This window comes from Homo sapiens, chromosome 11 (assembly GCF_000001405.40).
Source record: "Homo sapiens chromosome 11, GRCh38.p14 Primary Assembly".
Lineage (NCBI taxonomy): Eukaryota > Metazoa > Chordata > Mammalia > Primates > Hominidae > Homo > Homo sapiens.
This window is the reverse complement of record NC_000011.10, coordinates 90,022,777-90,094,865: the sequence shown is the minus strand read 5'-3', so window position 1 is coordinate 90,094,865 and position 72,089 is coordinate 90,022,777. Positions and strand designations below refer to the sequence as shown.

Sequence of the window (72,089 nt, the reverse complement as noted above, 5' to 3'; positions counted from 1 at the left end):
TCACCATCATCAAAGACCAAAAGTAGATAAAACCACAAAGATGGGAAAAAAACAGAACAGAAAAACTGGAAACTCTAAAAAGCAGAGCGCCTCTCCTCCTCCAAAGGAACGCAGTTCCTCACCAGCAACGGAACAAAGCTGGATGGAGAATGACTTTGACGAGCTGAGAGAAGAAGGCTTCAGACGATCAAATTACTGTGAGCTACGGGAGGACATTCAAACCAAAGGCAAAGAAGTTGAAAACTTTGAAAAAAATTTAGAAGAATGTATAACTAGAATAACCAATACAGAGAAGTGCTTAAAGGAGCTGATGGAGCTGAAAACCAAGGCTCGAGAACTACGTGAAGAATGCAGAAGCCTCAGGAGCCGATGCGATCAACTAGAAGAAAGGGTATCAGCGATGGAAGATGAAATGAATGAAATGAAGCGAGAAGGGAAGTTTAGAGAAAAAAGAATAAAAAGAAATGAGCAAAGCCTCCAAGAAATATGGGACTATGTGAAAAGACCAAATCTACGTCTGATTGGTGTACCTGAAAGTGATGGGAAGAATGGAACCAAGTTGGAAAACCCTCTGCAGGATATTATCCAGGAGAACTTCCCCAATCTAGCAAGGCAGGCCAACATTCAGATTTAGGAAATACAGAGAACGCCACAAAGATACTCCTCGAGAAGAGCAACTCCAAGACACATAATTGTCAGATTCACCAAAGTTGAAATGAAGGAAAAAATGTTAAGGGCAGCCAGAGAGAAAGGTCGGGTTACCCTCAAAGGGAAGCCCATCAGACTAACAGCGGATCTCTTGGCAGAAACTCTACAAGCCAGAAGAGAGTGGGGGCCAATATTCAACATTCTTAAAGAAAAGAATTTTCAACCCAGAATTTCATATCCAGCCAAACTAAGCTTCATAAGCGAAGGAGAAATAAAATACTTTACAGACAAGCAAATGCTGAGAGATTTTGTCACCACCAGGCCTGCCCTAAAAGAGCTCCTGAAGGAAGCACTAAACATGGAAAGGAACAACCGGTACCAGCCACTGCAAAATAAATGCCAAAATGTAAAGATCATCAAGACTAGGAAGAAACTGCATCAACTAACGAGCAAAATAACCAGCTAACATCATAATGACAGGATCAAATTCACACATAACAATATTAACTTTAAATGTAAATGGACTAAATGCTCCAATTAAAAGACACAGACTGGCAAATTGGATAAAGAGTCAAGACCCATCAGTGTGCTATATTCAAGAAACCCATCTCACGTGCAGAGACACACATAGGCTCAAAATAAAAGGATAGAGGAAGATCTACCAAGCAAATGGAAAACAAAAAATGGCTGGGGTTGCAATCCTAGTCTCTGATAAAACAGACTTTAAACCAACAAAGATCAAAAGAGACAAAGAAGGCCATTACATAATGGTAAAGGGATCAATTCAACAAGAAGAGCTAACTATCCTAAATATATATGCACCCAATACAGGAGCACTCAGATTCATAAAGCAAGTCCTGAGTAACCTACAAAGAGACTTAGACTCCCACACATTAATAATGGGAGACTTTAACACCCCACTGTCAACATTAGACAGATCAACGAGACAGAAAGTCAACAAGGATACCCAGGAATTGAACTCAGCTCTTCACCAAGCAGACCTAATAGACATCTACAGAACTCTCCACCCCAAATCAACAGAATATACATTTTTTTCAGCACCACACCACACCTATTCCAAAATTGACCACATACTTGGAAATAAAGCTCTCCTCAGCAAATGTAAAAGAACAGAAATTATAACAAACCATCTCTCAGACCACAGTGCAATCAAACTAGAACTCAGGATTAAGAATCTCACTCAAAACCGCTCAACTGCATGGAAACTGAACAACCTGCTCCTGAATGACTACTGGGTACATAATGAAATGAAGGCAGAAATAAAGATGTTCTTTTAAACCAATGAGAACAAAGACACAATATACCAGAATCTCTGGGACGCATTCAAAGCAGTGTGTAGAGGGAAATTTATAGCACTAAATGCCCACAAGAGAAAGCAGGAAAGATCCAAAATTGGCACCCTAACATCACAATTAAAAGAACTAGAAAAGCAAGAGCAAACACATTCAAAAGCTAGCAGAAGGCAAGAAATAACTAAAATCAGAGCAGAATTGAAGGAAATAGAGACACAAAAAACCCTTCAAAAAATTAATGAATCCAGGAGCTGGTTTTTTGAAAGGGTCAACAAAATTGATAGACCACTAGCAAGACTAATAAAGAAAAAAAGAGAGAAGAATCTAATAGACGCAATAAAAAATGATAAAGGGCATATCACCACCGATCCCACAGAAATACAAACTACCATCAGAGAATACTACAAACACCTCTACGCAAATAAACTAGAAAATCTAGAAGAAGTGGATAAATTCCTCGACACATACACTCTCCCAAGACTAAACCAGGAAGAAGTTGAATCTCTGAATAGACCAATAACAGGATCTGAAATTGTGGCAATAATCAATAGCTTACCAACCAAAAAGAGTCCAGGACCAGATGGATTCACAGCTGAATTCTACCAGAGGTACAAGGAGGAACTGGTACCATTCCTTCTGAAAGTATTCCAATCAATAGAAAAAGAGGGACTCCTCCCTAACTCATTTTATGAGGCCAGCATCATTCTGATACCAAAGCCAGGCAGAGACACAACCAAAAAAGAGAATTTTAGACCAATATCCTTGATGAACATTGATGCAAAAACCCTCAATAAAATACTGGCAAAACGAATCCAGCAGCACATCAAAAAGCTTATCCACCACGATCAAGTGGGCTTCATCCCTGGGATACAAGGCTGGTTCAATATACGCAAATCAATAAATGTAATCCAGCCTATAAACAGAGCCAAAGACAAAAACCACATGATTATCTCAATAGATGCAGAAAAAGCCTTTGACAAAATTCAACAACCCTTCATGCTAAAAACTCTCAATAAATTAGGTATTGATGGGACGTATTTCAAAATAATAAGAGCTATCTATGACAAACTCACAGCCAATATCATACTGAATGGGCAAAAACTGGAAGCATTCCCTTTGAAAACTGGCACAAGACAGGGATGTCCTCTCTCACCACTCCTATTCAACATAGTGTTGGAAGTTCTGGCCAGGGCAATTAGGCAGGAGAAGGAAATAAAGGGTATTCAATTAGGAAAAGAGGGAGTCAAATTGTCCCTGTTTGCAGACGACATGATTGTATATCTAGAAAACCCCATCGTCTCAGCCCAAAATCTCCTTAAGCTGATAAGCAACTTCAGCAAAGTCTCAGGTTACAAAATCAATGTACAAAAGTCACAAGCATTCTTATACACCAACAACAGACAAACAGAGAGCCAAATCATGAGTGAACTCCCATTCACAATTGCTTCAAAGAGAATAAAATACCTAGGAATCCAACTTACAAGGGATGTGAAGGACCTCTTCAAGGAGAACTACAAACCACTGCTCAAGGAAATAAAAGAGGATACAAACAAATGGAAGAACATTCCATGCTCATGGGTAGGAAGAATCAATATCATGAAAATGGCCATACTGCCCAAGGTAATTTACAGATTCACTGCCATCCCCATCAAGCTACCAATGCCTTTCTTCACAGAATTGGAAAAAACTACTTTAAAGTTCATATGGAACCAAAAAAGAGCCCGCATCGTCCAGTCAATCCTAAGCCAAAAGAACAAAGCTGGAGGCATCATGCTACCTGACTTCAAACTATACTACAAGGCTACAGTAACCAAAGCAGCATGGTACTGGTACCAAAACAGAGATATAGATCAATGGAACAGAACAGAGCCCTCAGAAATAACGCCGCATGTCTACAACTATCTGATCTTTGACAAACCTGAGAAAAACAAGCAATGGGGAAAGGATTCCCTATTTAATAAATGGTGCTGGGAAAACTGGCTAGCCATATGTAGAAAGCTGAAACTGGATCCCTTCCTTACACCTTATACAAAAATCAATTCAAGATGGACTAAAGACTTAAACGTTAGACCTAAAACCATAAAAACCCTGGCAGAAAACCTAGGCATTACCATTCAGGACATAGGCATGGGCAAGGACTTCATGTCTAAACCACCAAAAGCAATGGCAACAAAAGACAAAATTGACAAATGGGATCTAATTAAACTAAAGAGCTTCTGCACAGCAAAAGAAACTACCATCAGAGTGAACAGGCAACCTACAAAATGGGAGAAAATTTTCACAACCTACTCATCTGACAAAGGGCTAATATCCAGAATCTACAATGAACTCAAACAAATTTACAAGAAAAAAACAAACAACCCCATCAAAAAGTGGGCCAAGGACATGAACAGACACTTCTCAAAAGAAGACATTTATGCAGCCAAAAAACACATGAAAAAATGCTCATCATCACTGGCCATCAGAGAAATGCAAATCAAAACCACAATGAGATACCATCTCACACCAGTTAGAATGGCCATCATTAAAAAGTCAGGAAACAACAGGTGCTGGAGAGGATGTGGAGAAATAGGAACACTTTTACACTGTTGGTGGGACTGTAAACTAGTTCAACCATTGTGGAAGTCAGTGTGGCGATTCCTCAGGGATCTAGAACTGGAAATACCATTTGACCCAGCCATCCCATTACTGGGTATATACCCAAATGACTATAAATCATGCTGCTATAAAGACACACGCACACGTATGTTTATTGCGGCATTATTCACAATAGCAAAGACTTGGAACCAACCCAAATGTCCAACAATGATAGACTGGATTAAGAAAATGTGGCACATATACACCATGGAATACTATGCAGCCATAAAAAATGATGAGTTCATGTCCTTTGTAGGGACGTGGATGAAATTGGAAAACATCATTCTCAGTAAACTATCGCAAGAACAAAAAACCAAACACCACATATTCTCACTCATAGGTGGGAATTGAACAATGAGATCACATGGACACAGGAAGGGGAATATCACACTGTGGGGACTGTTGTGGGGTGGGGGGAGGGGGGAGGGATAGCATTGGGAGATATACCTAATGCTAGATGACGAGTTACTGGGTGCAGTGCACCAGCATGGCACATGTATACATATGTAACTAACCTGCACATTGTGCACATGTACCCTAAAACTTAAAGTATAATTAAAAAAATGAAAAACAAACAAACAAAAAAGAATTGTACCTTTAATCTCTGTATCCCACACAAGGAGGGCAAGTCTTAAAAAGAGTAGGTGCTGAATAAACTTAAAAACATTTCATTTAAAATCACTACTAAAGCCCCAATTGAATTTGTACATCTCACCATCTAGCCTGGGCTATGGGCCTTACTACTAGTTAGTGGCAAATGTGACTTACATTATCTCCTGAATTGGAAATAAAAAGAATCAGATCTTTAAAGTTAATTTTGCAAACTTGATGTTAAGAGAAACAAAGGACATAATATGCAAACACATTTTCTAAATAAGTTCAACCCATTGGCTGGGCTCGGTGGCTCATGCCTGTAATCCCAGCGCCAAGACGGGTGGATCACAAGGTCAGGAGATCGAGACCATCCTGGCTAATGGTGAAACCCCGTCTCTAATAAAAATACAAAAAAAATTAGTCAGGAGTGGTGGCGGGAGCCTGTAGTCCCAGCTACTCGGGAGGCTGAGGCAGGAGAATGGCATGAACCCGGGAGGTGGAGCTTGCAGTGAGCCGAGATCTCTCCACTGCACTCTAGCCTGGGCAACAGAGCCAGACTCTGTCTCAAAAAAAAAAAAAAAAATTCAACCCATCAGCCATCTAGAATTCGTATAAAAATACCTAAATCTCCAGAATCTGTAAGAAAATGAAAGTATGATGGTAAATTGTATGTGTCAGCTTGAACTGGTCTCTGTAAAGTAGGCTTCCCTCCCCAGTATGGGATGTGCATTATCCAACCCATTTAAGGCCTGCATAGAACAAAGGGCAGATGATAGAGGAGTGTGACCCTTTCTGTCCTGTCTCACTGCTTAACTAGTATATCTCGTCTTATCTTCACCTACACTTGAATTAGGGTTTACACCATTGGCTGCCCTGCTTCCCAGGCCTTCAGACTCAGATTGAATTACACCTCTGGCTTTCCTAAGTGTCCAGCTTGCAGATTGCAGATCATGATATTTTTTGCCTCCACAATTTTGTGAGCCAATTCTTCATAATAAAATTAGTCTCTTTGTCTCTCTCCTCTCTACTATTCTATCACTCTCTCTGTCACTTTGTTTCTCTATCTATGTTGGTGGTTCTGTTTCTCTGCAGGATGATGACTAATACAGTAAGAAAAAATTACATAAATATATGATAAAATAAATTTGTTAAAAATCGATATGCATTAAAAATTAAAAGCAAATAATAATAAAAGTAAATAGCAATTTTCTTATTTTTAATAATTTATTTCAAATGTACACATCAGCATAATTTTCATGATTTTAAATTCTGTAAGCATTAGGTTAAAAGTCAGAAGCAAGCCAAGAACAGATTATTGTTGTTACTTAACATTCTTCTGGATATTTTAATCCAACACATTTAGAAATTAGAGGTATAAAAATGGTAAACATTGCCATTATTCTCTGAAACTTATTATTTATTTAGAAAAAACTTATAAGTAAAATTTTCCTAAGATATCTAGGGACAAAATAAACACTCATTATTCAATGGTTTTTATACAAAAAGAATACAACTAGTTCTGTGATGCTAATATTCATGAGAACGAAGTATGAAAATAGCCAGAAATGTTTAATAGAATAAAGGTATACTGAGAAGGCACTAACTTTAGGTAGATTTTCAAACATATTAGTAAACCAAAAAATTAAAACAATGTGACACTGGTGCATGAATTCTTAGATAGAGCAGATAGTGAAACAGGATAGTGTACTCATCTATATCTGTCTTTCTCTACATCTTTGTATCAATCCTGAATGCTAAAGGTGAGATTCACTTGCACCTGAAGCAGCAGGAAAAATTTGGAGCTTCAAGAATAAATGAAGATATAACTTAGAGAAGCTGCACCCAGTGTCACAAATGATTCTGTGGAGGAGCTCTTTCAGATTAAATCAGTAACTTTTTATTTTGTATTTTCATTTTTTTTTTGAAATAAGCAAGAAAAGTCTAATTGAGAACTGAGTCAGATATACATGTAGAAATATTACTCCCTACTCCCAGGCATGGGAATGGCCAACTCCTTACTTCAGGGAGGGGAGGAGAGAGATATCAAGAGTGGGACAATTCTCTTAAGACACCTACCCCACCTTTCATCAAATATCCCCGACCTTAGATTTAGTGCAGGAGTCCTGAAAAACATTTCCACAGGGAAGTTTGGGTCCCAGGCTTATGGGTATCCCCCTACCACCTTTGGCAGGACAAAAATGAGTAAAGCAAAGCTTCTTGCTTCAGAAATATTCAGTCTAATACAGTGTGTACCCCACAACGTAATCATCTCTTCATTTCAGAAGCCTTAATTGCATAAAGTTCCTCGGGAAAGGGATGATATTTGTTTGTTTGTTTTTTTAAGGATAAGGCCAGTATTGGCTCAAACTTATATTTATTCTTCCCAAAGAGTTCCTCCCAGGTTCATAATCTTGATGTAGGAGAGTGCTGCACCAAGTTGCTTCTTTCTTCCCAACCTGTCCTACTTTGCGGGAGGAAGGAAGAAAAGAAAACAAACAAACAAAAAAAAAAAAACAAGGAAGCTGCACTAGAGCCACTGCCCTCAGACATCAACTTCTATTTCTTCTCCACTGCTGCAGTCTGAAGAGTTACTGCTTTCTTCCTTTTCTCTATCTTTCTTCCTGTTCTCTTCTGGTTCCATGGAGACATGACAGTTTACCCAAATAGTCTGTGATGAATCTGTTCCTGCAGCCTGGAGCCCTTGCCCCTCCCCAAACCCTTCTTGCAGACCCTTTGCTGATGAGGACTGTGGATCTGCTTGTTTCAACCTGGGGTCCGGGCCTCCTGTCATGGCCATATTCTTACCCTTAGCATAGGTCGATTCTTTGTATGCAGCATAATTTTCAGGTGACAAAGTCTTGAGCCAGAGATCCAATTTCACCTTGTATTGCTTCTGCAGCTCCTCAGCCTGGCTCTTAAAATGATCCTTCTGGCTCTGCGGGATGCGCTGCCAGCGTCTGCCAATCTCTACCATGCGCTCCCTCACTGACAAATGTTGCATCTCTTTACTTGACCAGGAATCTTGGTGAAACTTGTGGTATCCATTCATGGGGGGTTTCTGAGGCTCTCCATGAAATTTTACCTTCTTGAAAAATCGATCCGTTTTTGGAAGAGACCTCACTTCTTCAATATTTTTCTGAAACTTCTTTTGCACTTTGTTTTGAGTCCTCTTGGAGACACTAGATTTCTTGGCCTTCTGGACTAAATCAGGGTGTTCTTCCCTGAATCGAGCAAGTTTTTCCTCAAATTCTTGCTTTTCCTTCCGGAAATCCTGAATATATTTCTGTTTCATCTGCTCTGGGAGTTCCCTGTATTTCTTTGACAGGATTTTGGTCAGTTCCTGGCTTCTCATCCCAGGGTACATTTGGGAGTACTGGGGCCAACTCTCCTTGAAGAAGCGATTGTAAGCAGTAAGGGGCCTCTTTGGAAAGTCTGGACCGTTCCTGTATTTTTGGCTTTTGTTCATCTTTTTAACACATTTCTTAGCTTCCAGGACTAATTCTTTCAAAGTGCCGAATTTTCTCAAGTTGCAAGAAATCTCTAACCATTTGAGTCTGCACATTTCACCAGAAAAGTTTTTAAAAGCTACTTTTCCCCAGTCCATGTGTGACTGAGTTGAGCTAAACGTGCTGTTGTCATCAGATGGGCGATTATTCTCCATGCATTCCAGTAACCTCAAGATGTCTTTGTTGGACCAATGGCCTTGGCTTCTAGGCAAAGCCATTTAGATGTCTTTGGCTTACTTATAAGATCCCGGTTATGTAGACACCAGAGCAAGAACACAGAGTTCTTTACTTTTAAGACTCAGTGGATGATTTATTTCTGGAAGTATTGCAGTATGTGTGATTCTGTATTTCTGAGGAGAAAGAAAGTTACTCTCCTTCATTTGGATTAATGAAGCAAATTACATCCTATTTGTCATATGTCCCTTGTATAATTCATTTGACCCTTAACTATAAATAAACATTGCCTGTTTCTGAATTAAATTTATGTTTGCCTTTCATATGCTACATGCACAATATTCAGTATCTCCACACCCCACCCCAGCCTGCTTTCTGCCAGATCTCACATGAACCTATCTTAAATTGAGTTGCATAACACAAACACCAGACCACTCATCACTTAAGAAGCTTAATATAACAGAAATGCCCTGAAGACAGAGTCAGAAGTTAAAGTGGAAGGAGAAATGCCTAAACAGGAAGGACTGTTCATTCTACAGTGCCCTGAGTATGGCCATTTTCTAAGCACAGCCCAAATAGCCATAGCTAAAGGTGCAGATGAGAAGTTAAAGATACAATCGGACAAGCCCAAGAGCTCCTCCAGACATGCATCCAACTGTTACCTTTTTATAAGGGAATGTGAACCTGTGATAAAAGACTGAATTATAGATTCTCCAGGACCAGTGCATGGGAATTAATGCTTTCTTGCTTTCTTTTATTTCTTTTTTTTTTTTTTAATTGAGACGGAGTTTCACTCTTGTCGCCCGGGTTAGAGTGCAGTGGGGCAATCTGGGCTCACTGCAACCTCTGTTTTTCAGCTTCAAGTGATTCTCCTGCCTCAGCCTCCCAAGCAGCTGAGATTACAGGCATGTGCCACCACGACTGGCTAATTTTTCTGTATTTTTTAGTAGAGATGGGGTTTCACCATGTTGGCCAGGCTGGTCTCGAATTCCCAACCTCAGGTGATCCGCCTGCCTCGGCTTCCCAGAGCGCTAGGATTACAGGCGTGAGCCACCACTCCTGGGCCGGGAATGAATGCTTTCTAAGAACCATACTGCTTCTCCTTTTAAATATCAAGGATTTAATGACAATTATAAAACATTTCAACTTTATTTGGTTAATTGTTCATCATATTTAAGCCTCAGTGAAAGTTTGGCTTCCTCCAGAAACTCCCTCCAGAATACCTGCCATTTTCCATTACAAAACTTGAAAATGTGGCAGATCTGATGACTACTCCTTTTTTTTTTTTTTTTTTTAGCAATTCTGTCTTGCCTGAAGTAATTCTTCTGGCACGTGATTTCTGGATTCACTCTTGAAATTCTCATAACTCTTTCACTAGTCTTTTTAGGATGATCTTCTATTCTAAGACTAAGCCTCACATAAATAAAATTGTGTACGAATACATACAACATTAAATAAAACCGAATCTTAAATGGAGGGTGAATAAGGAGTGTAACAGTGGGCCTTCAGGGGGAAAATATGCATTAGAAGGGAAAGAGAACAGAGTTAAGATACTGGTGGAAGTTGAAATTCTGAGAATGAGTTCTGAATATCTGAGAATAATATTTTTGAGAACTATTTTTAATTCTCAGTAGAGTATAGAAGGATGTAGCCTTTGAATGACATTAAAAATTCACTAGAAGTGTAAAGAATAATAGTCATAATATCACGTAAGTCACAAATGTCTCAAAACATAGATTAAAATGTTCTGAAATATTGGAATATAATTAAAGTCCATATTTGAGACAGAAGAGAAAATAAATAATAGCTTATATATTATATTAAATTTATTATGTGAAAAAGACTTTTGGGAAGTTGTTCCATAATAAATGAAGATATAAATAACTATAATTAAAATTTACAAAAAAAAAGCATTAAAATAAACTGTGAAAAACTTAAAAGAATGTAAAATTTAAAGTTATTAAATTTTTCATCTCAAAAATCATAAAAAAGTCATTTCATCAATGTCCTATGAAAATTAAAATAAAACAAACTTAGTAATGTAACAAATAAAAAGAGTAATTAAGAAAAAAGTAACTTTCACAAATCAAAGTTAAAAAAAAGAAAAAATAATGGATTCCATACTTTGTGTTTAAGATCAGAACATAGTCTCAAATGGTTCAGAAATAAAAAATGTCAGACTTCCAAATATATTGTGGTGATTATAAATAATAAAAATAAATAAATACAAGATGTATTCTAACTCAGAAAAAAGGGAAAAAACATAGAATTGACATTAGAAAAGAGGTGTGAAATATTCAGAATCTGAATTTAGGAAAAAAGAAGTACCATCTTCCCAATTGTAAAAGTTAGGGTGATGTGCGTAAAGCAGTGGAAATAAAAATACAGTTGTGTTTTTGTTGTTATGGGGCTGTTTTCTGAGCCAGACATTTTTTTCAAATTGCCAGTTAAAGAGTGGCCCCCCGAAATATATGTCTAAGTCCTAACCACTGAAACCTGTGAATATGGACTTTTGAAAATAGGATCTTTGCAGATGTAACTACCTTGGTAATCTCCCAACAAGATTAGTCTGGGTTTAGGGTGGGACCTAAGTCCAATGACTGGTATCCTTAGAGAAAAAATAAAAGGAAAATCTGAGACACATAGACAGCCATGTGGAGACAGAGGCAGAGACAGAGCTCACTAGAGCTATGCTGCCACAAGCCAATGAAAGCCAAGGATTCTCATCACCCACCAGAAGCTAGCAGAGAGGCAGGAGGTGGATTTCCCCTCAGAATTTCCAAAGGGAACCACTCTATCAACATGTTGATTTTAAATGTTAGGCATTCAGAAATGTGAGAGAGCAAATTATTGTTTTATCTGTGATAGTTTATTACAGCAGCCCCAGGAACCTAATATGCAAATGTTTTACATTTATTATTAATATCTTATTTTTCTCCTTAAAACTCTGTGAGCTCATTTTATGCTTGCTGTTCCATTACATATATGACGAAACTGTGACCAGGCATGGTGACTCATGCCTGTAATCCCAGCACTTTTGGAGCCTAAGATCCAAAAGGAGGGTCGTTTGAACTCAGGAGTTTGAGACAAGCCTGGGCAACAAAGTGAGAGACTCCTGTCAAAAAAAAAAACAAAAAACAAAAACAAGAAAGAAAGACAGAAAGAAAGAAAAAGAAAGAAAGAAAGAAAAAGAATGAAAGAGAAAGAAAGAAAGAAAGGAAGGAAGGAAGAAAGGAAGGAAGGAAGGAAGAAAGACAGACAGACAGACAGACAGAAAGAAAGAAAGAAAGAAAGAAAGAAAGAAAGAAAGAAGGAAAGAAACTGGGAAAACTAAGAATTTATATAGGGCCAGGCACAGTGGCTCATGCCTGTAATTTGAACATTTTTGGAGGCTGATGCAGGAAGATTGCTTGAGTTCAGGAGTTCCAGACCAGCCTGGGCAGCATGGAGAGACCCCATGTCTACAAAAACAAAAATTTAGCCAGGCCCACACTTGTAGTGCCTGTAGTCCCAACTACTCTGGAGGCTGAGGTGAGAGGATGGCTTGAGCACAGGAGGTCAAGACTTCAGTGAGCCTTGATTGTATCACTGCACTTCAGACTAGGCAACAGAGTGAGACTCTCTGTCTCAAAAAAATTGACCTTGTCAATGTTGTGTGATTTTCCCTTTTCTGTGTCATAATCCATCTAATTTTTATTTTTCATTTTTTATCACAATCACTTACGAAATACTTAGAAGTTTAAGACATTTTATTCCTGAACCATTTGAGAGTAAGTTTTGATCTTAAACAAAATGTATGAACTCCTGTGACTTTATGAAGCTGTATGAATTGTTAGTTTTTTAAATTTTTGTAACATAAAAGATAAATATTTGGCGAGGCACAGAGCCTCACGCCTGTAATCCCAGCACTTTGGAGGCTGAGGCAGGCAGATCACGAGGTCAAAAGATCAAGACCATCCTGGCTGACATGGTGAAACCCCATCTCTACTAAAAATACAAAAATTAGCTGGGCATGGTGGTGCACCCCTGTAGTCCCAGCTACTCGGGAGGCTGAGGCAGGAGAATCGCTTGAACCTGGGAGGCAGAGGTTGCAGTGAGCTGAGATCACGCCACTGCATTCCAGCCTGGTGACAGAGTGAGACTGCATCTCAAAAAAGGAAAATAAAAATAAAATAAAATAAAATAAACATTTATATAGTAGCTTCACAAAGTCATATGTATGATATTTATTATCAAACTATATTAAATATAATAAAAATATCAAAAAATAACAAGAGGCTTTAAAAAGAGGATTCAAACAACAAAATAGATTTGTAAAATAAAAATACCATGACAGAAATAAAAACTTCAGTGGAATATTAGGAAAATAAAAAAGTGCCTTTGAGCACTTAAAAACTTTGCAGACGACCAAGGCTGCATTCAACCTGAAGTTAAAGACAACATGGAACTTTTCATATTCTACAATAAAGGTTTCCAATTAAATTCTAGATATCATGCTATAGATAAAACTGTATAATATCTAGGACTTTCCCTCCAGAAGTTCACAATTTGTATAAACAAGGAACAAAAAATTAAAGGAAATACTCACCTGAATATTCTATAACTGGTCTGAACAGTGCTTGCAGGAAAGTTCATGCATTTGGCTCAGGAGTTCTGTGTCCTCTGGGCTTTCTGGACAACAGATGTTATTTTCTGAGGTTTCCACAGTCTAGCAAATTCCAAATGCCTCTAAAATAATTAGACTTGCTTTTTGGATGCCAGTGTATTATAGGATCCTTAAAGCCCCTCCCTGATTAGATGTCTGCAGTACAAAGTATCAATAAAAGGATTTACCTTTCAACCGTTGATTAAATTAACTCCATTTCTAATCTCTGTAAATAACCCTCTACAAACACCCTCTAGTGCTGGTTTATATTGTCATTGATTTTTAAATAACACCCAGGTGGAAAATTCATGTCTGATTTTTCTGGGGCAACGAGTCTACTTTCATTTCTGTTCCCACATCTGACAGTATTTTTATATGATATTTGAATATACACCATTCCATTCTTTGATAATTTCTGCCCTTTCTTCACTGAAATCTGGGATCTGCTACCATCTCACCTTCCTCCTGGACATGTAATTCCCTTCAGTACTGATCAATTCCTACCAGCCTTTAGACTTGGAGATCAAAATGCTAATGATGATGGTGGGTGGTTTTGGAAAAAGAGAAGTAGAAGCTCGGTGTCTGGCATCTCTGGCTGATTTAATTTTAAATTTAGGGAAATGAAATAGGTACTGCCTCTCAAAAAAATTCAGATAATTTTGTTTTTGATCAAATTCAAACTAATCAAAAAGATACCTTTATTTAAATGACAACTTATTTGAACAAATTTTAAAATTTTTATTTTTAATCAATATATAAAAATTGCACATATTTTTATAAGGTACAATATAGTATTTTGATACATGTATAAATTGTGCATTGATCAAATTAGGGTTTGACAATATGAGGCTTCATAATTTATAAAACAGGTTTCTGCCTTTCAAACATTTTATATCTAAAGTTACCAACTAGTAATTAACTGAACGTATCAAATAACAAGATATTATTTGAAAAAGCCTAAATTAATAAAATGTTTAAATACATTTTTAGCTTTAAAATACAATAAATATAACTTATTTTGAAAAAATTTTTAAAAATTATAGACAAAGATGGATATAGACAAAAACAAGTATAGAAAAATATTAGAAGGATTAAACTCCTTGGTGATTTTAATGGTAAAAACTTGCTGATATTATTTTTAAAAATTATCATCTTTTTCTTTATATTTTACGGTTGTTAATGAGAGTAAACTTCTACTGAAAAAGAAACCTTTACTCCTGTAAGAATATACTCTCAGACATGTATCTCTTATATTACTCACATAAATAATTATTTCGACATTGTAGTTACAATTAGTTTTATATGGTGGGGTTTAGGAATATCTATAATAATAAGCCCTGTGGATAATTCTGACACATGCTAGAGTTTGAGGATATAAGCTCAAACTGTCACCCATGTCGTGACTTTAAACTCGTCTTCTACTCTACACCACAACACACACATATATGTGCACAAGCAAATATATGCAAATAAAACATTGTGGTGAAATAAAATACCTTTTTGTTTGTTTGTTTTGAGAAAAGCTCTAGTTCTGTTGCCCAGAATGGGATGCAGTGGAACAGTCATGGCTCACTGCAGCTTCAAACTCCAAGGTTCAAGTGATCATCCCACCTCAGCCTCCCAAGTAGCTGCAACCATAGACGTGTGCCATGATGCTGCTAATTTTTTGAAAAATTAGTTTTATAGAAATAGAGTATCTGGGGCCAGACCCAGTGGCTCATGCCTGTAATCCCAGCACTTTGGGAGGCTGAGGCAGGCGGATCACTTGAGGCCTGGAGTTTGAGACCAACCTGGGCAACATGGTGAAACACCATCTCTACTAAAAATATGGAAAAAAAAAAAAAGTAGCTGGGCATCTTAGCACGTGCCTTTAATTCCAGCTGCTCAAAAGGCTGAGGCATGAGAATTGCTTGAACCCTGGAGGCAGAGGTTGAAGTGAGCCCAGATCTTGCCACTGCACTCCAGCCTGTGCGACAGAGCAAGACTCCGTCTCAAAAAAAAAAAAAAGAAAAAGAAAAAGAAAAGAAAAGAAATAGCTTATCTCAATGTTGTCCAGGCTCATCTTGAACTCCTGGATTCAAGCATTCCTCCCGCCCAGCCTCCCAAAGTGCTGAGATTAAAGGCATAAGGCTCTATGCCTGGCCTTGAAAGGAATTTTTATTCAATCTCATCCAGATGTTTTTGCTTTATTCTGGCGCTAGTCCTAAGAAAATTAAGAAGTCCTAAGAAAACTCTTCCCAACAGGTAAAAGATGCATTAGTTAGTTATTATGGCAATATACCCTGCATGAGTAATTTTGGTGATAAGCTTCTGTCTCATCATTTCTAGAAAAATATTTTATTTCTGTCATAACTTCTAATGCTTAGTAAAAAGGCTCTTTCTTTGTGTGTTGATCTTCTTCTTGCAAATTAGGCACTCAGTATTAGCTAGTATTTCATTGTTGAGTACCAGCCCTGTGCCCTGTATACATGAGAATTTTGTTTTCAGGTCTGCTACTTATCATGGTAGCTGATGGCTGTGGTCTTTCTCTGTTCCTTGCTTCACTTCACTCCACAGTATCTCACACAGGACAAAAAGCAGAACAGATATCTTCAGATCCTCTGATGTTAATTAAGGCAACTCTGCTTGTCAAGAAATACAAAATGTGGTTCAAAAGCATCCATCCAGATTGTATACAGAGTCTAGGGACCTCTCCAATATGACCTCATGCTTTAACAGAATCAGTTCAGCTTCTGGATATTTTTACAAACTCAAGTTAGCTGCAACTGCTCCAGTTCTCATAAATTCACATACAAAATCATTCACTTTCTTTGATTTCAACAATAAGAATCACAAAACAATATCTTGCATACAAGTACACCTCACTGAATTGGGTGGGGTTGGTAAATAAATTAAATTAAATGTGATTATTATCTATTGCTATTCATATCTTTCCCCCTAACCATTTCCAATCTTGGTGCCCATCTCTCATCAGATGGTGCTTGGCCCTTCTCTGTGCAAATGCCTCTTCTATTTCCACAAAGGCAAAATGCTGCTTCCTGTATGTAGGAATACTATCAACTTGTTGTTACTGTTGTCATTACTTCATAGTCACCTACTCAAATGTACAGCTTCAAAACTAAATATGCCAAGGAATTTTACTCAATGAAGACAATTCCATGTGGAATTTTAGTCATGTTTCTTTTTCCACACCTCAGAAAACTGTGGCTTAGAGAAAATGGGAACACATTAGACACATTAGATATTTTTTTTTTTTTTTGAGGTGGAGTCTCACTCTGTTGCCAGGCTGGGGTGCACTGGCTCAACCTCAGCTCACTGCAACCTCTGCCTCCCGGATTCAAGTGATTCTCCTGCCTCAGCCTCCCGAGTAGCTGGGATTACAGGCTAACGTTTGTGTTTTTAGTAGAGATGGGGTTTCGCTATGTTGGCCAGGCTGGTCTTACTGCTGACCTCAGGTGATCCACTGCTCTCAACCTCTCAAAGTGCTGGGATTACAGGCGTGAGCTGCCACGCCCGGCCTAGATAAGTATTTTTGAGGGATTAGATGGTAATACCTGAAATATTTGGCTAGAGATGTTCTTTATACTGTTTTTACTTCTATCTCTCTGTTACTTGTATCCTATACTGACAGTCAAGGCTCCTTTTGATGGAAATTATTTTAATCTCTTAGCTGTTGCCTCTTTCTGCCTATAGAACATCTTGCACACCACTACCTGACCAGTTTTTATAACTCAGCATTCGAGTGAAGCTCCTATCATAGTCTAAACTCTTCCTTATGGTATCCTTGCTTTTCAATACTAATCTGAGATACTCCTGCTGCTTTTCTTTAGAACAAATAACTCTTACTAGCTTTATTTTGCCACACACAATTTTTTTCTTTTCTTTCTTTCTTTTTCTTTTCTTTTTTTTTTTTTGAGACATACTCTTGCTCTGTCACCCAGGCTGGAGTGCAGTGGCGCGATCTCAGCTCACTGCAACCTCTGCCTCCCGGGTTCAAGCAATTCTCCTGCCTCAGCCTCCCGAGTGGCTGGGATTACAGGCATGCACCATGCCCAGCTAATTTTTGTATTTTTAGTAGAGACGGGCTTTCATCATCTTGGTCAGGCTGGTCTCAAACTCCTGACCTCATGAATCGCCCACCTCGGCCTCCCAAAGTGCTGGGATTACAGGCATAATTGACCATGTCTGGCACTCTCTTTTTTTTTTTTTTTTTTTTTGAGATGGAGTCTCACTCTGTCACCCAGGGTGAAGTGCAGTAGCACAATCTCAGCTCACTGCAGCCTGCACCTTCTGGGTTCAAGCAAGTCTCCTGCCTCAGTGTCTCAACTAGCTGGGATTACAGATGCCCATCACCATGTCTGGATAATTTTTGTAATTTTGGTAGAGACAGGCTTTCACCAACCATGTTGGCCAGGCTTGTCTTAAACTCCTGACCTCAAGTTATCTGCCCGCCTCAGCCTCCCAACATGTAATTTTCTTTTTTTAACTACATGAGTAAACACATCTTAGTTTCTTCCTGGTCTCAAGTTCCTCAGTGATACCTTTATGCTATTGCTTTCCCACAATTTCATCACAGACCATGATCTCTTCTCATTTTGTATACTCTTCCTTTTACAATTTCATCTCATCTCTCTGGTTTGAACTACACACATACTATGTCTCCACATCAGTTTTTAACTTTGAATTTTATTTCTGTGAAGAATTTAACTTGTGTCCCCCAAAATGCGACAAGGCAAATGGATCAATAACCTCTTCAGGAGGTGAGGAGTCCTAGATTTCTGATATAAGTGGCAAGGTTCCCAGTAGTTGCACCTTAATTTTATTTCTCAATTTTAGGAATGTCCCAGATGATAATAATTCTAATAGAAGTTATCAAAACAGAGGAATGTAACAAGTTTTTGGTTTAATGGCTAAGAAAATTTACCAAACTAATACGCACTTTCCCCTCTTCCAAAATTAAAGTAATATCTTAAATGTCTACAGTAGCTAATACCAACTGTATGTACAAGTAAATCTAAGCTAAATATGATTAGCTATAAAATTTTCTTTGAATAAGTGACAAACAAAATTGGTAACAAGGTAATATTGAGAGTGTAATAGCTGTTGCTTATGGAAATTTTTAGTGTCAGTAGAGAAAGCTCAGAAACTTTAGGTGGAAATAAAAAGGAGAATTGGGTTGAAAGCCCAGAAGGCAAAATTCTATAATCTGAGATCAGTTGGAGAGACACAAATCATCAGAAGGTGATAGACTTTTCCTGTTACCTAGGAAAGTGCTGCAAATAAGTGTGTGGGAGGAGAAGAGAGAAAGTTAACTAAGGAGTGTAGGTAGTACAGACAGAAAGAATAAGGAAGCATTGCTAATAAGCATTTTCATAATTTGTATAATCACCTTGAGTTAGTGATCAGTTTAAGAGATTAAAAGACACATAAGATCCTTCTTGCCATATGACCCTTAATTAGCCAGTTGCTGAATGGGGAAACACTGGACACTTCGACAGTGGTGAAAAGCAGAGTTTACTTATTCCTGAATACCCATTCCCAGTTCTAACTAAAAGCAACTCTTCAGTAAAGGATCACCTGATTTTCATTGAACACAAGCTCTTGGGCATTTCTTCTGCTGTGCTGTCATTTAATTTTCTTTCTCTTCTAAATCAAAGAAAAAAAGAAAAAGAAAGAAAAGGCCAGACACCGGTGGCACATGCCTCTAATCCCAGTGCTTTGGGCAGTTGAGGAGGGTGGGTTGCTTGAGGTCAGGAGTTTGAGACCAAAAAAAGAAAAGACCAGACACCGTGGCACATGCCTCTAATCCTAGTGCTTTGGGCAGTTCAGGCGGGAGAGTTGCTTGAGGTCAGGAGTTCGAGACCACCATGGGCAATATAGCGAGACCTTGTCTCTAGCAAAAGAAATAAAAATAAAATAAAATAAAGGAAATAAAAATAAACATTTTAGTGTGTATTCAGCATTTCCGGATACATCTTGCAGTTCAGTGTGCTGTATACCTAAGCTTGAAGCAATAGGATGGGAACAGAAGTACTGAGGAAAACACCAGGTCATTTCCTTACATTCAGGTCCTCTTGCTCAGGATGTTTTTTCAGCTTTCTCACTGAACAGGAGATGGCAACAGATTGCACTTTCTTGCACGTACAGAGGAAATCCAGTTGATGAAAGTGTCAATCTTCGTTTTGATTACCTCCTCAATTTGGATAAGTAGGTGAGAAAAACATAGCCTCCTATTTATTTAAAATTGGAATCTTGCTGCTCAACGTTACCAGAGCCTGCAATCTGTGGGATCAGTCGAATATGGGTATTCAGCATGATGTGTTGGAAGAAAATTGCTTCTCGCAAGATTGAATGCCTAAGGAGTAACTTTATATATATATCTCATATTTGAGCAAAGAAGAAATTGCTTTCTCAGATCCCACTCCTGATGGAAAACTGTTTGCAACAGAGTACTGTGGTACTGGTCAGTTTCTGGTGTATAATTTTATAAACTGACAGAATAGCATGTAAAACAAATTCTTGCCTACACAACTAGAAGACATCTATTGAAGAAAATAGATTGGTTGCTGACTTTAACCAGGAACTAGGGCCATTTTTATTGCAATGAACTCAAGACTAGCAACAACCATATATTTGTTCCATTTTCATAAAATTGGAAATAATGCAGTAATAGCTTATTGTTTTGTTTTTTAAAGAAGATATTTTATTATCTTTTACAGAAATTTATGATTGATGTATTTTATCTATAGTTATTTAGACATGTTTACATGCAGCAGATAATTGTTCATAGCATACTGAAAACTAATGCAAGGACTATGCTCTCAGCAATGAGGATATTGTGGAGTTCTTAAAATGGAAATATACCAGTGTAGCTTGGTACTGTATTTTTTATATTGATCTGCTGATACCAGTTATAAGCTCAAAGATTGTATTTTCACAGAGTGGAAATGAGTTTTTTTAGTTATTGTTCAAGGAGGGTGCAACATTAAGTGTTTTGGAATTTGAAGCTAATTTTTTTTTTTTTTTTTTTTTTTGAGATGGAGTCTCATCGTGTCACCAGACTGGAGTGCAGTGGCACGATCTCAGCTCACTGCAGCCTCTGCCTCCCAGGTTCACACTTTTCTCCTGCCTCAGCCTCCTGACTAGCTGGGACTCTAGGTTAACAGTGAGAATTCACAATCCGTGTGAATGGGAAGCATAAACACATTTTAAAGTAGACAGTCTGCTCATCTGTTTATTTTTCCCTGGATGATGCTGTTTGCTTTATTAAACAGCTACAGAATTCAATGTGGGTTAAACCCTTTTGGTTCCCGCTGAGACATTGCTAGCAACTTCTCAGAGAAGCAATAGGCTGTACCATTTAGCTTATATCTGTAGATGGATATTCTATCTAGGTTTTTATGTGTGTTCTAATGTTCACACAATGATAAAATCGCCTAGTAATGCATTTCTCAGAATGTGTTTTTGTTGCCATAGGATGCACGACTGTTAAATTCCTATTCTGGCCCAAAGATTCAGTGAAAACTTCTGTGTAAAATAAATTTTTCCACCTAAAGCAATGAGGTGTAGAATTTACCGTATTAATAGGAGAGAGCACTCACACTTACAAGTGCATTGTACAAAATCCTGTCTGTCCATGATGTGCAAATTTTGTTCCTGCATGGGATAATTAAGTGGGAATCACACACCCACATATTTCCAGAATTCCATCCAATAAATTCACAAACACTTGAAAATCACAATACATATTTTAGGTAATGGGCCATAAGAGATTATTTTAATTGTAAGAAAATGTACAAAAATGTTTTGCATTTTACATATCTTCTACTTAATAGCAATAAAATGAAGTGACACTAAAGTAGAAAAAAGCCTGAAAAGTATGATTTCTTTGTATCAACAGTGAAGGGCTGGCTCCCCTGTATATGGAGTTCCCGAACAGTCAGGTTTCTTAATCCTTGTCATCTGTGGCCAGTGTAAAAGAAAGACCTGACAGGAAAATTTAAGGAGCCAGCTGGGTAATTCCATATGAGGGAATTCTTGGTGACATTCAAAAAACTCACACTTCCACTTTCAAAATTAAGAAACACACCAACTCGGACCAGAGGTTTCTCTACATAGTGAGGAAACATTGGGGAGGTGGTCAAGAGACTGAAATGATTATCCACCTTCACACATAAAAGAAGAAATATGTCCTTAGAGTTAAACATTGTGCTATTCTTCCTTATCCAGGAGTCCTTACAGACTCCCAGAGCCCAGTCCCAAGAGTTGTCCACATCCAGCTCCCAGTAGTGTTTGCCAGAGGAGAAGACCCAGGCTCCCCATGCAGCAAAATAGTCAGATCTGTCAGAATTCAAAGATCCACGTCTAAACATCAAACTTCTCACATCCTCAAACAGCCCGATATTGTAATTGGTTCCTTCCCAAGTGAAGGAAATTTCCACTGTAGAAAAAAGAGAACGTTCCAGTGAAAAGCAGTTTATAAATTCTTATGTTCAGATAAGAAAGAGATTCTCACTAGAAAACACAGGTCAAGATTACAAAGTAACTTCTGCCTGGAAAAATGTTGGAATCAAAGGGTGTTAGGATATCTGCACAAGTAAATGGCTCAACTTCAATGATCGCAATTTCTATAAACTCAAAAAGTATAAAGGGGAGGAAGGTCATGTCTATGTCTAGTTAGCGACCTTTCATAACAACTGAAAAACTGGAACCTCTTGCACTGCAGCCAAGTCCATAGCAATAAAATTAACCTCCATTGCCTCTTCTCTGTCAGGGCAGAGCAGGAGGCTGGGGACAGGAGATGAGGTGGGGAGCCATTCTTAGACCCAAATAAAAAAGTTATCGCTTTCCAGAAATATTATAATCTGCCACTTAAACTAGAAAATTCATACTTAAAGAGAAAATCTGAATCTGCCTTCTGAAAAGTGCAGATTCCTTGCCAGAATTATCTGACTTTCATGCCAGATTCAGGCACAGACATCTTTTATCTGCTGGATTTATCATGATCTATCCTGGAGTTCTATCTAAGGCCTCATCAACCACCAAATCACGTTCTTATTGTTCACAGATTCTCAGTGTTTGCATTGTTATATAAGTTACTCGTGTATGCTTTAGTTGATTAAAATGCACGTGATTAAAATTATAAATGCTATGAAACTTCACCTGAAATGTATTTAAAAAAACACTGTCACTCAAATCAGTCATTAACTGCACTGAATTTGAAATTGAAATGTCCTGAATTAATTCAGTTCTGTATACTTCATGTAATAATTGTATACATGAAATTGTATCACGGTTGAAGCATACATGAATGGTTCTACGTCCTAAAAAGCCCTTCTGCGTGTTTTACTTTTCCAAGAAATTTGTTATATGGCTGATTCCACCATCTTTTATTTAGTTTTGTCTGTTTGATGATAGTGAAACTATAAATGTAAATACCTATTCACAGACTATTCTCTTCTTCTAGATGAAAAATCGTTACACTGGGAAGGCTGCCCATAGAAAACCATAACTGAAGGCATTGCATGTTGATCCCACCAAGAGGGCCACACTCACCTCGGAAGTGGTTGAGCCTGTCCACCGGTCCTGTGATGGGCCCTGTAGGGAGCTCTGGATTCACAGGCTGGAGCATGTGCAGCAGCACGGACTCACTCCTGCAAGGAAGTAGGTTGAGTTGGTTAAGTTTCTGATGTCTGTGTTTAAGAAATAGATTCCAACAGAAAATGCTTCATTCAAACCACTTCTGATATTGTAATGTACCTCCACAATCCTAGGATGGGTTTGTGGCCCTTAGGGAATCTTTCTAACTCTTCACTCCGTTTCTAACCTACTGCCACTGAAAGATAAATGCCTCTCTCCCTATCTGCCACCAAATAGTTGATCTCTAATTATGATTCTGAATCCTAAAAAGAGGCAATTGTATTCTAGCAACTCCTGCATTGAACTCTTCAAAACAGAAACCCCTGAGTCACTTGGAAAAGTAAGAAAAGTTTAATGTCTGATAAGAGGCATAGGTAACATTCAACATACCACACAAACACATAAGTACACACACTTACACACACAATCACATTGACACATTATGGTGTTAGTAAATTATGTTTTCCCTTTGTTGGAAACAACTTGATGTTTTTCACAGCACGCCTTGTGCTCCAGCTTGCACTGATGGCCATTAACATACCTTGCCACCATGTCTCCCAAATCCTGTAGAGAGAGAGAGAGAGAAAACGACTCCTTTAGAAAGTTGTTATTCTTGTTGGGTGAGGTGGCTCACACCTGTAATCCCACCACTTTGGGAGGCCAAGGTGGGTGGATCACCTGAGGTCAGGATTTCCAGACTAGCCTGGACAACATGGCAAATCCCCATCCCTACTAAAAATACAAAAAAATTAGCCAGGTGTGGTGGTGCATGCTTTTAGTCCCAGCTACTAGGGAGGATGAGGCAGGAGAATAGCTTGAACTAAGGAGGCAGAAGTTGCAGTGAGCTGAGATTGGGCCACTGGACTTCAGCCTGGTTGACAGAAGACTCTGTCTCAAAACAAACAAACAAAGAATCAAAGAAACAAACAAGTTGTTATTCTGCCCATCTGCTCTTTAGGTTTTGAAAACTTTAGAATTACCACATACTATCACTGCAACACTTTTAAAATGTATTCTCATCTCTTACACTTATACCAGTAAGACCTATTGACAGAATCTATTTCTGACAAAGTAATGATGGCAGGGCTTCATCTGAATGCATTTATTCTACCGCTCATGGAGAGGAGTGTCATGCCATGTTAGACACATGAGAACATTCTCTGCCTAGTTACCAGTAGCTCTAGATCTTCCTGTAGTTATGGAAACCCATGCTACAGATTCTGGAGAAGCAACTCAGACCTCGTGCAGACAAGAGTTCTTCGAGAACCACCTTGGCTATGCAAAGACTCTCAGGCCCAGCAACAGTCTGAGCTGGATGAGAGATAGAGCAAAGGTCCCAGGAGCAGCAGAAGCTGTAAGGGAGGGAAAAGGGAAGGAAGAAACCCTAGATTTCAGGATATCCCCTTTACATCTGTGAGAATATCAGCACGCACAAGGCCACCATTCCTTTGTCTGACTCCTCTTGGATCCAGGAGTTTTCCTGGGTTAAGCCATCCAGGGACAGGACACGAGATGCCATTTGGCTCTAGGAGCACAGGAGAGAAACTCAGCAGGAAGAGTGTCTCTATGGGAGGAAAATTCAGTTGAGCACGTTTGTAGGGTCACAGGGCTGGATATGGGTAGAGTCCAGTGTACATGTTTAGAAGCCACAGTTCCCCCAGATCTTCTGATTCTAACAAGTACACAGAGCCAATCAAATGAAGGAGGGGGTGGGTCAAGGGAGTTCAGGGACAAGGAGAATGAGGGATGATTAGTTGCAGGAGGATGCCGTCGAGGTCAATAGGCAGACATTCTCCCCTCCTCTGATACTGAGAAACAAGTAATGAAGCTTAAAAGTGTTGCTTGTGCTCTGTGCCAAAGGCAGCAGAGCACTTGTCTCTGGTCTCCATATACACTTGACATATTTACCTTCAGTATTCTGAGTAAGATTTTGATTCATTTCACACGGAATAACACTCACCTACCATGCTTAAATTACCGTACATATTGTGAGACTTTATTGATCATAAATAAGTTACTCTCAACCTTGAGATCTGGCTTCAATTTTCTGTATTCTCATTCTTTCTCCTTTATATCAGAAGCTTCATAATAGACAATGGGGGCAAATATGGTGTGGAGAAATAATCAGTTTATATTTAGATATTTTTAATGTAGTTATCGCTTCCTAAAAAGCTAGGAAAAAGCTGAAATACATGAAATAGCCACGCACCTTCGTTTCTAGCCTCCTTTAGGTATCTGCCCAAATATATTCTATACTATGTCTTTTCTGACCATAGTATTAAAAATTCAATTTTGGGCCAGGCACGGTGGCTCACGCCTGTAATCCCAGCACTTTTTTGGGAGGTCGAGGTGGGCGGATCACGACGTCAGGAGATTGAGACCATCCTGGCTAACACGGTGAAACCCTGTCTCTACTAATAATACAAAAAAAAAAAAAATTAGCTGGGCGTGGTGGCGAGCGCCTGTAGTCCCAGCTACTTGGGAGGCTGAGGCAGGAGAATGGCGTGAACCCGGGAGGCGGAGCTTGCAGTGAGCCAAGATTGTGCCACTGCACTCCAGCCTGGGTGACAGAGCGAGACTCTGTCTCAAAAACAAAAACAAAAACAAAAACAAAACAAAACAAAAATCAATTTTTGTCTATGATTCTTTATTTTCCTTTCCTGCTGTATTTTTCTCTAAAGCACTTATCACAATGCGTCACTCTATCAATTTTTTTTTTCTTTTCGAAACAGGGTCTTGTTCTGTCATCCAGGCTTAAGCGTGGTGCAATACCAGCTCAATGCAACCTTGACTTCCCAGGTTCAAGCAATCCTCTCACCTAAGCCAGTGTCTGAGAATACAGGGACATGCCACAACCCAAGCTAATTTTGTTTCTTTTCTTAGAGAAAAGAGCTCTCACTTTGTTGGTGAGGCTGGTCTTGAACTGCTAAGCACAAGTGATCCTCCTACTTCAGAATCCTGAAGTGCTGGTATTACAGGCCACAGCCACTGTGCCAGCTTCACTTTTTCAATGTTGTATTTTGACTTGTTGTCTTGTGTTTCTCACCCTGCAACCTCATTAGCTCTTTAGGTGCAAGAAAATCCGTCTCATTTGTTCATTTCTGCATTGGCTTAGAATGTTTATTAAGACACAGTAGGCACTTGATATTTTGAAGAAAAAAGTATTGTAAGTACTATCCTTAAGGATATCACCTTTAAAGAATCAGAATGACTTATCAATAATTAAGCTCATGATATCTCTTTCTTTCACACAGAGCCAATTTCTTTCTTAGTGCTTAGGAGTGTCTTTAATATTATTTGTTTTACTTTTCCATCAGGAAATCTTTACTTCTTTCAGAATGTATATGTAATTTCATTTCATCTCTTCTCTTCATAGTATTCATTTTATGTTTGAATCAGTAAATGATCCATACAGATTCTTCAGCCATGCATGTAGGTCCCATCTTGAACTACCCTATGCTACCTTTTCTGCTACATCTCTAAGCACTGCCTCTCTCATTATGGAAGTGTTAATCACATATGTGAATTATGTGGAAATCCAATAGTACAATGGTTTATCTAGTATATAGTTTCCAGCACCCCCGCCCCAATTTACCTGCCTGAAATTCCAAGAAATTTCCTATTAAATTTTTTTATGTAATGTAGTTTAATTTTATTTAGAAAATCGGAGAATATAGTTTTAAAGCTTTTGACCTATATTTACTGTTGACCCTTGAATAACACTGGTTGGAACTCTGTGAGTCACTTATAATTGGAGTTTCTTCTGCTTCTGACACCCCTGGGACAGCAAGACCAACCCCTCCTCTTTCTCCTCCTTCTCTGATTACTCAACATGAAAATGATGAGGCTGAAAACCCTTATAATGATCCACTTCCACTAATTATATTTAGTTTTCCATTAATGAATATTAAATATATTTTCTTTTTATTTTCTTAATATCTTCTTTCCTTTAGCTAACTTTATTGTAAAAATACAGTATACACATAACATATAAAATATGCGTTAATCAACTGTGAATATTATCATTAAGGCTTCTAGTCAACAGTAGGCTATTGATAGCTAAGTTTTGAGGAAGACAAACATTATATGCTGATTTCTGACTACATGGGATCTTGACACCCCAACCACCATGGTGTTCAAGGGTCAACTCTAGGTTTATTAAATATTATTCAAATAATCTGAGAATCTCTTTGTGAACATTCAAAGACTTTATCTTTCTGTGAAACCCTGTGTTTATCTCATGCACTAATTATGGCATTCCATAGTGATAGTGTATTTTACCATGCTTATTGATATTTTATATCATTTCCCAGGAAATAAAATTTTTTTAGCTGAATATTTTGATATTAGCAAGAAATCCTAATAAGAAGTTTGCTTCCATGTTGAAATGATTAGATGGAACCCTTTTGCTATTGTTCTGCTGCTCACAGTAGCATAACAATTGACACCTTGGTTGTGCCCATTGCTCTATCTGGTACACTGAAGCATACGCTCTCCATGGATTTCTGATAATATTGTGAATTCTATTAATCTTTTTGAAAGTAATAGCTATATATTGCTAAAGTGTCCAAGAACTGTCACAAAGTTCTATATTTTGTCATAGTATTTTCATTTCTTGAATTATTTCTTAAGAAAAAGTCTCCAATTTGGAACAGAAAAACTGGTTTGAAAAAGACTTGAAGTCTAAAATGATAATAGCAGATCACCTGAGGTCAGGAGTTCGAGTCCAGCCTGGCCAACTCAGTGAAACCTTACCTCTACTAAAAATACCAAAATTAGCCAGTCACGGTGACAGACACCTGTAATCCCAGCTACTCGGGAGGCTGAGGCAGGAGAATCACTTGAACCTCGGAGGCAGAGGTTGCAGTGAGCTGAGATCATGCCATTGCACTCCAGCCTGGGTGACAGAGGGAGACTGCGTCTCGAAAAAAAAGTAATAATAATTATTATTATTGTGTAAATAATTATTATATAATTTTTAAAATATGAATACATAACATTGTTATAGTTATGTACATATATATGTAAAGTATCACTTTTAAAATTATTCAAAAAGGTGGATGAATAAAAAATAGATTTTAGTTTCATACAAAACAATCATTAGGAAATAGTCATAAAATAGACTATAAGACATAAAATAGCCATAAAATAGACTATAAGAAAATCAGGCTGATACAACTAATTCTATCAACCATTATATATACAATTATGTGAAACACAATTGAGTTCCTTGCTATACTTTTTTAAACAACAGAGTTACACAGCACGGATGTGTTGGTAATCCCAGTTAATGTTTTATCTTTGAACATATTCAGACAAATAACGGCTAGGCACATAAGCAACTATAATTTTAAAACAGAGTGAGAAACAAAATTTTAAAGTTAGCATGTGGCCCGGTGCAGTGGCTCACGCTTGTAATCCCAGCACTTTGGGAGGCCGAGGTGGGCAGATCACCTGAAGTGAGGAGTTCGAGACCAGCTTAAGCAACATGGTGAAACCCTGTCTCTAGTAAAAATACAAACTTAGCTGGGCTTAGTGGCAGGTGCCTGTAATCCCAGCTACTTGGGAGGCTGGGGCAGGAGAATCACTTGAACTGGAGATGCAGAGGTTGCAGTGAGCTAAGACCAAGCCCTGGCACTCCAGCCTGGGCGACAGAGCAAGATACCGTCTCAAAAGAAAAAAAAGAGTTAGCAAGTGATAATATTTAATGAAATAATTGTTGTATTTAAAATATTTCTTTTTTTTTTTTCTTTTGAGACAGAGTCTCGCTCTGTCACCCAGGCTGGAGTGCAGTGGTGCTATCTCGGCTCAGTGTAACCTCTGCCTCCCAGGTTCAAGTGATTCTCATGCCTCAGCCTCCCAAGTAGCTAGGATTACAAGTGCCTGCCGCCGAACTCGGTTAATTTTTTGTATTTTTAGTACAGATGGAGTTTCACTGTCTTGGCCAGGCTGGTCTTGAACTCCTGACCTCGTGATCCACCCTCGTGGGCCTCCCACAGTGCTGGGATTACAGGCATGAGCCACCTTGCCCAGCTACTTAAAATATTGCTTTGAATAAACTGTGTTAAGTCAACTTTCTTGCGTCTCATTCCAAACTTGTCTGTTGAGCTTTGAGCCCTCAAGTCTGGTTTTCAATACCTTATAAACCTAATCAGCCAATTTATCCCTTTCTATGCAATCCAATCCATCTCAGGAAGTGGGTGTGGTCTTCCGTGGGCCCATACACTTTAAAAGGATGCTTGTCCAGAGATTTCTCCCTCCTTCAGTGAGGACCCACTGGATTTGTGACTGCTGGGCTTTGAAGAGCCAGGAGTGACTTCTAATCTGGATATCTACAGAGCTTCTAGACTGAGACCATTCATAGTAGCCTTGTGAGTATAAAATTTGCAGTAAACCCATCATGCTCACTTTTTCTCTTCAAAATACTTTAAATTTACCTGGCAGCATGCTTGGGTCTTTTCTAAGCAAACAAGTAACTGTCTTAGTGATTTTACAGAAAATCAATATAAAGTATCTTCAATTTGTAAGGTATGGTTTGTGTTCCCTTGCTATTTGATTCCTTTGATGTGACTGTTTTCTGTATTGTTAGATTTTTCTTAAGTGTGAAAAGATATATTTCCATAGTTTCATGCAATGATAGAACCCATAAAATACCTAAAATGTTCACCAGAATGTGGGCATGTAGTAATGGTTGTAACGTACGCCAAAGGAAATGTTAAAAATGTTGAATTACTTTGAAAATTCTTGTTGCAAAGGTCTTATTTGCTGTCTCTTCAAAATTTGCAGTTTGCAGACTAGATGTGAAAGCTGTTGAAAATAGATTTAATCGGCTGGGCATGATGGCTCATGTTTGCAGCCTAGCACTTTGAGAGGCCAAGGCAGGCAGATCGCTTGAGGTCTAGAGTTAGACACCAGCCTGGCCAACATGGTGAAACCCGGTCTCTACTAAAAATACAAAAAAATCATCCTGGCGTGGTGGTGGGTGCCTGTAATACCAGCTACTTGGGAGGCCTCGGCAGGAGAGTTGCTCGAACCTGGGAGGCTGAGGTTGCAGTAAGCTGAAATCGTGCCACTGCACTCCAGCCTGAAGTCAGAGCAAGACTGCATCTCAACAACAACAACAACCAAAAAAAAAAAAAAGATAGAAAGAAAGAAAATAGATCAATAGACCTAACCAACTGGCAAGGGCTTCCCAGAGGCTACAACTTCCAAGTCACTAAGGGGAAAGGTGAATTGGTGGCCATGCTTCCATTAACTGTATTTCTGGATTTTCTAGTGTAGAGTGGAAAACCTAATACATATCTTCACTTTTTTTGTTGTTATTTTAGAAGATAATTAACGGTTGATTAATTCTTGTTAATTATTATAGTTGAAATATTGGCTATTTCAGAATGTGAAAGTGTTCTCTCTAATCATCTGAATTGACAATGGGAAAAAACTTTCCTAAATTAAAAATAATAGATATTAATTACATTTAATGTATTGAAAGGAAGAGTTTTGATATTAAAGTTAAAAGGACAAATTTAATGGTTGATAATTTTAGGAGTTGACGGTCCACTCTGATTACTCAATCTTAGATAAAAGCTACTTTATTTATAATTGTCTGAGCAAACTTCATAGGTGAGTTTGGAGGCAGGGAGTATAGAATAATACCATAGATACTAAGTGTCTTTCATATATTATCATCATGGAATTATTGAGAGAGATAGAATGACAGAGACAGGATGACATTCAGAATGTGCTTCTTCATCAATTAGCTTATATAAGTGACTCAGAAATCATCCCAGCTTTTACCCTCCGCCCAGGCTTTAAGCTTGTCTAGGTAACTGGGAATGACTGAGAGCACGGCTTGTTTAACAAAAATGCCATGAGGACTCTCGTCTCATTTTATCATTTGAATCATGGTTGTTCATATCCATGTTTCATACCCGTGGATTCAACTAATCTCAGATAAAAAAATATTTACAGGAAGAAAAAAGCAGGTATACTGAACATGTACTTTTTTTTGAGACAGAGTCTCACTCTATTACCCATGCTGGAGTGCAGTGGCACGATCTCAGCTCAGTGCAACCTCCACCTCCTGGGCTCAAGTGATTATCCTGCCTCAGCCTCCCAAATAGCTGGGACTACAGGCACGTGCCACCACGCCCTGCTGATTTTTTGTATTTTTAGTAGAAACGAGATTTCACCGTATTAGCCAGGATGATCTTGATCTCCTGACCTCATGATCCGCCTGCCTCGGCCTCCCGAAGTGCTGGAATTACAGGCATGAGTGAACGCACTCTGCCAAACTTGTACATATTTTTAATCTTCTTGCTGTTCCTAAACAGTGTGGCATTACAAGTATTTATACAACATTTACATTGTATTAGGCATTCAAAGTAATCTAGAGATAAAGTATTCAGGAGGATAGGTTTACGTTACATGCAAATCCCACACCGCTTACTAATAAGAGACTTGAACATCTTAGGATCTTGGTATGTCAGGGAGTCCTGAACCAAATCTTCAATGGCTATTGAGCGAAAACTTTATAAATCCAGCATGTTTGCATTTACTATGTCTCAGTTTGTACTGGAGCTAACTTATTCGACATGTTGGACAGAGCTCAAGTAGACAAAGAAAATTGTCCACCGGCCTTTTTTTCCTTTTCATCGGGGTAAATAAAAATAAGAGAAAGAAATTCTCACTTTTTTTTTTTTAATTTTCAGAAACATGGATTCTGATGCCCTGCGAGTCTTCCAGAATGAGCTCATTTGCTGCATTTGCGTGAACTACTTCATAGACCGGTCACCATTGACTGTGGGCACAGCTTTTGCAGGCCCTGCCTCTGCCTCTGCTCAGAAGAAGGCAGAGCACCAATGCGCTGCCCTTCATGCAGAAAAATCTCAGAGAAGCCCAACTTCAACACCAATGTGGTACTCAAAAAGCTGTCTTCCCTAGCCAGACAGACCAGACCTCAGAACATCAACAGCTCAGACAATATCTGTGTGCTCCATGCGGAGACTAAGGAGCTCTTCTGTGAGGCTGACAAGAGATTGCTCTGTGGGCCCTGCTCTGAGTCACCAGAGCACATGGCTCACAGCCACAGCCCAATAGGATGGGCTGCTGAGGAATGCAGGGTACGTGATGCCTCTAAGGCAGTTTGAATTATACAGAATCCCAAATAAGAATGATGAGGGCCTGTGACAATGATGGTGATGAGAATGCAGATGATGGAGGTGGTGATTATTCCATGTCAATCATAACACATGAATGTGTCCTTTCAATGTTGCTGGCTAATTTGGCACTCTAATCACAGCTGTGTTGAGACTTCGCTAAAGGAGGTTTCCTTAAAAACATTGTTCAAACATATAGAATGGAGCTGTGGAGCTGGTGGCCAGCACCAAGAACACTTTTCAAAGTCAGGTTATATAAAAGCCAGTTTCTCAGAAAATTGATGATATTATCTGAAGGGTCCCTTAAAACTCTCTATTATGTTTCTATCATTTTTCACATCCAAATTATTAGAATCATATTCGTTTAACTTGGAAAAATCTGACCGCTTCACTCTAACTTAATTTATGTTTCTTTCAATTACAGCCTTTTTTTTTATTGATAAGGGGATGAAATCTACTGTCTTCATCATTGCTAAGCTTCTTGCTTCTTTTGCAGGAGAAACTTATAAAGGAAATGGACTATTTATGGAAAATCAATCAAGAGACACGAAACAATCTAAATCAGGAAACTAGCAAATTTTGTTCATTAGTGGTAAGAATGAAAATGTTTCCTTTGTTTTTACGCAAATAAACACAAAGTTGGCTTATACTTTTTAGCTAAATTCAAACTACCAGTTAAAAGATAGTGATTTCATCCCAAGAAAATGTAGTGATTTCAATTGATATAACAGGAATTGCAAACAGAGAAGCCCACACAAGCTAGCCAAATTAATTCTAGTGTATTGGATAAACGGCATGATGTGTATTCTAGTTCAAATTTGAAGGTTGGCATAAACCTTTTCAGACACTGCAGATGAGACAACATTTCACTAAGTTTGGGTGTGAGGAAGATGAAAGAAATAGAATAGTATATAGAGTAAAAATATAGTAAAAGTAAAAAAAAACTGCATAATATGGTGTATGGCTAAATGTTTTTTAACATGTAGGCGAAGCAGACATGGAAAAATCCTAAAAGAGAGATTAATAGAGGAAACAATTGACCCAGTAAGAACTGTGAAGAAGCGTCACAGTGACGGAAACCAGGAGTCTTTATATAGGTTTGATTTAAAAAGGGAGAGAGAATAGGAACATTGAAAAAGATGGACAGAAAAAGATAGCAAATATTCAAGACTCTTTGCAAGAGTGAGGCAGAAAGTTTATAAATTGCTTAATTACACGCTGCATATAATTATTTGAAGTTTTCTATTGAGAGTGAGAATATGTAATCCTTTTAACCAAACATCTCTGCAGGACTATGTGTCATTAAGGAAGAGGATAATCACTATTCAGTATCAAAAGATGCATCTATTTCTCAATGAGGAGGAGCAACTGCATCTGCAGGCACTGGAAAGAGAAGCAAAAGAGCTTTTCCAACAACTACAAGACAGTCAAGTGAGAATGACCCAACATTTAGAAAGGATGAAAGACATGTACAGAGAGCTGTGGGAGACATGCCACATGCCTGACGTGGAGCTGCTCCAGGTGAGGAGGGAGGGTCCATCCTCAGAGACAGGAAGCCTTTGCTGAACAACGCTGCCAGGACATGCAAATATCACCTGCGTATGTCACTGCTCTAAGCTAAGTGACACATGCTGTCTGACTTCCACCATTACATTTTTCCAGTCATTTATTACTGCATACTTTAGTAATCTTTGGGAAATTTTTGCCAATTTAGTAGATAACATATAACACAGTTCTCTTCAATATAATTTGGAGTACTATCCACAAGAGAGATCATCTAAGATCATTAGAACTCTAGGCCAGGGGAAGGTTAGTAATATCCATGTATATGCCCTAGTTCCTCCTCACTCTCTAATGTCCCACACAGCAGTGATTTGCTGAAGACATTGAGGGGTTTCCCCTTGCCTGGGCAAGGTTTGTCAAAGCTGCTCATCAATGTCCATGTACTCTGTTTCTCATATGGTTCTCTGTTTTAATAGTTGTCATGTGTGGTCAGAGCTTTCCTTGGAAATAAGGTTAGGAAATTAATGACACTGGAAACCTAGATATCTTTGCTTTACTCCATCTTCTCTTGCTGAGCTCCTTTCTTCTTAATGCCCACTGATGAAGCTTTTCATTGTTTAGTTGAGGTTCTGTTATTAACATAGCCTTGAATGATTCCTTAGAGGGAAATAAAAAGATATACATTATTAAAACACTAAAACAGAAAGAAACAAGAGTATGAGAAAAGATGCAGAAGGAAAAATCTCTCATAATTAACATTATATATATATTTTTTTGCAGCATGTGGGAAATGTATCGGCAAGGTGAGTTTACACTAAAAAAAAATGTTATTTCTGAAAAATTTGTTCTCTTGTGAATGAAGGGGATGTATACATTTTGAGGTACTGACATCATTCTCAGTGCCTATTTCCGATTTTGTTTCAAAAGAGGGCCTGAGGTCTTCTTCTCTTTGGTCTGGAAAGTTTCCATCTTACAATTTGTATGAATTAAAATATACATAGAAACAATTTGCCATTCGGAAGTTTGGTTTCCCAATCCATCCATCCTGACCAACCATACCCCACAGATCTTAATACAAAATTACTCTGAGGAATCATAGAGGTGTCTTCTACTCTAGAGGGGTGGGAGGTTAAAAAAAAAAAAAGACAGAGGGAGGAGAGAGATTCCCTAAGGAAGGGCTGAGGAGGGATGTTTTGCTCCTAAAAGCATCAATGACCCGGGCCTCCTCCATCACCATACACCCAGTTCTAGGAAAGACCTCAGGAAAATGGTTACCTCGGGCCCCTCAGCAGCAAGGTTCTCAGGCTGGAATTAGACTCCTTTGTTTTGCACAAAAGATTAAAGACTTTTGCCTCAGTGAACATTCTCTGTTAGACACTGACTAGCATTAGTGACAACTGCAGGCTGAGGTCCCAAAGGTTTTTGTCTGAGTTTTCTGCTCTCTGAAATATTTCCAGGATTTCTGCATACCCTCAAGGGGTGTGATGGGCAGAGGGAGGCAATGACTTTTAATGACTTTAGAAGTTGTATAATGTCTGAGAATAACATATCTGGGGAAACTGGGTTTTTATGCAAGTAAAATTTAGAAAAAGTAACATCCTTATTGCCCCTAGAGTGTGGAATAAAGTGTATACCCAGTTAACCAAAACTGGCAGAATTCTGAGGAAACATCTTATATGAAAATGTGATATCTTTGTATGACTGTGTGATTAGCTCTGGGCCTGGAAATATAACTGAGGCCATTTTTTTTGCAGGACTGATTTGGCACAGATGCAAAAGCCCCAGCCAGTGAACCCAGAGCTCACTTCATGGTGCATAACTGGAGTCCTAGACATGCTCAACAACTTCAGAGGTAAGAGCCAGCTGCTTGGCATTCCAGCCTCAAATTATTTCCTTATTGGTTCCCTTGGTTGAGGCTTTTCCCATTTAAGTTTTGTTAGTTTTGACATGTAGGTAATACATAGTTTTCCGAAACATGTGCATCTTCCCTACCTGCATAGTAATATTACAATGATCAAAACTCAATTTCCTGACTTACAGTTTGACGAAAATGTAAAGCAAGATACATACTTTATCTGCAGAATAAGAGGACAAAGAATATTCAGGTCATGTAGTTATGAAGACACTAGTTCTCATGGCGGCATCGGTATTTCGTGTTTATTCAATTTAATTCAATTTTGAAGGCTTAGATTTGGCATAATGGTTTTTAATTATTTCTATTCTATGTGCATTTACATGCATTCTATAAGTAATTTTTATTATTTACAAAATCAGAACATTTTGATCAACAAAGAAAATGACTAAAATATCCATAATCCAGACAATTCTAATGCCATCAGAAACATCTCGTAACAAGCAGAAGGTGAGGGATCTGTGAACATGACCTAACCATGCTAGGCCCATTCTAGAGAGCAGATCTAGGTAGCAGAGAGCAGGAACCCAGAGTAGATTGAATCAGGGGCTAAACAGATAATGTAAAGCCAGAATATTCTTTTCAGAAACTTATAAACTTTACATGTGTTAATTTCTACCAAATTTTTGATGTTTGAGACTATAGCAGGCATAACTTACATTCCAATAAATACTCACATCACAGCAAATTGATGTCTACCTGTTGATGATCTTAAAGACAAATAATACAAGAAGATTTTTCTATTGAAGAAAAAAATACATTTTAGATATGTTCTGAAACAAACTGTGCAGAGATAGACATTAAATCATTACTTTGCCCAGTGATATGGTCACATTTTTTCTCTATTATTAAAAGAATAATACATAATTGTATATGCTGTAGAGGTGTAATAACATTTCATCTTCATGGATGCATGGGGCTGAACTCTCTTGGCTTCCTTTTTTCTGTATTTTCTTGGAAGAAGAGCAAATGAAGTGAATAATTGGGCCACAGAGCCTCTGTCCCTCATAACACTCACTAATATAATATTTTTTTCCTTGTCAGTGGATAATGCTCTGAGTACGGAAATGACTCCTTGCTATATAAGCCTTTCTGAGGATGTGAGATATGTGATATTTGGAGATGACCATCTCAGTGCTCCCACGGATCCCCAGGGAGTGGACAGCTTTGCTGTGTGGGGAGCACAAGCATTCACCTCTGGCAAGCATTACTGGGAGGTGGATGTGACCCTCTCCTCCAACTGGATTCTGGGAGTCTGTCGAGATTCCAGAACAGCAGATACCAATATCATTATTGATTCTGATGAAAGATTTTTTTTAATTTCCTCAAAGAGGAGCAATCACTATAGTCTCTCCACCAACTCTCCACCTTTAATTCAGTATGTGCAAAGGCCTCTGGGTCGGGTTGGGGTGTTTCTGGATTATGATAATGGATCTGTGAGTTTTTTTGATGTTTCTAAAGGTTCTCTTATCTATGGTTTTCCTCCTTCCTCCTTCTCGTCCCCTCTGAGGCCTTTCTTTTGCTTTGGTTGTACATGAAAAGTTGGTTTCATGATGATTTATTGTGACCTCCCATATATAAGGCAAATACTGTCCTAAGACACTATGTGTGAGAGCCTGTGAGCGCACTGTAACTTCATGGAATGTGATTACTTTATGGTTATAAATGGGATAACCACCTTGAATGTATACATTCATTAATTAAGTTATTTTAATTAATAAATTATTGTGGAATCTTTACTAGAACATCAATAATGGCTTTTTTTGTACAAGTTTTTTGAGATTCATTCACTTACTGTGAAAGTCATGTTCTAATGTATTTAATTCAGAGATTGTTAGTATATCACACTTGAGCAGCCATCAGAGCTCTCTTCTGCCTGGGCACTTTTATCACTTCCAGAAGAATCCCAATACCCCTTAACATTTATTCTGCATTCACCCTCCCCCATTCCTTCAGAACACTTAATCTACTTTTTATGTTTTTGCATTCGGGTAAATAAAATCATACAACATAAGTTCTTTTTTTAATCTGATTTATTTTTCAGAGAGTATGTTTTCAGTTTGTGCACACTGTAAACCATTTGTCTTACTTGTATATTTGAACCAGGCTGGGGTAGAAAAATGAACTGGTGGATATCTCATCTTACAAAGAATAAAGAAGTGTGCTTATTTTCTTTCTAAGTCTGACCAAGTTAAGTTGACCTCACAGACTTTATTATTTCTCAACATCCTAGTTATTAATCTCATTTCAGCTCATACAAAAGTTTTTCAGTGCTGGGTTGCTCTGCTATTACATCTTCTCAAGTATATTATATCAGATTATAACATTCAGAAAACTCTTATACTTATTACTACCAGATTGAAAAGTCCAAGGGGGCAATGGCAGTATTTGTCTTCTTTGCTAATATATTACCATTATCGAATGCGATTTTTAGAATAGATTATACAATAAATAAGATGAATAAATGGATTAAGTAGAGGAGTTAGTATGTATAAATATTATTCTAACATTGAGAAACTTTTCCAAAATGTACGTAACAAAATAGGATAGAACATACTAATGAATATCTATCAAAAGATAAGACATAAATTGATTTTCAGATTGATATCAAAGATAATACTATTATGTTAGGGTTTAAAATAATTGTAGCATAATTTTTATAGGGTTGATTTCAATTGTCTTAGGTTTTTTAATATAAACCTTTGAAAGATGAAGGTTCCTATATAAGATGATGGGGTAGAGGAGCAGGACTTAGAATAGTGGAGACTGGCCTTAAACTGACATATAAATTTAATTACTTGCTAAGCATAAAGTGGTATAAACCTTCCTATGCAGTAGAAAGAACAAAATTAGTTTACACTTTAAATAAGAATCCAGATGGGCTGGGCGCGGTGGCTCACGCCTGTAATCCCAGCACTTTGGGAGGCCGAGGCGGGCGGATCACAAGGTCAGGAGATCGAGACCATCTTGGCTAACACGGTGAAACCCCGTCTCTACTAAAAATACAAAAAAAATTAGCCGGGCGCGGTGGCGGGCGCCTGTAGTCCCAGCTACTCGGGAGGCTGAGGCAGGAGAATGGCGTGAACCTGGGAGGCGGAGCTTGCAGTGAGCCAAGATTGTGCCACTGCAATCCGGCCTGGGCTAAAGAGCGGGACTCCGTCTCAAAAAAAAAAAAAAAAAAAAGAATCCAGATGACAGAGAATGGAAAATTCTATAATAGAATGTAATAGCTACATCTCCTAGGGCACCGGCTTACCTGCTCTAACAAAGACCACAAATTTGAAATGATTCAGAAGATGCATTTCTCTCACATGTTTGTACCAATATAGGAGTTGGTCAAGAAGAAAACTGACATCTTCAACCAGTGAATTTTACCTCTGTGTGCAGGAAACTCCCATTTATTGCCATGTCCCATGCAGCAGGAAAGCCGGAAGAAAAGTAGGAGGGACAAGAGTATTTGGCTTTAAGGAAATCACCTGGTGTTTTTCACAATGCATTTATTCCCATCCTATAGGTTCAAAATTAGGCAGATGGCACACCAAGTTGTAAGATATATCTGGGAATGCTGTTTACACTCAAAACCATATTTATTCTTATCATTTGATTCAGAAAACAAATTAAATGACTGGCACAACTGAAAATAACCCAAGAGATTTGTTCAATGAAACAAAGCTGAACCTCAACCAAATAGATAAGCTGCTGCCTAAGGTTAGCACCATTTCTTAGTATTCAAGAGTGAGTAAACCCTGCTTTTTACCACTGTCGAGGTGTCCAGTGTTGTCCTTTTTAGAGCCTGGCTAGCTGAGGGTTAGATGGCAAGAAACATCATACTTGTATTTTAGTCCCTTAAATGAATGATTTAGATAGGAATGATTCTCCAAATTTTGAAAACACTTATCAGAAATGTTCTCTTATTCCTTCACTCTATACCATGTAGACTATAATAAACTGTCTCTCTTCTGCCTTCACACATTTCATGCAGAACATTAGGGGTTAGCAGAGAGAAAGCTTATCACCAGCTTCTTTTGGACTTGCTGCTTTTTTCCAAGCGATCTGAGATGATAAAATTATTCACCTTAGGGCTCCAACCCAGCACTCCTTTTTTTGATTTTCTCCTATGGTTTGTGAGCTTTTCTGTTGATGCTAGAACTCTATGCAGCAGTCAATGCCTCATAATTTAATTACATTATTTGTTCCTAGTTTTCAAGGAAAAATTTATTCCTGACATTCTTTTAATTTAGCTCAGATTCACTTTGCAGAAAGACAGTATTAGCTACTTTATGATCATTTAGTATTTGACTCTGATTTTGGAAGATGAAAAAGTTTTTGTGTCTATTTACCATGTTTTCTCAACCATTTAACCAAGATAATCTTATTGTATTGATTCTCCTAGAGATACTTAATTCATTTATTATCTTCATCTGTCAGAATTTATGTTAGAATATCACCAAGAATTACTTACAATTGAAATAAATCAGAGAGACCACTAAGAACATTGTCAATCATTAATCCAGAAATCTTGAACTTTCTGAGGTTTTTATCCCTAAAAGAAGTTATTTATCAATAGCCTGGTTACAGATTTTTTATGGAGGCTGAGGCAGGATAATCACTTGAACCAAGGAGGCAAAGATAGCAATGAATGGAGATCATGCCACTGCACTCTAGCCTCGGTGACAGACTGAGTGAGACTCTGCCTCAGTGAATAAATAAGTAAATAAATAAATAAAATCACCTCTTGAATGGAGGGCGAAAAAGGAGTATAACACCAGGACTTGGGGGAAAAATATGCATTAGAAGGGAAGGAGAACATACTTAACATGCCAGTGGAAGATGAAATTCTAAATATCTGAGAATATTTTTGAGAACTATGTTTAATTCTCACTATAGAAAGATGTACCCTTTGAATGACATTAAAAATTCACTAGAAGAGTGAAGAATAATAGTTAAAATGTCACATAAGTAACAAGAGTCTCAAAACATAAAGTGTTCTAAAAGTTTAAAGTCCGTATTTGAGATAGAGGAGAGAATAAATAATAGTTCATTAATTAGACTTTATTATGTGAAAAGACTTTTCTAAAATGCTTCCATAATAATTGAAGATATAAATTACAATAATTAAAATTTACAAAAGAATAAAAGCATTAAAATAAATTGTGAGAATTTTAAAAAAGAGTAAAGTTGAAAATTATTTAATTTTTAATCCCAATAATCCGAAAGTGATTTTATCAATGTCCTAAGAAAATTAAAGTAAAAACAAACTTAATAATGTAAAAGAAGGGAGGTTTCCGCCGGGCTTGGGGCGGGAGCTAGGGCTTCTCTGGGGTCTCAGTAGTGAGAAGCAGGGACCTTGGCGGGCACTAGGCTTTCCCGGACGGTGCCGCGATCCCCCGCCCACGCCTCCGGCATGGTGCTGCTGGCTGGGACTCGGCCGCAGGGTGGCGGGGCGCGCTGCATGATCCCGCCACCGCCATCCCCACTCCTAGGCGCACAGGTCGAGGAGGACCGCACTGAATTCAAAGAGTTCCAGGACTTCTCCAGTCTGCCCGACACTCGCAGCGTCGCCTCTGACGACTCTTTGTACCCTTTCCAGGACGAGGAGGAGCACGGCGTCGAGGGCGTGGAGAGCGTACCGGAGGAGGGCGTCCTGGAGGCGCGGGGCAGAGGCGGACGCTGGTGCGGTGTGGGGTGAGCTTTAAGAAGGCGCGGGAGACTGACCACAATGGCTGGACTGGCCTTAATGTCGCCTGATACCACGACTTTGTGGATATACCGTGGTGGCCTTAGCTGAGTACCCCCACATTGATGTCAACTGGCAGGACAGGGAGGGGAACGCAGCCCTAATCATAGCTGCACAGGCAGGAACTGCCCCTGGCCCCATGGGCACTGTTGCCTTAGACACTGGCTCTCAGCCTTGCCCTTCCTGCGTCAGCATCAACTGGGCTGGTTCATTTGAGCTTTAACACAGATCTGGTGGAAACAGGCTGCCAGGCCCTGCCCCTGGAGTCTTTCTTTGAATAGGCCTGGGGTGGGGCCCAAGAATGAGCAGAAGAACAGGTTTCCTGGTGAGGCTGATGCCGCTGGCCCAGGGATCCCACGTTGAGGACGGAGGGCTTTGAGGTTTTCATGCCTGATAATGGCCAGGAACCCTTCTCAGTAGGCATTGAAGACCAGCAGAGTCCCAGACCCCAGGAGAGATGTCGTCAGACGGACACAGAGGCATCACGGAATTAAAGTGAAAATGAAGAAAGGAGCTGAGCATCTGTTTCATGACTTCCCTGCGTTATTTTACTAAAGAGGCTGTTCTGGCCCAGTCAGGGCACGCTATCATCACCAACTACTTGTTGAACTATGTCCTGGGTCTTGACCTTGAAGGAGGGATGCGTTTGGGTTGAAAGCCGCCATGCAGGGTCGAACCGATCACATCGGAGCCCTGAGCTAGTAGGGGCGGGTGTCCACACGAGGGTCCCTGCCGTGGGATGTCGCCAGAGGAGTGGCCACTTACACGTCCGCCTCATGCAGAGGCTCCTGGAGCGCCCCTGCCGGGAGCGGTTGGGGGAAAAGTACCAGCTTGAGCTGCCTCCGCTCCACGAGAGGGCGCAGAAGCCCGAGGGCTCCAAAAACTGCCTGCCTGCAGAGGGTCAGGAACTGCGAGCTGTCCGCGCTGACGCCGGGCGCCGTGCGTGGCCCAGAGGACCGGGGCGCCCTGGACCACATAGTCAGGATGACCACGAGCCTCTAACAGCCCCGCCGTGGCCTTCGCGTGCCAGACCGTGTGCCCCGAGAGGACCCTGTGCGTGGGGAAGAGGCGGCTGGCGGTGCAGGAAATCCTGGCGACTCAGGAAATTCTGGCGGCGCGGCGTGGGGTCGGTGGGGGCGGCAGGCGCAGGTGGCGGGCGAAACGGAGGGCGCAGAGCAGCACAAGCGGCCTGGCCTAGAGGCGGCGGGCTCCCGTGAGGAATCCCCAAGAGCCGGCCTCCCACCTGCCCCGCTGCCGGGGTCCTGGGGCTCTGCCGACCCCTCCCTGCGGAAGGCCAGCCTCCTGCCCCTGCAGCGCCTGCGGCGGAGCAGCTTGTGGCCAGGCATGGTGGTGCCCCGGGTCCGCCTCAGCAAGGCACCCGCGCCCACCTTCCAGCCCAAGAGGGCAGCGCGGAAGGGCAGCACCAAGGACAGCGGCCACCTGCAGATACCCAAGTGGCATAACAAGGTGGCCAAGGAGGAGAAACCCGAGGCGGAGGAGGCCGAGAAGAAGCGCCAGGCCAAGGTGCAGGAGAAGCGCCCGCTGCCCTGGAAGAAGAGGACGTGAGAGTCCGCGGGTGCTTGACACGGGGTTTGAGGGCAGGGCAAGGCCGCGGGGCTGGGCACCGTGGCTGCTCCCGGGACCACCGGGCCGCGTGTATTTCCGCGCTATCTCTCTAGGATGCTCCCAGGAAGGGGCTGGGGGAGCCACATCGATTCGCCTGACACCAGCCACCCTAGCAATCAGTACACCTAGCGGGCATGTTGCCTAAAAGGCTCCCTTTAGAGAACCTCCGTTAAGATGTTTTTAAAGATCAATTTATTAGGCCGGGCGCGGTGGCTCATGCCTGTAATCCCAGCACTTTGGGAGGCCAAGGCAGGCGGATCTCCTGAGGTTGGGAGTCTGAGACTAGCGTGACCAACATGGAGAAACCCCGTCTCTACTAAAAATACAAAATCAGCCGAGCATGGTGGCACAACTACTCGGGAGGCTGAGGCCGGAGAATCGCTTGAACCCTGGAGGCAGAGGTGGCAGGCAGCCAAGATCGCACCATTGCACTCCGGCCTGGGCAACGAGAGCCAAACTCTGTCTCAATTTAAAAAAATCAATTTATTAAAGGGTATTTTCTGTGTAATTTTGTATTTTTAATCGTTATCCAATTTGCCAATTTTTACAAGTTATAGGACCTCTTGTATCCAAGGCAGTTTTAATACAATTGCCTGAAGACCTTTTATTTAAAATACTGTTCCTAGCAATAAATATTTATGATATCTGTAGGAGTTTACACAGAAATCATGGGATTCTCTCCTTTTGGGCTGTTTGCTTTGTCTTTTCTTCTCATCATGGGTGCACGTGCACACTGGATGTTTTTATTAATTAGATTAAGTGATGCTGGATATTTCTATTTGTTGGAGGGATTGACTCGTTCAGCCACATGATCAAGTGAGACAGAGAGATCAGATTTTATTGTATCTTTTTAAAAAGTGTTATCCATACAGTCGTATATTGGGGAAAAACTTTTATCGTCAAATTATAAAACAATGCAAAGATAAGCATGTAGGTATTGCTAGAATTAAACTCACTTTAAGCAAGGAGTTTTAGATAAACTGGATACAAAATCTTTAACATATTAAAAAAAGATATGAGACAAACGTGTCATTCGATAAAATGGGGGAAATATAATAAATGATTAACAGAAATACAAAATTAAGCCATATATGCACTCAAGTAAATCGAATCCAGGCATCCTTAAAATGTAATAAAGGATGCAACAAGAGTAAGGAGCCCAGAATGATGCAAAATAAAGGAATGGGGAGGAGGTGATGTTTACAACAAGCAAAGAGAATGCAGTGGGAAGCAAACTTGTTTTAGGCAAATTCTCCTGGAGTGGACCAGGCAGCCCTCTCTTCCAGACTCAGTTCCAAAGAGTCCCTTATGTGGGTATTTATTTTATTTTTCCTTTGAGGACTGCACTTGGTGTTTAGTTCAACCTCATGTGGACCTCATGGAATTTCCAAAACATGGGGCCTTGGCATTGTGGCACCTTCCTGCTACACGTACCTAATTCACAGCGTTACCAAGTCACCATGAGCCCTACCCTCACCTCTGTCAGCTGAGGACCCAGCCAGGCAGTGCCACATGGTCTCCCAGGCACACTTCTCCAAGCTGGCTATCCCTGCTGCGAAAATTCTCAAGGCACTGGTCCAGGGAGATGAGCTCTGGGCCTGTCCTAAAGCTCCATTGGTGACTGCACTGCAGCCCACATGGAGAGCTGCAGCTCTAACACAGGGATTTTGAGAGGCCTCGGTCACCTTTAAGTGGCCACTTTGTGGAGCTCCCACAAAGGGCTCCACCTTCCCAAGAACGTCTAATTGTCGTTGGAATAGCCAGGGTTAGGCAGCTTCTGCTCAGGTTGATGTGGCATCTGACCCTTGTTGGATTGCCAGGCATTCCTTCCTGTTTCCGCCATGGGAAGTTAAAAATCATTTAAAAATCAAACTTGGGTTCCAAGGTGGCCGAATAGGAACAGCTCCAGTCTACAGCTCCCAGCGTGAGCGATGCAGAAGATGGGTGATTACTACATTTCCAACAGAGGTACTGGATTCATCTCACTGGGGCTTGTCAGACAGTGGGTGCAGGACAGTGGGTGCAGCCCACCTAGCATGAGCTGAAGGAGGATGAGGCATCGCCTCACCCAGGAAGTTCGAGGGGTCAGGGAATTCCCTTTCCTAGCCAAGGGAAGCTGTGAAAGATGGCACCTGGAAAATTGGGTCACTCCCACCCTAATACTGCATTTTTCCAATGGTCTTAGCAAACGGCACACCAGGAGATTATATCCTGCGTCTGGTTCAGAGGGTCCCACGCCAACAGAGCCTCACTCATTGCTAGCACAGCAGTCTGAGATCAAACTGCAAGGCAGCAGTGAGGCTGGGGGAGGGGCGCCTGCCATTTCTGAGGCTTGAGTATGTAAACAAAGTGGCCTGGAAGCTTAAACTGGGTGGAGCCCACTGCAGCTCAAGGAGGCCTGCCTGCCTCTGTAGACTCCACCTGTGGGGGCAGGGCATAGCTGAACAAAAGGCAGCAGAAACCGCTGCAGACTTAAATGTCCCTGTCTGACAGCTTTGAAGAGAGTAGTGGTTCTCCCAGCACAGAGTTTGAGATCTGAGAACGGACAGACTGCCTCCTCAAGTTGGTCCCTGAGTAGCCTAACCAGGAGGCACCCCCAGTAGGGGCAGACTGACACCTCACACGGCCACTTACCCCTCTGAGACGAAGCTTCTAGAGGAGCGATCAGGCAGCAACATTTGCTGTTCAGCAATATTCACTGTTCTGCAGCCTCTGCTGCTGATACCCAGGCAAACAGCGTCTGGAGTGGACCTCCAGCAAACTCCACCAGACCTGCAGCTGAGGGTCCTGACTGTTAGAAGGAAAACTAACAAACAGAAAGGACATCCACACCAAAACCCCATCTGTACGTCACCAGCATCAAAGCCCAAAGGTAGATAAAACCACAAAGATGGGGAAAAAACAGAGCAGAAAAACTGAAAATTCTAAAAATCAGAGCACCTCTCCCCCTCCAAAGGAATGCAGATCCTCACCAGCAATGGAACAAAGCTGGATGGAGAATGATTTTGACAAGTTGAGAGAAGAAGTCTTCAGACAATCAAACTTCTCCAAGCTAAAGGAGGAAGTTCGAATCCATTGCAAAGAAGCTAAAAACCTTGAAAAAAGATTAGATGAATGGCTAACTAGAATAACCAAGGTAGAGAAGTCCTTAAATGACCTGATGGAGGTGAAAACCATGGCAGGAGAACTACGTGATGAATGCACAATCTTCAGTAGCTGATTCGATCAACTGGAAGAAAGGGTATCAGTGATTGAAGAACAAATGAATGAAATGAAGTGAGAAGAGAAGTTTAGAGAGAAAAGAGTAAAAAGAAGTGAACAAAGCCTCCAAGAAATATGGGACAATGTGAAAAGACCAAATCTGTGTCTGATTGGTGATGAAAGTGATGGGGAGTATGGAAACGAGTTGGAAAACACTCTGCAGGATATTATCCAGGAGAACATCCCCAACCTAGCAAGGCAGGCCAACATTCAAATTCAGGAAATATAGAGAATACCACAAAGATACTCCTCAAGAAGAGCAACTCCCAAACACATAATTGTCAGATTCACCAAAGTTGAAATGAAGGAAAAAATGTTACAGGCAACCAGACAGAAAGGTCAGGTTACCCACAAAGGGAAGCCCATCAGACTAACAGCAGAGCTCTCGGCAGAAACTCTACAAGCCAGAAGTGAGTGGGGGCCAATATTCAACATTCTTACAGAGAAGAATTTTCAACCCAGAATATCATATCCAGCCAAACTAAGCTTCATAAGTGAAGGAGAAATAAACTCCTGTATAGACAAGCAAATGCTGAGAGATTTTGTCACCACCAGGCCTGCCCTACAAGAGCTCCTAAAGGAAGCACTAAACATGGAAAGGAAGAACCAGTACCAGCCACTGCAAAAACATGCCAAATTGTAAAGACCATCGATGCTAGGAAGAAACTGCATCAACTAATGAGCAAAATAACCAGCTAACATCATAATGACAGGATCAAATTCACACATAACAATATTAACCTTAAATGTAAATGGGCTAAATGCTCCAATTAAAAGACACAGACTGGCAAATTGGATAAAGAGTCAAGACCCATCAGTGTGCTGTATTCAGGAAACCCATCTCACGTGCAGAGACACACATAGGCTCAAAATAAAAGGATGGAGGAAGATCTATCAAGCAAATGGAAAACAAAAAAAGGCAGGGGTTGCAATCCTAGTCTCTGATAAAACAGACTTTAAACCAACAAAGATCAAAAGAGACAAAGAAGGCCATTACATAATGCTAAAGGGATCAATTCAACAAGAGGAGCTAACTATCTTAAATATATATGCACCCAATACAGGAGCACTCAGATTCATAAAGCAAGTCCTGAGTGACCTACAAAGAGACTTAGACTCCCACACAGTAATAATGGGAGACTTTAACAACCCACTGTTAACATTAGACTGATCAATGAGACAGAAAATTAACAAGGATATCCAGGAATTGAACTCAGCTCTGCACCAAGCAGACCTAATAGACATCTACAGAACTCTCCACCCCAAATCAACAGAATATACATTCTTCTCAGCACCACATCGCACTTATTCCAAAATTGACCACATAGTTGGAAGTAAAGCACTCCTCAGCAAATGTAAAAGAACAGAAATTATAACAAACTGTCTCTCAGACCACAGTGCAATCAAACTAGAACTCAGGATTAAGAAACTCACTCAAAACCGCTCAACTACATGGAAACTGAACAACCTGCTCCTGAATGACTACCGGGTACATAACGAAATGAAGGCAGAAATAAAGATGTTCTTTGAAACCAACGAGAACAAAGACACAACACACTGCAATCTCTGGGACACATTTAAAGCAGTGTGTAGAGGGAAATTTATAGCACTAAATGCCCACAAGAGAAAGCAGGAAAGATCCAAAATTGACACCCTAACATCACAACTAAAAGAACTAGAGAAGCAAGAGCAAACACATTCAAAAGCTAGCAGAAGGCAAGAAATAACTACGATCAGAGCAGAACTGAAGGAGATAGAGACACAATGAAACCTTCAAAAAATCAGTGAATCCAGGAGCTGGTTTTTTGAAAAGATCAACAAAATTGATAGACTGCTAGCAAGACTAATAAAGAAGAAAAGAGAGAAGAATCAAATAGATGCAATAAAAAATGATAAAGGGGATATCACCACCGATCCCACAGAAATACAAACTACCATCAGTGAATACTATAAACACCTCTACGCAAATAAACTAGAAAATCTAGAAGAAATGGACACATACACTCTCCCAAGACTAAACCAGGAAGAAGTTGAATCCCTGAATAGATCAATAACAGGCTCTGAAATTAAGGCAATAATTATGAGCCTACAAACCAAATAAAGTCCGGGTCCAGATGGATTCACAGCTGACTTCTACTAGAGGTACAAGGAGGAGCTGGTACCATTCCTTCTGAAACTATTCCAATCAATAGAAAAAGAGGGAATCCTCCCTAACTCATTTTATGAGGCCAGCATCATCCTGATACCAAAGCTAGGCAGAGACACAACAAAAAAAGAGAATTTTAGACCAATATCCCTGATGAACATCGATGCAAAAGTTCTCAATAAAATATGACAAACAGAATCCAGCAGCACATCAAAAAGCTTATCCACCAAGAGCAAGTGGGCTTCATCCCTGGGATCCAAGGCTGGTTCAACATACGCAAATCAATAAATGTAATCCAGCATATAAACAGAACCAAAGACAAAAACCACGTGATTATCTCAATAGATGCAGAAAAGGCCTTTGACAAAATTCAACAGCCCTTCATGCTAAAACCTCTCAATAAATTGGGTATTGATGGGACGTATCTCAAAATAATAAGAGCTATTTATGACAATCCCACAGCCAATAAATATCATACTGAGTGGGCAAAAACTGGAAGCATGCCCTTAGAAAAGTGGTGCAAGACAGGGATACTCTGTCTCACCTCTCCTATCCAACACAGTATTGGAAGTTCTGGCCAGGGCAATCAGGCAAGAGAAAGAAATAAAGGGTATTCAATTAGGAAAAGAGGAAGTCAAATTGTCCCTGTTTGCAGATGACACGATTGTATGTTTAGAAAACCCCATCGTCTCAGCCCAAAATCTCCTTAAGCTGATAAGCAACTTCAGCAAAGTCACAGGGTACAAAATCAATGTGCAAAAATCACAAGCATTCTTATACACCAGTAACAGAGAAACAGAGAGCCAAATCATGAGTGAACTTCCATTCACAATTGCTTCAAAGAGAATAAAATACCTAGGAATCCAACTTAAAGAGACGTGAAGGACCTCTTCAAGGAGAACTACAAACCACTGCTCAATGAAATAAAAGAGGATACAAACAAATGGAAGAACACACCATGCTCAGGGATAGGAAGAATCAATATCATGAAAATGGCTATACTGCCCAAGGTAATTTATAGATTCAATGCCATCCCCATCAAGCTACCAATGACTTTCTTCACAGAATTGGAAAAAACTACTTTAAAGTTCATGTGGAACCAAAAAAGAGCCCTCACAGCCAAGTCAATCCTAAGCCAAAAGAACAAAGCTGGAGGCATCACACTACTTGACTTCAAACTATACTACAAGGCTACAGTAACCAAAACAGCATCGGACTGGTACCGAAACAGAGACATAGACCAATGGAATAGAACAGAGCCCTCAGAAATAATGCCACATATCTACAACCATCTGATCTTTGACAAATCTGACAAAAACAAGCAATGGGGAAAGGATTCCCTATTTAATAAATGGTGCTGGGAAAACTGGCTAGCCATATGTAGAAAGCTGAAACTGGATCCCTTCCTTACATCTTATACAAAAATTAATTCAAGATGGATCAAAGACTTAAATGTTAGACCTAAAACCATAAAAACCCTAGAATTAAACCTAGGCAATACCATTGAGGACATAGGCATGGGCAAGAACTTCATGTCTAAAACACCAAAAGCAATGGCAATAAAAACCAAAATTGACCAATGGGATCTAATTAAACTAAAGAGCTCCTGCACAGCAAAAGCAACTATCATCAGAGTGAACAGGCAACCTACAGAACGGGAGAAAATTTTTGCAATCTACTCATCTGACAAAGGGCTAATATCCAGAATCTACAAAGAACTCGAACAAATTTACAAGAAAAAACAAACAACCCCATCAAAAAGTGGGTGAAGGAGATGAAAAGACACTTCTCAAAAGATGACATTTATGCAGCCAACAGACACATGAAAAAATGTTCTTCAACACTGGCCATCAGAGAAATGCAAATCAAAACCACAATGAGATACCATCTCACACCAGTTAGATTGGCGATCATTAAAAAGTCAGGAAACAACAGGTGCTGGAGAGGATGTGGAGAAGTAGGAACACTTTTACACGTTGGTGGGACTGTAAACTAGTTCAACCATTGTAGAAGACAGTGTGGCGATTCCTCAAAGATCTAGAACTAGAAATACCATTTGATCCAGCCATCTCATTACTGGGTATATACCCAAAGGATTATGAATCATGCTGCTATAAAAACACATGCACACGTATGTTTATTGTGGCACTATTCACAATAGCAAAGACTTGGAACCAACCGAAATGTCCAAAAATAAGAGACTGGATTAAGAAAATGTGGCACATATACAACATGGAATACTATGCAGCTATAAAAAAGGATGAGCTCGTGTCCTTTGTAGGGACATGGATGAAGCTGGAAACCATCATTCTCAGCAAACTATCACAAGGACGAAAAAACGAACAGTGCATATTCTCACTCATAGGTGGGAATTGAACAGTGAGATCACTTGGACACAGGAAGGGGAACATCACACATAGGGGCCTGTTATGGGGTGGGGGGAGGGGGAGGGATAGCATTGGGAGATATACCTAATGTAAATGAGGAGTTAATGGGTGCAGCACACCAACATGGCACATGTATACATATGTAACAAACCTGCACTTTGTGCACATGTACCCTAGAACTTAAAGTATAATAAAAAAAAATCAAACTTTCCAGAGAAGACATCTCCAGAGAAGACACACTGAATATGCATCTGCTAGGCTTCAGGCACCCAATAATTACTGCTTACCTAGATATCCACAAATCCTCTAGACATGAGACTATTCATAGCAGATTCTGGTGTGTATCACATTGGTAATAAAGCACTTCATCCTCACTTACTCTAATAAAAATACTTTAAACTTACTTCCCAAGGCACTTTTGTCTGGTCTAAGCAAACATGTAGCTATCCCAGCTTTCTCAGTTATTTTAAATAAATCAATATTTAAAATACCTATAATTAGCGTATTTATAATATATTGGTTTGTGTTATATCAAGTAATTATAGTTTGTTTTATTATGAGACAGACTGTCATTCTGTCACAGGCTGGACTGCAGGGCACCACCATGGCTCACTGCAGCCTGGACCTTCTGGGCACGAGCCATCGTGCTGCATCAGCCCCCTGAGTAGCTGGGACTATAGCATGTGCCATCATGCCAGGCTGATTTCTAAAGGAATGTTTAGTAGACATGAGGTCTCACTGTGTTGCCTCCACTGGTCTGGAACTCCTGGCCACAAGCCATTCTCACTCCTTGGTCTCCCCAAGTGGTGGGATTGGAGGTGTGTGCCACCATGCCTGGGCTCCTATTTTATTCTACTACCTTATGCATTATTTGACATTTTGGGTCTTAAAAGTTATAATTCCACAGCGTTCATGTAATTATGGAACCCATAAAGAGCTTACAATTACCAATATATTATATACATGGAAAAGTCTTTTCTTAACTTCAATTTTATCGTTTAAATTGGCATATGTTTATTAACTTGTTTCTGAGATTCATCAGCTTTGTTGCATTCAGTGAGTTATTTATTGTTTTATAGGATTATTTTGCATAAATACACCAAATTTATTTAGCTATTCTACAGTTGAAGAATATTTTGGGTCTAATTTGGAGCTACTATAAAAATTGATGCAGTGAACAATATTGTGTATGTTGAAGTATATGTAGGCAATCAGTTGACTATATTTTAGAATTAGAATATCTAGCCCATAAGAAATGCTAATAGTCAGTTTCCCAAAAGGGATTTCCATTTACATCTCTCCAGCCATGAATAAATTTCATTTATTCTGTATCTTTGACAACACACAATATTGTGTCTTTAAATTTTGGTATTTTTTTATGAGGGCCTGTGGTACAACTGGTGGATTAATTCTTACTTTTGTAAGACTAATGAAAGTGAGCACTTTTTTATATTTGGCTAGTTATTTATGTATCCAATTCTGTAAAGTGTCTGTTCAGATATTTTAGCCAATCTTCTGTTGAGTTCACTGTCTTTTATTTATTACAATTTAAGTATTCATCATATACATGTATTATATTTTACTTTATGTATGTTGGGGTGAATATCTTTCTCCACTACTGGTTTGCATAATGTTTTTTGAAACACAGAAGTCATCATTATCAATATAAATGAACTAATTGTTTTAATTATTAATTTGTGCCCTGGTTAAGAAATCCTTATGAGAATATTGTATCAGGTTCCCCTTCCTTTCAGGACTTCAATCTATCTGGAAATGACTGTGTATGGTTTGAGGTAGGAGTCAATATTTAGTTACTTTTTAAAAAAAATTTCAATTAATCCAGCATTGTTCTGATCACATTGTGTATTTCAATGTAGACGAGCACACTAATAATGAAGGATTATTTATATCTGTGGTGAGAATTGCAAAATAAAGCCCAGCATAGAAGGTCAAATAGTATTACCTCAAAGGATAGATTAATACAATGAAACCTGATGGATAAGTGTAATATAGTTAGATAAAGAGGAAGAAAAACATTTCCCAGTTATCATTGAGACTTCACTCCAAGTTTTTTGCATGAAGCAAAAGATCCCGACTGTCTTCCATTGATTTTTACTTCATTCAGACATGTCTGTCATCTATTATTTCACTCAGTGACAGTCATAAATAAAGAAAAAAAAGAGAATATACTGTATGCCATGATCATGAATAATGATTTTTCAAAAATTATTTAATAAAGAACCAATACGTATACTTTTAGCGTTTTCAGCATATTTAATAGTAACACAATAAATGAGTTTTGATAACATTAGAAGGCAATTCAAGACATAAAATAGAGCCTATTTGTCCTGTATGTTAAGGCACAAGGAAGAGGACTTCCTGGGATAAAGGGGTTCCCACAGCATGTGAACACATTTCTGATTTGTCTCTGGTCAGAAGTGAATACAGCAAAAGATAGGCCTGAGAGGAGGTGAGAAAGAGCAATTAGGGATGGTGTATATTAGGGAGCTTTGATTAACATCAACAAAGCTCACAGTCTTAGCCTCACAATCCAGGAATAATCCTACTCGGCTGGTAGGTTTTGGGATATATTGCAGCATAAGTGGGGAGGTGGTAAAGAGACTGCATTGAATGTCATTCTTAATACACCCAAGAAGAAAGAGTCCCTCCTTTCCATCTATCTTCTCATTCTGATTCTTCTCCTTCCGATACATATTACAGACACCAAAAGCCCAATTCCAGGAGTCCCCTACATGGACCTCCCAGTAATATTTGCCCGAGGTGAAAGTCTGAACACCCCATGCAAGAAAACTTCTAGGTGTTGCAGTGAAATAGGGTACATCTTGATGGTCACATCCAATACACATGCTTCTCAAAATTTCATACAGAAAGATATCACTGTTGGCTTCTTCATGATGCAGAGTAATATGCACTGCAAAAAAAAAAAAAAAAAGAAAACATGCATAGACATGTGTAAATAAGAAAAAAATAATTGTTCTATCAAGAAGTTACTTTACCAGCAAATGTAAAGTCATAAAAAGTTTTGCTTGTAACTTCTAGTAAAGTATAGAGATGGTTAATATTATATACAAGACAAACAAAACCCTAACCACAGATATTATGTTTTTTTTTTGAAAACTTACATATTGAGAGCCAAATGTGAGACCAACTTCTTTCAATCCAATTTTCAAAGTAAAATTTACACATTATATGCCCTAAATGCAATGCTGTTATCAAGATCATTATTTAGAAATGTTTCTTATTCTTAAAAACTAGTGCTATCATTTTGGAAAGAATGTGAATGTGAAGATTTTCACTTAAGAACTGCTCTAGATATCTGGATAAAAATCCATATGTACATGTTATAAGTGATAATTTAAAGCAGATCTCTGCAAAATCTTTGACCAGTCTCTCTGAGGTCCTCCATGCTAGCTCTGGGCTGAAGCTGGATTTTAGACTTAACATGTAGCTCTTCATATTGCAATTAAACTGAACTTATTTTCATTTGTAATTTTACTTATATCCACAAAATGATTTCTTCCTTTTAGCTTTACCTATTAATTCAAATGTTTGCAATATATGAATAATATATACACATTAAAAAAATACAAAACCCCCAAGAATCTCCAGAAAACTATATTCCCCTAAAGAACAGTTCTTAGCAGTTCAAATGAATACACTAAAGAAATGCACAATTTTGTATTTAACATTAAATAATTCACCATTCTGAGCATTATTTCATTTGCTCCTTTTTAAAATTTTCTACACTACTCCTTTTTCCCGTTATATAACTCAGTACATATTATGCCAGAAAGTATTTCTTTTTCACTATCTTTCAAACTTAATGCTATAAATCTGACTGTAAATACAGACACGGATACCAAAGGGTTGCATGGTTATATTGTTCACTTATGTCTTAAAAGAAGTAAAATATTTGATAAAATATGAAATATTACCTATGTGATCCTAACAATAATAATATTTAGATAGTGGGAGTGCTGCCTGTGGGTGGAGACTTACCTCGGAATTGGTTGAGCCTGTCCCTCAGTCCAGTGATGGGCCCTGCACTGAGCTCTGGATTCAGAGGCTGGGGCATGTGCAGCAGCACGGACTCACTCCTGCAAGGAAAAACCTGCAGTTACAACATCTACAGCCATAAAATAAATAAAAATCACTATTTGTATATAAAAGACATTTCATGAGAATCCTTTGAATCTACACATTTGATAATTCAAAAATTAATCCTTCCTTTTGCAAATTAATTCTTTACAGTTTCTAAATTTTAAAGCATGATGGAAGAATCTAAGCCAGAATCCAATCTGATCCTTCTTTTTTTTTTGCTCCAAATGTGTAAGGTTCCTTAGCTTTATGGCCTTGAGAATATTTAGAAACGAAATTCTGAGTTCCACTTCTTGGCAGACTCCCCTGACATCTTTGTCTGAAATAGCGGGGTTTTGGGGAGACTGATGCATCCACTGCTTCCTTCTCAAGATAAAGAATGGAAACTTGTTCTCTCCCCTTTTAGCAAAGAACTTCCCTAGAGACTTATACAGTTCTAACACTCCACAGTTTTTTTCAATCTATTTTTCAGAACTGTTAACTGATATGTATATATGTATAAAAAACAAAACATCAACACTTTTTCGCTGCTAAAATACTTCCTCCTCTTCTCTCCTGCTTCCTCTGGTGACTTTCTCACCATTCACAAAACAAAACTCTTATCTTTCTCCTGTGCAGGCTTTCAAGCAATAAAACAAAATCAGGGGCCGGGCACGGTGGTTCACGCCTGTAATCCCAGCACTTTGGGAGGCCGAGGCGGGCGGATCACGGGGTCAGGAGATAGAGACCATCCTGGCTAACATGGTGAAACCCAGTCTCTACTAAAAATACAAAAAATTAGCCGGGTGTGGTGGCGGGCGCCTGTAGTCCCGGGTACTCGGGAGGCTGAGGCAGGGGAATGGTGTGAACCCGGGAGGCGGAGCTTGCAGTGAGCCGAGATGGCGCCATTGCACTCCAGCCTGGGCGACAGAGCCAGACAGCGTCTCAAAAAAAAACAAAACCAGGAATCAAATTGTTTGTTTTAGTTCACTCTTCTTTTATTCATTTATTTACTTCGTGGCCTTGTCTTTTAAGGTGTGGGAACGAAAGTAGATGCAAAAAAAAGTGGTATCAATATCTTAATTATTTATGCCATGACTTTAATAGAGCCTGCTTTGATAGTCGTGGAATCTTAAAGAACATATGCTAAAATCTAGGTACACACTCACCTGTGTAATATGTCTCCAAAAGCCTGAAAAAAAAAAAAAGAAGAAAGATTTAGTGCATTTCACAAGATGCATCTTTCACTAAGTTCAGTGTGAGATTTGTACTCAGTTTCTGAAGATATTATTTCCCTACCATCTTCTCTTCTGGAAAGTATTTTCTATTTCTTCTGTAATGAAAAACCCAGTCAGTTGTATTGTTATTAATTAACGTCCTGGGAAAGTCTGAGTCTTGAAGACATTCTCTAAAGAAGTGAAGGGAGAAGAGGCCCAGAAGGTCTATGGTCTGTGGTAACCATGAAAAACCTACTCAGTCATCTTTAACTGAACCTGTTACCCAAATGAGTGGACCCCAAAATAATGTTAATGCAAACCTAGATTCCCAAAACTTCTGATCTTGCCATGTTTACAAATTAACCTAAATGTAAATGAATCACTCACTATTCTATACATGTTTAACAACCCAAAGTATATTATTGAATTAGATGGGGAATATTTCTTGGGGCTGTTACCTTGACCATTCCACAAAGTTTTGTGGCTGGTGGATAAAGTAGGAGGGACCTTTGCCCTGGTAGAATCCCTTAGTGGGGCTATACTCTCCCAACAAAGTAGCATTAGTTATGTGAATGTGTTTTTGGAAACACATCATGGAAATAAAAGTAGGGAGATGGATTTCAGCCATGAGGAAAATACTTATACATGTGAATATTCAAAAACCTGAAACCACATGGCGAGTTTTTACCTGAAGTAGCTCCACATCTGGTTTATGGCACATTTCGTTCAGCTCCTCATACATTCCTCTTAAAATCTCCATCCTATGAGCCATTTTGGCTTTACTTAAATGAAGTCGATGAAAAATTTCTTTCCCCTTCTTTTTCAGCATCTCCAAATTATGTTTTTCTTCTTCATGATGAAATGCAGGCATCTTCTGATACTCAGCTCTAATTGCTTCTAGCCTTAAATTCACATAATCCTGCAGTGATAATGGGTTAGTCAAAAGAGAAATGTATATATCCATCTCCTATTAAATCTCACTGATTCCTTTTGTCTCTCGAACGTCCAATAGTTCAAACTTCTGTCTTGCCAGTTCTTAGAATCTACAAATTTTGTTCCTTTCCTTTTTTCTGCATAAAGATCAACATAGCTGTATCTGACCAATTACGTTAAATTTATTCAAGATAATGTGTTTTCTAAGATAGTTGAAAACAAAAAAACACAATTTGAATTTCTCTATTCCAACCCATATTTATGGCAAAGTAAGAACAGTTCATGCTTGAGAGTTGGAGTATAGGGCTATAGTTACTAGAAAGGAAACAATTCTTTCTATTTCTGAGATATGCAACAAGTTGCTTAAACTCATTATATGAAAATGACCTTAGACTAGCATGTCCAGCTAAGTGCATTTCGCTCAGCAAAACCTATCCTAATAAGGCTGCATTTATGATTTGGCCATCTTTGTCTCCCTGAATTCATTTCCTTCTATTCTTTTTCTAAGTCATCCCAGTCTGAAACATAGACTTCTTTGTGGTTCCTCCGGCCTCCAAATATACACAAACTCAAAATTACTGCATATGCTATTCTCTCCAACTAGAATTACATATATATGTATACAAACACACACACATACATACATACATACATACATACATATATACACACAACCACACACACATACATACATATACACACTCATGGTCCACATATATATCCACACACACATTTGTGTTCCCCCTCCTCTTGAAAACTTTGTTTCAATTTGAATTTTTCAGTGAGTCTTTTTTCTGACCACCCTATTTAAAACTCAAACACTAATCTCCAGTTTCTGGCCTCTATTGTCCTTTTCTACTTCCCTGCTTGATTATTCTCCAACAAAAACCTACCACACTCAAATACATCATGTATTGCATATATTTGTGTATTGACCATTTGACTCTCTTATTTGGATTGTATGATTTGTGAGGACAAAGGTGCTTCCTTTCTTCTTTACTAGTATATTTTCTAATTTAATATTCAACATAGACTAGGTTCTCATGAAATACTTTTCAACAAACTAATCTTAGCTATCATACCCTCAAAATATACATCCACAAAGAGAAAATTATTTTAATGTTTTTCTGAAGTCCTCAGAGTTCTCCTTATGTTTAGATACTAGTTCCCATATTTCTGGCATGTTTACATGTCTCCCTCAAGACACAAATCCGTATTTCTCACCGCTTTTCTCATCGTATGTTATGTATTATTCAATATTAATTAGTTGAGATTCTTAATTTCATGGTTTCCCTAGATTTGCCCTGTCACTTTTTCTGCCTCAAATTTTCCATGCAATTCCAAATACTACTTGCACACTAGCATTCAGATTAATGCTGACCGACACTCAGAAGTTTCAGTTGAGCATTCCATGACTGCCAAATAACCCTTTTGCCTAGCATTTATCCAACCAGCAAATATAGAATGCTTTGAGATGGCCCAGTTTCTTGGATCTGTTGGTGTATAACTATAGGTTTGTATGAAACAAACCAGCATGCTTTGGGTGACATCAGTAGTTTTCTTAGAAATCCTACCTAACAGGCATACTATTCTGTATAAAAATGAGGCCACTTTTTCTCAATGTTTTCTCTCGCCTTTTTTTTTTTACTGTATCCCAGAAACATTACAGTTTGATATCAAGTTCCTATTTTAAGAGTCACCCATTTGCCCACCATAAGTTCCTGGAGAAGGTAGAGTAGTACAGGACTAACCTTCCAGCATCTGGTTCTGGTGGTTTCCACATTCAGGTTTCTGTGATTTTCACAAGCTTTTTCCCACAAAGACTGCATTTTCTGTAAAAGCTTCTCCTGCAAAAGAGCCATAAATTGAAGCACCAGTGCAGACCATGACATAGGGAGGGGGCCCAGAATGAGAGACAAATAAGCCCCTAGTAAATGGCATTTCCTTTGTTTCCCTTCATGTTTGTCAAAGCCCAGAGGTTGGAAGCTAAGAAAGCCCAAACAGAGCTGCTTAAAGGGACTCAGAGTTGGCTTTACCTAATCTCCAAGAAAATAGACCCACAGGAATTTTATGCTTCCTTTACAGAAATCGATCTTCAGAGCCATCACTTACCCGGTGTTCCTCAGCAGCCCACTCAATGGGACGGTGTCTGTGATACCGGTGCTCCTGAGAGCTGGAGCACAGCAAACAGAGCAGGCTCCTGTCCACTTCACAGAATATCTTCTTTGTCTCCCTGTGAGTGCCACACATTTGCTCCTCAGAGCTCAGGAATAGCCAGAGACTGACTTTTCTGGCAAGAGAAGCCATCTTCTTCAAATGAATGTTGGTTTTGAGGTTTATCTGCTCTGTTGACTTTGTGCATTCAGAGCACTGGACAAGAAATGGGATGTCTTGCCAGTTGAGGTAGAAACAAGGCCTGCAAAAGCTGTGCCCACAGTCTATGGTGACCGGGTCTATGAAGTAGTTCATGCACAGGGGGCAGATGAGTTCCCCCTGAAAGACCTGTAAGATTCCAGAATTCATGTTTCTGAGGAACAAAGAGAAACATGTCATTTTGGGGCCTGGGTTGATGAAAAGCTTCTAAACATGTGGAGATATGTGATAGTTATATTTTCTTCTCTTGACAGTGTTCATTAAAGTACAACAAACTATTTCTTCTGTTACAAACTTAAAAATTTACACTTAGAGGGAGTCTCCTGGCTTTATAACAGATATTACTAACCAGAGGACTCACAGTCCCTTCTACTCCTAGTTCCTGTCTGTAGCATAATACAAACCTATTCAACTACCCATTTTCTGAACATAGATCTGGAAATTGGGTTTTGATTCTAAGTGGTCAGAATAAATCATAGTTGTCCCTATTCTTCTTTCAATAACTGATGAATGACTGTGAAAGAGTGGGAGGGAAAAAACTATCCAGGCCAAAGAAATATGAGAAGATGGCCAAAGAAATATGAGAAGATGGTTCTATGACATATTTTTATAGAGGGTCACAAAAGCCGGGCAGCAAACCACCATGGCACAAGTTTATCTACATAACAAGCCTGCAAGTCCTGCAGTTATCCCAGGACTTAAAATTAAATTAAATTAAAAACAAAGACCCAAATCAAAACAAAATTTAAAAAAAGCCAACCAACCAAATAAACAAAGAAAAAGACTGCAATTAAACCAATCAAGTTTCACTAGTAGGGAAAAGAAAAATTATTAAAGATATTGGGTCTTTTTATTTTCTTGCGGATTAAATTAACTTCCCCTAGGGCTGTGCAAGCTCTGAACTAACATATAGGAGGTTTTTGTTAAACTCAGAGAGGTGTAATTATATTTCCATAGTGTGATGGTGAATTTTAGGTATCAGTCTGACTGGATTAACCAACACCTAGGGAACTAGTGAAGCATTGTTTGTGGGTGAGTCTGTGAAGGTGTTTCTAGAGGAGAGAGACATGTGAGCTGGTGAGCTGAGTGGGAGCCTCATCTCTCAATGTGTGTGGGCACCATCCAATCAGCTGACACCTCAGATATAAAGAAAAAGGCAGAAAAAAGGCAACTTCCTCCGTCTCTCTCCTGAAACTTGTTCTGAAGCTTTCAGACTTGAGCTTAGCCAGGATACCGGTATTCTCAGGACACCAGCTTAGAGACAGCCTATATTGGAACTCTCTAGACTCCATAATCAAGCAAATTAATTTTCCTGATGAATTCTGTCCCATGTAGAATCATGTATAGCTTGTGGACAGATGTATGTTCTGAGAAATATGTCAGGTGTTTTTAGTTTTTTTTTTTGTTTTTTTTTTTGAGACAGAGTATCCTTCTGTCACGCAGGCTGAAATGCAGTGGCGTGATCTCGGCTCACTGTAACCTCCGCCTCCAGGTTCAGAGCGATTCTCCTGCATCAGGTTCCCAAGTACCTGGGATTACAGGAACGTGACACTAGGCCTGGCTAATTTTTGTATTTTTTTAGTAGAGATGGGGTTTTGCCATCTTGGCCAGGCTGCACTTGAACTTCTGGCCTCAAGTGATCTGCCTGCCTTGGCTTTGCAAAGTGCTGGGATTATAGGCACGCGCCACAGTGCCCAGCCAGGCGGTTTCATTGTTTTAATATGATAGAATATACCACACAAATCTAGATGGTATAGCCTACTACACCTATGGTATACACTATAGCCTATTGTTCCTACAATAGGCTACAAACCTGTACAGTATGTTCTGTACTGCATACTGTAGGCAACTGTAACACAATGATAACTATTTGTGTATCTAAACATAATTGAATACAGAAAGGGTACAGTAAACATATTGGTATTATAATCTTATGGGACCACCATATGTGGTCTGTGGCTGACTCAAATGGCCCATGAATGTATCTGCACACATATATGTATACATCCTATGGTTCTGTCTGGAGAACCCTGACTAATATAAAAACTATAATCTTTGTTTTGGCAATTTTAAATCCTTTAGCATAAAGCAGCATAAAGCTGCTAGTTTTATATCACTTCTGAATTTAAGTGAAAGCAGTGAAAAATCTTAGAATTGCAAATATTTTCCAGAACTCATCTAAGACATTTTAAGAAATTTTTCACAGTTTAATAAGATTGAGACTCAAGTGAGATGACAATCACAATCACATACCAAATTAGGTCTTATAAATTTACTTGTTCGAAAAATTGTGTTTTGATTTCTAAAGTAGGATATTTTGGGGAGCTTTCTCATTGTTTTAGTTTCACTATTTTGCATCGCTCATCATTACCTTACTAATTTAAAGTCATGTCTAAAACCTGAATGTTATGAAAGCAAATAACTTCATCATTCATTAATGTCTTCTCAATTCAATTTGACAATATTAATACACTCATTACATACATATACACACACACCTATGTGTACATATATGTATCAACTCCATATATTCATTATGAATACATATCTGTTGCAGCAAACACTAGATATTTTAAGTTTTTCAGAACTATATTAAACAATCATAGAAAGCACAAAATAACAACAATTAGTATCCTTATAATTCATAAAATCTATAGTAAGAACATGAGTTACAAATGGTATCATTGTGTAGATTTAAGATAATGAGATATTTTTAACACTCTAATTTATTATTGTGTAAAGGAAAGATGATATAATTTTATCAATATGTTTCACTCACCCTGGAGTTCTTTTAATGGTTCCCACAACGATTTTTCCAAAAATAATTTTGTTAAGTTCACCTCAAGGTCAGAAGCTCATTCACTGCAGTACTGAATTTCAGAGGTCGCCAAAATGCAGTTCTAAGTGCAGTCCTTCTCCTTCAGAGAAAACTGAGCTTGTCTCTTCCGTGTCCTTTTATAAGAACCTGTGAAGACCACACCCACCTCTTTATGGGTATTTAGAGCATTCAGAAAGGTGGAGACAAAGATGATTAGGTTTATGCAGTATTTAGAACACACCTTTGCAGCTCTGATTAAATTATCATCACACTTTCATTCTGAACACCAGTGCCTGAATGAATCACATGTAACATAAATCCTGTCAGAGCATACATAGGCTAGAAATTAACTAAGATGCATTTTATACTGTTTATTGAGTTTCTTCCATGATACAGGCATTCCTCTAAGTGCACATTTATTTATTCTAGAGAAAGGGTCTCCTTCTGGAGTGCAGTAGCATAATCATAGCTCCCTGCAGCCTTGAATTCCAAGTAATCCTCCTGCTTCAGCCTTCCAAGTAGCTAAGACTTTAGGCTCACACTATATCACCTGGCTAATTTTTTTTGTTGAAATTTTTGGTAACGTCAGTGTATGACTCTGTAGCCCATGCTGTTCTCCAGCTCCTGGCTTCAAGTGGTCCTCTGGTCTCGGCCTTCCAAAGTGCTAAGAGTACAGGTATAAACCACCTCATCCAGCTTAAATGCTGCTTTAGTACATTTATAGGATATTTCCAGAGAAGTCCAATGGAAGATAAAACTTTCCTTTTTGTTTTCTGTTTTCTACCACTCTAAGAGAAATCACTGATTAACCAAATAAACCCACTAACCTGGGGTCTCTCATTGAATTTACAAAACTTCACCAGTCTCATGGGTGAAAGATGAGTTATTATTTTAACGTTTTTCTCCATATAGTGCATGATGTCCTACAATGACTAGGAGTGCACCACGGGAATTATTTTGGGGATTACACATAACTTTTAGCATATAGGCAAATTCACAAATACAGAATCCAAATGATAGAGATGGACTATATTTTTCTTTCTATACCAAGTCTTTTTGTTGTTATATGAAAATTATTTTTTTTAAAAAAGAGATTTCAGAAGGGACTACTCAAATATCTTCTGATAGAGGAATTCTTTGCCAATGGTCCAGAAGACTTATGGTCAAGACTGTCAAAACAGTGAAGACAAATCTATCAGACCCAGGTCTGTCCAGGTTCAAAGACAAAAGCAGAACCCATAAGATATATGTATAGTTAGGGAGATTCACATATGAATTAAGTGCAAAGACTTGACTTACCCAATTGTGGGGGCTGCTTAAGCAAATGTGAGATCCTGGGTACAGTCCACCAGGAAAAGAAATCCCCCGCTGGCTGGATCCCAGTGGTCATGAATCAAAGCTTTGGTTTAAAGTCAATAGGGGGCAACTGGAAGATTAGAGTCCCATTTGCCATTTAAAATGTTGTTCAAGGAATGCCTATGTGTTTCTTTAAAGGACTTTCACTGATGAAGTCAGGCTTACTTGGGTACACTTCCTAGTTACAGGATTAGGACCTTTGCTCGCATCTGCAAAATGCCTTTCCAGCAGGTCTTAAGTAAGTGTTTCATTGAAGAATAATAAGGTATGTCTATGCCACAAAATGGCTACTGCCCTCATTTCCCTCTTTGTACATACATGTACTCAAGTTGACACATCATAAAATCATCCAGAGTTTATATTTAATTAAATAGAAGGAATTGAACAATAGATTTTCTTGTTCTATTGTCAGTTTACTATCCAAGACCACCAACTGACTGACCACCCTGTATGCACATTCTGTACCTCAATAAATCTAAGTAATTAACCAAAGTGTCCACACAGAAGTAAGATCTGTGCTGGTTGTGTGTGGGGGCCCTCTTGGCTCAGTCCTGGACTCCAGAGTGGGAAACTTGTGAAACCCTGGGTCATGGACTTGATCCTGTGGACATTCTCTGCTTAAATTCTGGAGCTCCGTGGCGGGGCCCTGGTACTCCATTACAAGGTCTGATGATGCTGTGTATCAGGAAGGAATTAAGGCAAGGAGAGAAAGGAAGGTAGGTAGCTTCTGATTTTATTTCAACCACTTTTTGCACCACATCATTCACTTATTCAAACACTCAGCTTTAGGCAGTTGAAGCCTAGAGCACTGGAAATTAGGAGCTTTCAATTACAGACCTACCTCTGTCTACTGTGGCATTATCAAGGAAACAACCTATTTTCCTACTTGAGTCTCAGACCATGAAACAAATATAAGAAAGTAATTCTCTTTAGAGTTGGCATTTTGTAGGTTCCAAAAGTCCTACCCAATCCAGAAGAGAGAGTAGAGGTGGGTATAGGCAAGAACAATCCGTGATGTGGATAAAGGACACTCCAGCCAATTTGGAATATTTCCTTATTTCCCAGTGCTTCTCCTTTTAATAAAAAAGATACTTTTTTGTACATGAGACTGTTTCCATTCTAGCATCTGAAACCTACCTCTACCACAAAGTTTTCTGTTGAATTACACATCTATTTTTGAGAATCTGGTAATAGACTCTTTTGTTCATCTGGGTTCTAAAACTCATTGGAAAATCTTTGTATGAAAGTTGGTGATCTATTTCTCGTTCCTTAACATATGTAGAAATCTGACTTTATTTAATTCTGGAAATTTTTAAATTTTTATAAAAATGCCATTCTATGATAAATACCATTTAAAACCTAGGTATTATAACTACTTTGACATTTTGTTTGTTTTATTTGCGCACATGGAGAGAATTCTGCATATTTTTTCCCATGCTAACAAAATTTATTAATTTTCCACAAATTTATATTTTGCTTTCTGGATCCTGAATGTCCAGGGCTATCTTTTCTTTAACGCTTTTTTTTTTTTTGCATTTCTTCTCAATTGTTTTACCCGTTTATTGTCTATTTTTCTACAAACCCCAGTCATTTTCTCTTGAAACCTCTTATCTATTTGAGTGGAGAGAAATATGTTAGAAAAAGGAAGGGGACAATGTGATACATGGGCTATGATGTACCAGTTACTGTGCTGTCTCCATGCACACATTGTTCCTAATCTCCACAGAAAACATGCAATATGTGTAGCATTGTCCCAACTTTACATATGAGCACATAAAAGGTAAGCTTTTCGTTGTTGTTGTTGTTGAGTCCGAGTCTCACTCTGTCGCCCAGGCTGGAGTGCAGTGGCGGCGTGATCTTGGCTCACTGCAAGTTCCACCTGCCGGGTTCACTCCATTCTCCTGCCTCAGCCTCCCGAGTAGCTGGGACTACAGGCGCCCGCCACCATGCCCGGCTAATTTTTTTGTACTTTTAGTAGAGACGGGATTACACTGTGTTAGCCAGGATGGTCTCAATCTCCTGACCTCGTGATCCGCGCGGCTCAGCCTCCCAAAGTGCTGGGATTACAGACGTGAGCCACCGCTCCCGGTCGTAAGCAATCTTTTTATGGTCCTGTTTCCTGTATGGGATGGATTCAGGGATCAATTACATGTCGTCAACTCCATAAATCCTCAAATCTCTCAATGTATTTTCTCACTTAGAGCCACAGAAACACATATGATTCCTTCTGTGCTTGTGTGTTCAGGTGAGGTTCAGCCTACATTCTGAAGTTTCTTCCTCTGATGAATGAAACATTGAGTTCTTGAATATAGCTACATTATCATTAGGCTGTAAAAATCAGAATCAAATAGGTTTCCTTCCTTGAGAAAATAATGGAGGCAACAATTACAAACAGCACTCTAGGTTTTAGATTTCAATCATGTTTTTCCTTTTCTATTCTTTTTTCTTTTCTTAGAGACAGGGTCTCACTCTGTCATCCAGACTATAGAGCAGTTGCTGGATCATAGCTACTGCAGCTTCAACCTCCTAGGCTCAAGTGATCCTCAACCTCGGCCTCCTGAGTAGCTCTGACTACAGGCAGACACCTGCACTTCAGGTTAGTTTTTAAATTGTTTGTGGAGATATGGTCTTCTTATGCTGTTCTGGCTGGTCTCAAACTCCTGGACTCAATCCTCCTGCTTCGACCTTCCAAGGCACTGGGATTACAGGCGTGAGCCACGGTTCCCAGCCTCGAAGCATTTTCATAGCAAAGAGTTAACAGAACATTTTCTTCTCTAGATTCAGTAGACACAAGATTCTTATATTTTATTCTTCCCATATCTGGCTGTGTATCCTGTTCGCAGACATTACATTGCCAAATTTGTTTTCCATTCATCTTTCCTAGCACAGTATAGAAAAACGAGTACTGTGGAGTAGAGTTTTCACATTCTTTCCTGAACCCTGCCAGTTCTAATGGTGCTCATGGACTTAGCCATTTCCCTTCACTGGAATCCATTCTTGTTTATAAACAACAGTAAGTGTTGTTTATAAAATTTCCAAGGAACAGAGCAGAATGTAAGGTTAGCATATCTTGTGTTTTTACCTCCCCTAAGCCCAAAGGATCATGAGTACTACATACAGAAATCTTTCCTCCTTACCCCTGTCACATTCTACTTGGATGCTGTGGAGAAATAAACCCAGTGTATCCCCTTCTGCTATACAAAATAATACTATTTGGCTTAAACTGATGTTTGTAAAATTTCATCCACAGATTTCAGTCACATTTTCAAATAAATCCATTATAAAACCATGTAATACAAGTTGACTGTTTGTTATTCACAATGTTAGGGCCAGAAGAATTTCAGGTTTTGGATATTTCTAGATAGCAAACTCATCTTTTCCATGTTCTGATGCCCGTACCTGCCTCTGCAGCCTCATCTCCCATCAGACCACTCTCATTCTTGTCACTCTAGCTCCGGTGGCCTGGAGCTCAACTGTACCAGGCTTCCTCCATCCAGGAAGCTTTTGCGTCTGCTGCTGTCACTGCAAAGAAAGTTTCTCTCTATCTCTCTTTGCCAAGTTAATGTATTCCTATTCCTCAAATCTCAATGCTTTCATATCTTCATAAAAGCCTGGCATAAGCTGGCATTCAGCACCTCCCTCCTACTACCGACCCTGAAAACATGTACTGCTCATTTATTGAGCTTATAGTTCTAATTGTATATTTACTTGTGTGATTCTTTAATTATGATACATCTCATTCACTAGTCTGGATGTTCTAGCAGGACTGAAATTGTCTATTATGGTTTAATATAATTTATTTCTAATACCTAGTTTATTGTCATTAGTATATGCTTGTTGAAGAATAAATAAAAAATCTTTAATGGAAATATAGATGATACATTTCAGTTTAAAATAATAAAGCAATTGTTTTTAATTGTGAGGGCATTGTTTGTGAAACAAAACATTACTTAATGAAATAATTGTTTCAGTTGTAATGTCTGTGAACAACCTATGTCAGGTTAAGATTCTTGCATCTCACTCCAAAATCCTCTACCTTCTGTTGGGCTATAATCCCCTAGGCATGATTGTCTGTACTTTATAAATCTGATCACCCCATGTTACACCCTTCCCCAATGTTACACCCTTCTGTGTAACCTAATCTTCCATTTCCACTTCTTTCTCCAGACAGTAGCCAATCCCAGGAAGTGAGAGTGTTCTTAGGTGAGTCTAATCACTTAAAAAGCAGAGTTGTCCAGGGAAGACTTCTCCAGAGAAGTCAGACTGAATTCGTGGAGGCTGGGCTTTGGTGAGCTCAGTGTTGCTGCTGACCTGGATATCCACGAATCTTCTAGACTTGAGACAATACATCGCAGATTCTGGTGTGTATGACATTTGTAGTGAAGCCCTTCATGCTTAATTTTTCTGATAAAAATACTTTAAACTCACCGGCCAGGACATTTACATCTTGTCTAAGCAAACAAGTAGCTTACCCAGTTATTTGAAGTAACATCATTATTTAAAATATCTGTAATTAGAGCATTTATAATATACTGGTTTGTGTTATATCAAGTTATTTGACTGGGTTTTTTTTTTTGTGTGTGATAGGGTCTCACTCTGTCACCTAGGCTGGACTGAAATGGCACTATCATGGCTCACTGCACCTTGGACCTCCTGGGCTCAAGCAATCCTGCCGCCACAGTCTCCTGAGTAGCTGAGACTACAAGCATGTGCCGTCACGCCAGCATTATTTTTAAAAGAATTTTTAGTAGAGATAAGATGTCAATAAGATGCGCAGGCTGGTCTAGAACTGCTGACCTGAATCCATCCTCATACCTTGGCCTCCTCAATGCCAGGATTAGAGCCTAGAGGCTAGGCTATGCCTAGCCCCCATTTTGTATTATATTACCTTATGCATTATTTGGCATGTTATGTCTTAGCAGCTATATTTCCACCTTATTTGTGTAATTATGGAATCCAAAAAGAGCTTACAATTTTCAATATGTTACATATACGGAATAGTCTTTTTCCACTTCAATTTTATTTTGTAAATTGGCATATGTTAATTGTCTGTTCAGATCATTTGCCCATTTTTTAATTGGGTTGTTTGGGGTTTTTTTTCTTTTTAATTTGTTATTGAGTTATTTGATTTCCTTGTATAGTCAGGGTATCAATCTCCTGTCCAGTGAATAGTTGGTAAATATTTTTTCTCATTCTGTCAGTTGTCTTTTCACTCCATTGATTGTTTCCTTTGCTGTGCAGAAGCTTTGCAGTTTAATATAATTCCAGTTGTTGATTTTTGGTTTTGTGGACTAGGCTTTTGTGATTTTATTCATACAATTTTTTCTCTGATTAATGTTCTGGAGCATTTCTCCTATGTTTTCTTCCAGTAGATTTGTTCTTTCAGGTTTTACATTAAAGTTTTCAATCTATTTTGAGTTGATTTTGGCATAGGATGAGAGGTGAGGGTATAATTTTATTCCCTGCATGTAAATATCCCGTTTTGCCAGCAGTGTTGATTGAAAAGACTGTCCTTTCCCTGGTAAATACTGTTGCTACCTTTGTCAAAATTCAGTTGGCTGTAGAGAGGTGTAACAGTTTCTGGGTTCTCTGATCTGTTCCGCTGGTTTACTTGTCTATTTTGACACCAGTACCATGCTGCTTTGCTTACTGTAGCTTTGTAGTATACTACATGTCATCAGTGTAAGTGTTAAATGTGTAGGATTAATTGGAAAACCCTTGTTGTAAAGGTTATGTTTGTAGTCCTTTTCAAATCTTCAGTGAGCAGACTGGATTTGAAAAGTGTTCAAATAGATCCCATCAACTGGTAAAGACTCCCAGGAAGTAGGGACTTTGATCACTGTGGAGAAACACAGGGAATAAAGATAAATTGGTGGTCATGCTTCCATTAACTACATCTCTGGATTCTTTAAAGAAAAAATTCGAGTGTTTACTTTCTTTTTTGGTTTAAGTAAAAATTGATTAATTGTTGCTGAGTACTTTCATAGCTTGCGTAGTCACCATTTCAAAATATGAAGATACTCTGATGGTCTGAACTCATTCTGAGCAAAAACATTGTCTTGAATAAGAAATAACAATTTTTCGTTGTATTTATGTAAAGGTTGAATTTTGGGATTAAAATTAGAAGCATAAGTTCAGCTGTTTATAGTTACAGGAGTTGAGTGTTGAAGCCCACAATGATTAAACTAAAGACACTTAGATTAAACTTAACCAAATTTTAATTGTCTTTAGAAAAGTACATCTGCTACTTGGGTGCCAGAGAGTGAGACTAAGTATCCCTGTATAAGTTCCACTCAAGGGGTCATGGAGGAAAAGAAAGAGAGAGAGAGAGAGATGGGTTTATATGGGTTTCTGGAACAATCAGCTAATAGAAGTAACTGTGAAGTTATCCTAATTGTTCCCCTCTACCCCAATATTAAGCTTGCCCAAATAACTTATAATTGAGAACATTGTTTGTTTTAAACTAAAATGATGCTTGTCTCATTTTTCCACTTGTGTTATAGTATAAACCTAGCTTGCCTGTATTTACCACATCTAGGTCTGTACTGGGCTTAAGTTAACGGGTAGATTGAACAGAGCTGAAGCAGACAAGAAGAACTAGCTACAGGCCCTTCCCCCTCCATGTGGTCAAAAAATAATTTTCTCACTTAAATTTTTCTGTTTTAAATTTCCAGAAACATGGATTCAGACACACTGCAAACCTTCCAGAGGGAGCTCTGTTGCTTTATCTGCAGGAACTACTTAACGGACACAGTCACCATTGACTGTGGGCATAGCTTTTGCAGGCCCTGCCTTTGTCTACGCTGGGAGGAAGGCCAAGCTCCAAAGGGCTGTCCTGTGTGTGGGAAAATCCCCCAGAAGACTGACTTCAACACCAATATTGTTCTCAAGAAGTTGGCTTCTCTTGCAAGGCAGCGCAGACCTCACAACATCAACAGCTCAGAGAAGCAGATCTGTGTGCTACATGAAGAGGAAAAGGGGCTCTTCTGTGAGGCAGAGGAGAGACTCCTCTGTGGGCCCTGCTCTGAGTCACAAGAGCATGAGGCTTATGGCCACAGCCCAATAGGATGGGCTGCTGAGGAGTGCAGGGTAAGTGACACCTCCAATGCAACCGGGAATCCACATGATCCTAAATGAGAGAGAAAATGAGAGCTTATGATAATAAAGGTGGAGAGAATGGAGATGGTGAGGTTCTGAATTTTCAATATAAATCTCTAGATATAAATGTGTCCTAGGAACACGGTTTGTTTTTGCTGCAAGCTTGACTTCCCCAGAGCCAGGATATATGAAATCCAATTTCTTAAAAAATTGATTAGCTGTTGGGTCTCCTCAAACTCTCTATTATATGTTTCTGTTACCTCTTATATTCCAAATATTAAAATCAAATTAGGTTAACTTGTAAAAACTCTGACCACTTCAGGGGGACTCAAATTTACCATTCTCTCAACAACAGGCTTTTCTCATAAAAAGGGAATAACATATCCAGTAACGTCGTATCTGCTACTAAAGGTCATGTCTATTTTGCAGGAGAAACTTCTGAAGAAAATGGATCATTTATGGAGGAGCACTCAAGAAATGCAAAACAATCTAAATCAGGAAATTAGCAAAATCCATTCATTAACGGTAGGGATAAAAAGGTTTTATATTTTTAAAGTAGATTGGCACAATGCTAACTTAGACTTCTTAGCTGAATTCTGCTTACCAGTTAAAAAATAGTAGTGTCCTCTTCCCAGAAAAAAACAAAACAGTGGTTTCAAATGATATATCAGCAATTATCATTATACAGGCCAACAGGAGCTGGTGCAAAAAATACTAGTATGTACATGTATATGAAATAAACAGGGCATGATAGTTATTCCTGATGTAACCTTGAGGGTTTAGATAAAACTTCCAAGGCACTGAGAATGGGATAGCATTGAACTGTTTAAAGCGTTGTATTCACATCAAGTAGTTTAAAGTTTTGCTGTGAAGGTGAGGAGAGAAATAGAGAAATTAGTGGGGAAAACAAAACCTGAAGTAATTTCTTTAAAAACTCAGTGGTAGAGCGTATACTGAAATATTTAAAAATGTTTAGAAGGATCAGGCAAAGGAACAAGAGAAAATTAAGAAGAACCAGGTAAAAAAGACAATAATTAATGAAGTAAGAATCCTGTAGAAGCATCACAGGCAGGGATCTTGAGTCCTTTTGAGGTACTGATTTATACAGGAAGGGAGACTAGGAGGAACATGAAGAAAGGATGGGTAGAGGAGACTAGCAAATCTTCAAGAACCTTTTCAAGTATGAGACACAGAGCTTAGGAGTTTACTGCTTGCATATCCTAGGAGAATAACAGTTGAAGTGTTAAGTGTTTTGTTGAGAGTGAGGAGATGCAATTCTTTTAACTGAGTATCTCTGCAGGACTATGTGGCCC

General features: G+C 39.1%; 2 protein-coding genes and 3 pseudogenes across 4 annotated transcripts; 3 read left to right on the top strand and 2 right to left on the bottom strand.

The window, feature by feature from the left end:
* Positions 1 to 7,734: 7,734 nt before the first annotated feature.
* On the bottom strand, positions 7,735 to 8,916 carry UBTFL1 (upstream binding transcription factor like 1). The gene has a single exon (NM_001143975.1). It carries the CDS (start codon positions 8,914 to 8,916, stop codon positions 7,735 to 7,737), a length of 1,182 nt encoding a protein of 393 aa, NP_001137447.1.
* A 12,418-nt stretch (positions 8,917 to 21,334) lies between these two features.
* TRIM49C (tripartite motif containing 49C) lies at positions 21,335 to 63,760 on the bottom strand. Of its 3 annotated transcripts, NM_001195234.1 has the most exons (8): positions 63,622 to 63,760; positions 62,284 to 62,469; positions 59,244 to 59,658; positions 58,883 to 58,978; positions 56,887 to 57,117; positions 56,151 to 56,173; positions 54,904 to 55,001; positions 52,841 to 53,815 (listed from the first exon to the last, which is right to left on the bottom strand). In NM_001195234.1, the coding sequence occupies exons 3-8, from the start codon at positions 59,652 to 59,654 to the stop codon at positions 53,316 to 53,318; spliced, it is 1,359 nt and encodes a 452-aa protein (NP_001182163.1). In that variant the 5' UTR covers positions 59,655 to 59,658; positions 62,284 to 62,469; positions 63,622 to 63,760; the 3' UTR covers positions 52,841 to 53,315. The 3 variants fall into 3 exon arrangements, with proteins under 3 accessions (XP_024304424.1, NP_001182163.1, XP_016873615.1); XM_024448656.2 differs by lacking the exons at positions 52,841 to 53,815; positions 54,904 to 55,001; positions 56,151 to 56,173; positions 62,284 to 62,469; positions 63,622 to 63,760 and adding exons at positions 21,335 to 21,957; positions 23,073 to 23,170; positions 23,698 to 23,720 and having other exon boundaries at positions 59,244 to 59,654; XM_017018126.2 differs by lacking the exons at positions 56,887 to 57,117; positions 62,284 to 62,469; positions 63,622 to 63,760.
* TRIM64EP (tripartite motif containing 64E, pseudogene) lies at positions 31,869 to 37,298 on the top strand (annotated as a pseudogene).
* On the top strand, positions 42,032 to 42,559 carry ANKRD33BP10 (ANKRD33B pseudogene 10; annotated as a pseudogene).
* On the top strand, positions 70,357 to 70,768 carry TRIM64HP (tripartite motif containing 64H, pseudogene; annotated as a pseudogene).

Coding starts and splice junctions, on each gene's coding strand:
- UBTFL1 (NM_001143975.1), bottom strand. CDS start 8,916: ATGGCTTTGCCTAGAAGCCAAGGCCATTGGTCCAACAAAGACATCTTG.
- TRIM49C (NM_001195234.1), bottom strand. CDS start 59,654: ATGAATTCTGGAATCTTACAGGTCTTTCAGGGGGAACTCATCTGCCCC. Junction 55,002..56,150: donor TTTGGAGACATATTACACAG/GTGAGTGTGTAC, acceptor TTTTCCTTGCAG/GAGTGAGTCCGTGCTGCTGC. Junction 53,816..54,903: donor CAGGCTCAACCAATTCCGAG/GTAAGTCTCCAC, acceptor TTTTTTTTGCAG/TGCATATTACTCTGCATCAT.